Below are 71,476 nucleotides of genomic sequence, written 5' to 3' on the forward strand. Positions count from 1 at the left end.
GTATAAGGTATACCTGACTAAGACCTGAGTGGTCGAAAAGTAACCTAGGCTACCATTAAACTGGGAGCATACGGGGCAGTGTGCGGATATAGCCTATGTTATAGACCCCCCACTTGAATTAGTCTCAATGACAATATGCATTATCATAAGATTCGCAAAACTGCGGCATTGAAAGAGCTACGTTTGTCAAGAATACGATGTCCAAATGTGTAGCTTCATAGTATGAAAACAAAACTCCTGTAAATAAACATACGATGCGAGGTCATGAGCGCGTTAAAGAATGACACCAGCGTGAAATTAGACATTCAGACATCAAACAAAATATAAAAATGCCAAATAACCTATAAAGAAAACAAGAACAACAAAAACACGTTTGTTCCATGCCGAGTAATCCTACCCCATAAATCAAATAGGCCGCCTTTCATCGTTTGAGTCACGCAAACACGTGGAACCAGTTGTCACTTTCTATAATCAGTCAAGTATACATTTGGACTGACAGACAGGAACGTAATGTATAGAAATACAGTGAGTTTAAACAAAGTCCTTTTAGGCAAGTCCCTCCACTCGGCGGCCACATGGCAACACTCTTTGGGCACTCATTTGGGCATCCATCTCGGCAGAAATGCGCGTGCGCAAGGCTTCACGACACCAATCTACTGCAATCTTGCTCCAGCGGCGAGATCACAACACATGATTGGCACGATGTCTTCACAACACACCACATTATTGGCTCAAGGTATTCACAACATAGCACATGATTGGCTCAATGTATTCAATTGTCAACGTTTTGCCGCGGAAGGGGTGTGATATGCATAGACAACTTGGCGTTACAAACTAAGCCCATGCATTTCTATGGAGGATTTTTTGAGTGCTGTGTCTCCTCATTAGAAAGTCTGGTTTAAATCCAAGGGGAGTTTCCTGTGTATTACTGTGCTGTAAAGGCGTGCTATTTATTTTACTGTAAAAATGTCTGCCAACAAATTGCAGTGCAAACAGTTCAGTAAAAGGATTTAAACATGTTAAACAAACATTAATGATGATTCGAGAAGTGCACCTAAATTACTGCGAATAACTGTAGGCATAATCATGAATTGCAACGCTAAATGTACAATTATTTGATATATATTTCCAACGATTCGCTTCCTTCAGAAGGAAAGTGCGGGAAATTACGCGAACCTCTGGGTACTCAGATTAAAGGTGGTGTAGACTGATCATCTGTGGGTGGTGTTAACCTTCTGTTACTGACTGCCCCCTTCTATTCAAAATTACCAATCGTGTCTGAGTATTCGGTTTAGGAGGGAAATTACAGCCATTCTGGTCGTGGGTGTGTGAAGTGACGCAGTCCCCAATTTGCATATAATCTGGGATATATATACCAGGTAACTTCGCTAGTCGTTTACTCTCAATTTTTCAGTCGAGAACTCAATATGCCAGACCCAGCTAAACCTGCTCCCAAGAAGGGCTCTAAGAAAGCCGTGACCAAAACTGCCGGCAAAGGAGGGAAAAAACGCAGAAAGTCCAGGAAGGAGAGCTATGCCATCTACGTGTACAAGGTCCTGAAGCAGGTTCACCCTGACACTGGGATCTCTTCCAAGGCGATGGGTATCATGAACTCCTTCGTGAACGACATTTTTGAGCGCATCGCTGGAGAGTCCTCCCGCTTGGCCCACTACAATAAGCGTTCCACCATCTCTTCCAGGGAGATCCAGACCGCAGTGCGCCTGCTTCTGCCCGGCGAGCTGGCCAAGCACGCCGTGTCCGAGGGAACCAAGGCCGTCACAAAATACACCAGCTCCAAGTAAAGTGTTAATGTAACGCTTCACAACACAAAGGTTCTTTTAAGAGCCACCCACATTCTTTGAAAAGTAATTCCAATATAATCATACCTACCTGTTACTGCTAATCAATTTAGCAAAGACTTTGGAAATATAATCCATCTAAATCGTTTGAGGATATAACATCTGCTCAATACTGTTACTTGATTTGCTGTGAACATGCGTACTTGCGCATTTGGGTTGCTTAGTGCTCCGATGATTGTTTTGGGTCTTTCAAGATGGGTCTAAAGGCATATCTGTTCAGCGTACATTTAATTAAGCGGTTCTAATGATTTATGGTATTTGTTCATGCTATTGATCATTCACGCTATTGATCATATTACATTGCTGTTTATTATTGCTGTTTTCTTAATGTAGTTTTACCAACATTTTAGAACTGTTAACTGTCTAACACACTGACATGGAAACTAACCGACATGGACACCGAAAGGAATAACTTTTTTAAATAAACAAAGCGTTTTTAAACTTTATCCAGTGGAAGATAATAAAACATGTGGAAGCTTGTGTTATCCTTGCTCCCCAGTAGAGGGTATTGTAAATTGGTCTGTTGTGTCCGCTTACATAAAAGTTTAAAACCACCAACCCGATGTACTGCAAATGATTGTATTTAAGCTTGAAGGTAAACTTATTTTGACTGTTCTCTATTATCATCGGGGTAAGCTTCAGAATCAGAATGCAGATTCAAGGAATTTGGTTTCACTTTTTTCACAGATTGCGTTATAGGGTGATGACCGTTCTTGTTCGGTGGTTGATTTTACGTGTTTGGAGTTAAATAATGATAGCCTATCACAGCGTAGTCCTTAATTTAGCACAATTAATCACTCAACTTAAATCAAGATTAAGTAGGCCTGTAATAGGCTACGTTGTAATTATAGACAGAGGCGATTTGTGACCTCTAGGCTTATGGAACTCGTTACGTCATAAAGGTGAGTTCACAATAGCGTAGCTTGTCATCCTCCGCCAAAATACTGCTTTGCTTCACTTTGCTTCAATTTCTTAGTTAGATATAGCCTACACGTTTGTTTTTCCGTTTTGATTATATTCGAATATATATATATATATATATATATATATATATATTTTTTTTTTTTAATCGTAATTTTCCTAATTTGATACCATATTATATTTTAAATTCAGGACGTTTAACTTCAGCCCATTATCATCACAATTTTTGAATGTAGCTCCAGTCAGTGAATTGGACATTTTCAGTTCAATGGATTCCCAAAGCCTTAAAGAGGAGTTGGATAGACTCCATGCCCAAAACCAGGAGATGAAACACATAATGCAGCAGCTCCTGAGCGAAAACCTGCAGCGGATGCAGTACACCGGCTCCCAGACCTGCTTCCCGGCATGTGTGAGTTCCCTATAAAATCTAATAGTAGTAGACTTACAATATCCTAAACTACTACCCGTATGCAAATTTAATAGCCCATATTCCCTGGGGCCAATATGAATACAGCTTTGGCCCAATCTGGCTGTTAATCAATTATAGCAATCATACCATGGGCTACTTATAGCAGAGACTTTCTAATGAGGAGACACAGCACTCAAAAAATCCTCCATAGAAATACATGGGGCTAGTTTGTAACGCCAATGTGGCCGTTGTCTACATATCCCACCACTTCCTCGGCAAAACGTTGCATTGTGAATACATTGAGCCAATCATATGGTGTGTTGTTAAGTAATCGTGCCAATCATGTGTTGTGAACTCGCCACTGGAGCAAGGTTGGTGTCGTGAAGCCTTGCACACGCACATTTCTGCCGAATAGAATGCCCGATGAGTGCCCAAAAAGTGTTGCAATATGGCCGCCGAGTGGAGGGACTTGCCTAAAAGGACTTTGCCTATAGTAACTTTCATGTTAGGTTAATATACAGAACTGTGTGTGTGTGTGTGGGAATGTGTGTTTGTGGTGTTGGGTGCAGGTGGCGGCCATGTTTGACATGTTTCCTCCTCCCTGTCTACAGTGTCATCATCAGCTGCTTCACCCACATCTCCATCCTCATCTTGTGCCTGTGATACTGCCAGACCACAATCCCACAATGCTCTGCGGCTCTCTCCAGCCGCTCAGAGCCGGTGTAGCGTCTGATCAGCATGAGCTGTTGCCCCCTGTCACCCCGGCACGCGCCCAGCAGCAGCAGTCCTGTGGCTCATTCCCCTTCTTGCCTGCGCTTGCCCAGGGCCAGGACCCAGTCCAGCTGTTCCTAGGTGACAGGCGGCTCTCTGCAATTCCGCAAGGAGGTGCTCCGCATCCCCTAGGCAGGAGGAATTTGACTGGCCTTGATCGCGCTCACCCGCTGATGCCACTCCATCACAACAGAGCCCCGAGTGGCGTTGCCAATGACAGCATGGCACCTGCTCCACCTGTCATCACCAAGGCAACGGGCGAAATTCAGAACAACGAGCCGAAGAAGATCAAGGCCAGGCGCTGTATCAAAACTGTTCAAGATGTTGGCCTGAAAACCAGCAGTCACCAGGACAACACTAACAGTGGCCGAAACCATGACAACATTTGTCAACCCAAGGTAAAGCATACAATGCAGTCAGAGCAGGAGCAGGATATGGGGTGTGTGCTGGAACCCCTAAACGTCCACCAGATCCCTGAGAACCTCCGACTGGAGGCCCTATGTGTTGCTGAGGGGATCAGACTCACCAGCCTCCGCTGTAACAGTGTCCTCAGTGGCAATGCCAGCGCTTCTGACCGTGCAGGCAGTTCTACGAGCAGCCTCAGCCCTGTGGACCTCAGGACCCCGTCCGCACTGCGCGCTCTGCCCTTCCTCAACACCCCCACTCCACCCATTGCCCATGCTGTCCCCTCCCCCCCAGAGACAGCCAAACCCCAGGCAACCAATCAGAGACGGTTCGTCAGTAGACTACCCCGCCTCAAGAAGACAGCTTCACTTAGTGTGGCCACTGCTGTGATAGGTGAGCAGTCAAGTAAAGTTAGATACATATCCCTAACAACCTCTTACACACACACTCACTCACACACACTGATCGTATTGTCTGATATAGCTTTGGTTGCAACACAAGAATAGGATCTACAAATCAAACTTAGTATCACATGAGTGCAAACCCAAGGAGCACATGCAGACCATCTCATACAGTCGTGACAACTTAACATTACTCAAACATCAGTCCATAGCATAATTTGCCATGGCAGTGTAAAGAGACAAACAGATTTGACCTTTGACCTCCCAGAGCAAAAGTCCGTGGAGTGTCTGGCAGGGAAGGAGGAAGTGAGGGAGCAGGTGAAGAAGAAGAGAGTGATAGTGGAGAAGCAGACAAGCAGCACCCAGCAGATCAGGGAGCTCCCAGAGCTGGCCAAAATGCCCCCTGTGTCCTGCCCCGAGGAGGCCATCCTGCAGGCCTTCAGGCTGCTCAGAGACGATGACTGGTGGGAGTATAGCTAAAATAGGCTAGGCTAACACATTAAATCTATACAAATTATAGGCTATTAGCTATGATAGGCTACTTTAACATATTTACTTGAGACAAATTATAGGTTTTCAGCTAAGATAAGATACAGTCTGAAACAATGACATATTTGTGTTCAAAGAGTGTATTTTATTGAAGACAGCCTACCCTATGCAAGGTCTTCACACTTTAGAGCTAAGCTGGAGATAGACTGCTAAAGTCAAGTATATGCTCCTCTAAATTGTGTGTGTGTGTGTTGTTGTTTCTGCAGGGAGCAGAAGATCGAGGCCCTGACCTCCATCAGGTCTCTGTCCCAGCACCACGCTGAGGTGCTGCTGCCCAGGCTGCATGATGTGTGTCTGGCCGTCTACCACGAGGTCAGAAGCTCTCTGCTGGAAAACAAGCTAGAACTCATGTTGCATTTGTTCTGTTTCAGACCCGAGAATATGTATTCAGATGACTTAGTTATACTGCACAGTTTCAATAAGCTTACTCGTCTTGGTGCCACTACAATGTATGATCATGTTGGGCCTGGACACACTTTTGTAGACAGTATGAGAACACCGTTGTAACAAACCTTCGTTGTGTTCTATGTATTTTTGAGACAGCTTGTAACATTGTCATTCTACCTTTCTCAACACACCCAGGTGAAAAACCTGCGCTCGATGGTTTCCCGTGCTGCCATGGTGACGCTGGCCCACCTGCACGCTCACTTGGGGCGGGGCATGGACACGGAGGCCGAGGGCACAGCCCAGACACTGCTGCCGAAAGCTGGAGAGGCCAGCGGCTTCATCAGGGAGGACATGGAGCTGGCACTGGGGTACATGGTGCTCAACGTCACCCCCTCTCGCAGCATGAACGCCCTCATCAACACAGGACTCAGGTGAGGGGGAGTGAGAACCCTGATGAGCCTTTACTTCAGACTTTCTGAAGTTTATTGGTTCTCTGTGGTACCGCTGATACTAATGGTTCTACTAGTCCTCAATAACTGGTCTCTGTTTCACCTGGTTTCTCACCTGGTTCTCCTGGCTCTGTGGTTCTTTGTCTCCTCTGGTTCTCTAGCTTACTCATTCTCTGGCTCTGTGTTTCTCTTGGTGTGTCTCAATGGTTCTGTACTTTCTTAGGCACCGTAATGCGGCCGTGAGGAAGACCACTGCACAGTTCCTGGAGAGACTGGCAGAGGTCATGGGGGCATCCCGCGTCTTGTCCGGCAAAAAAAACCTGACTGACCGCTTCATCCACTCCATCAGCTGTCTGGCCCTCGACAGTGCACAGGAAGTCAGGTGGGAGTGCTACTTCTTGTTTCCTAATAACAGCTCAGCTAACCTAACCTAATCAATTTATTATGTGGTATCTAAAAGTCATGTCATGTCATATATCAATGCTACATAGAATTATCTGTCAGTGCCGTGGATTTGAAATTGTATGTTTACCACTGTTAAAACACAATGAAGAGTTAATAACATATTCCAAAAAAAATGTTTTGCACTGTACATATTACACAGTGCATTATACAGTATGTTATACAATATGTTTGCATGTTTTGTACGGGCACTGCACTAGTTCATTTAGTCACTACATGGACCAATTCGAAAAACCTGTTGTCCAATGACATGCCTGCAGGTACTTTAAAAATGGGCTGATGCTCTATGTCACCACTGGATCAAAATTATAACACAAATGCAGGGAGAGACTGTGAGATGATGTTCAAATGTCTAGGAGTTCATTACATAACCTAAATACTTACAAAAAGAGTATCGAAGCTGAAATAAAAACAAATAAATAAAAAAAGAAGACAAATCAAACAGCTAACCAGTCATGTAACGGCTGGGCCCTATATGCCATCTGATTGGGACATGCGTTGTCACTGGCACTTCCCATCTCTTAACACATGAAATGGGTGTATAATAGGGACAAGACAAAAGAAAGACAAGAGAAGACAAAAACATTACAATGAAAGCTGCAAAGCAATCATTCTTGCCAAGCATTCAATAATGCAAATAATAAGCATTCAATAAGCATCGTTTCAAAGTTATAGCTTTTATACATCAAAATGGGCATAATACTAAAAGCTGTTTTGGCATATGTTTACATGTTTACCAGTAATTCAAAATTTGATGACAGAGAAGTTTTGAGTAGATTGATTGACTCTCCCTAAACGTTCTCTGCATTAAGTGATGTCGTCTCGCCTAGCCACTTCAAGTGTGTTCAGCTAAAGTGCCAAGCATGTCAAGTGTGATGTTGGTCAAATGATTCTACTCCACTGTCATAAACAGAGAGTGTGTCTCACGCCCTCTTGTGATGAAATGAAAACAGGCCGTTCTGCCTATGAAAAAACATTGTGGCATCAAACATATGTTGAATGTTAATTTAACATATTAAAACATCTCAATATTTTTTTTAATGCTGTCATTATTAATGAGTTGGTGTTGATGTCCTTAATGTAAATAAATCGGTGTTGATTAATTTTCTTGTGTCTAAAACAGGACCCATGCCCGTAACACGCTGGCATTCTTGGCTTGCCATCCTGACCTTATCAAGATGGTGGACAGGTTCGCCCCTCAGAGAGATCAAGGCACTGTCAGGGACATCATCAACAAATGCCAAAAAAAGTGGGTGCAAACCATTGGAGGACACAATAACACATAGCATTTATCTATCATTGTCAAAAATTGGCCAACATCTCTACTTATTGTCATTTAACCTCAGATAATTCTGAAGGAAATGTCTTAGTAATGTGTCCTTTTGCCCCCCACCCCACCCCCACAGAAATATTAATTGAAGTGAACATCCAAGCTGGAAGAATGCAATAATGCATACTGGTCTACACACAAACCGTAAACATTTTTAAAATGTGGCTTAAGCAATGCACCATCCCTAGTCGCCAATCCAAATTAAGAAGGAATTCTGGCATCAACAAAGGATCATCTAGACCAGCAGAAGCCCACCAGCAGCATTCCAGCAAGACCAAGCTCCTTCTCCCATTCCAGTTTGCTCTCATTCACTCTCAAGCAGCTCTACAGCCCCCAACCAGCTACAGCATTCAAACATCTATTTTCACATAGGCCTAATTTGTATTTTGTTTCTTTTTCATATCTTTCAGTTTCCTTTTTCTGAAACAAGTTAAAAATAAAAGGGAACAAAAAGTGTATTTGTCTGTCTCATTTGGCTCAACATCGTTAATAATAAACTTTGACACTGTTTTGCACATGTAGCGTGCATAGCAGTCTTACAAAACATTCTAACTAGACTAGAAACAACATATTGTGTGGCAAATAACAACAAACTGTTTGACGGCCCTCATAAACCCTCAGAAAATGAATATAATTAATATTGTTACCCAGTTTTTTTGTGACAGGTACTTAACAAGAGTGTAATAACCACCATCAAAAGCCCTACAAAACAATCCCACCCCCCCACACCCCTTTATGAACCTTGGAACCCTGGCTGGCAATATTGCCCATCCATTGTCAGCAGCCCAAAGGCTTGCTGTTGCCTCCCCTTTTTACTTATACAGTCCTGCCAAAATGACTTATATGTAATATGTACTTGTGTATGTAATAATGATAATAACAATATGTTCTCATACTATTCAAATAATAATATCCATAATGTGTCAAATATTCATGTATCCTATGTTTCATACAGCTGGGGTCAAACTGACAGAGGCGGACAGAGTACACAGCTTCATTACTTGAGTAAAAGTACAGATACCCTTTGATACATTTTACTCAAGTACAAGTAAAAGTACAACAGTCAGATGTCTACTTAAGTAAAAGTACTGAAGTACTTGTTTTTAAAAGTACTTGAGTATCAAGAGTACAAGAGCACATTTTCTAAATATTGCGTTACTACTGCCACAGTGCTTACATTTATGTACAGAATCGTCCTACATGGAGTTATGAAAAATGTTAATGTTAATACCTTGGAGAATGTAAAAGGAATTGAAAGTAAAATCAAGTCATTTTCATATTTTTCACCATGTTGCCAGGGATGGGCAGTATTTCTAATACATGTATTTAAAATACGTATTTGAAATATTAAATACTATTTTGTAATTGAAACACTTGAAGCGAAAACTATCATTAACTTGTTCAGAAAGTTGAAATAGTCTGGCGAGGTGGGGCCACAGGTTGGCACATTCCCAGGATGGACCTGCTGCGTCTTCATCCATTGTTTCGTCCATGGTTTCGTCTCTTATCTAAATCTGACCATGGAGTTGACTTTGGCCAAAGTCCTTTTAGACAAGTCCCTCCACTCGGCGGCCATATACCAACGTTTTATGGGCACTCATCGGGCACAGTCTTTGGGTCGAACTGCGCGTGCACGAGGCTTCACGACACCAATCTTGCTCCAGCGGCGAGATCACAACACATGATTGGCACGATGTCTTCACAACACACCATATGATTGGCTCAATGTATTCACATCACACCACATGATTGGCTCAATGTATTCACATGTCGACGTTTTGCCGAGGAAGGGGTGGGATATGTGTAGACAACGGCCATATTGGCGTGACAAACTAGCCCCATGCATTTCTATGGAGGATTTTTTGAGTGCTGTGTCTCTACATTAGAAAGTCTCTGCTTTGGCGGAAAGCTGAAGGTGATTGCTGATAGGCCAATCAGTGGCGCCTGCACAATCCAATCACGTTTGAGAGGGAAACAACAAATTGAGGGTTTCTGATATTTTTCTTTTTTCCTTTTTTTTTAGAAGAAGTAACGCAGGCACGTGCAGAGAAGGGGGGCTACAGGGGCTCTAGCACCTGCCCTTTTGCCCCTTTGATGTCCAAGTGCCCTTTTGACAAGAACCGTTTTTTACTTTTTAAAATTTGTAATACTTCCGCTAGTTCCAACGCGAATATTCGCTAAAATGTCCCATTAATAGTTTGTGAAATTAAAAATTTACAAAAATAACAATTTTCTGTGTTAATTGAAATGCCTTGCGGCCACCAATCCGTGACGTCATACATTCAGTGAACTCTCAAAAGGTGCACGCAGGCACAGTGCTGCAGGAGACGTTGGAGCACGGTAAGGTCACTTGGCAGTTAGCCTATCTGAACATGCAATAGTATTCTAGAGATAGAGAATAAAATGTTTAAAGTTGTTTCATGTTTAATGAAGTAGGCTATCAAACCCGTTTTAACCATGTCATGGTCCATCCATTTCAGTAACCTGGCAGCTTTGAAAATCTAAGGCTGAACGTTCATAACATATTCTGTTTAGGTTACTATGTTATAGTAGCTTAGGTTAGTAGACCTAGTTCATAAAACAGAGTAGGCAAACCTTTTCTAAATCGACATAGGCTACTGTAGTTGTTTAACTAACCTAACTCCACACTTCGTTCTCTGTTTACAGTAGGCTACATTATGCGTAATTTCACTCAGTGGCCACACGCACAGCACGTGAATCTGCAGGACACCAGCTTGCTAATGGTGGTAGTTCACTGTGATAAACATTAAAATTATAGCCTGACAAGCCAGACTAGGCAATAACATATTTGCTGCCGCTAGGGTGCGTCTAGATTTCTAGGCTATTAAAATTAGCTTTGAATTTAATCAATAAGATGTAGCCTTATCGCCGATGATCTCTGTAGACAATAGCCTAATGAAAACTGAAAAGACCTATCTATCTGTGCCCTGGCTACAGTAGGCCTACAGTACATGCACTCCTATTGAATTTTCAGAACCAAGGAGAGAAATGAGAAAAATGTGTTACAGCTCTGTCATGTAGCCTATGTATTCTCTATTGGGTTGTAATCAAAATTAAGTTTTAAATAAAGTTAACACGTTTTCTGAAAATGTTGTTCCATGTGCCCTTTTTTTAAACTTGAGCCCCTGCCCCTTCAAAGGTCTCTGCACGCCCCTGAAGTAATGGGTACTCACGGTTATGGATAGAAATGTAGTGGAGTAAAGAGTACAATATTTGCCTCTCAAATGTACTTGAGTAAAGTCATGAGTACTCCCCAAAAATGATACTCGAGTAAAGTACAGATCCCTCAGAATTGTACTCAAGTACTGTACTCAAGTAAATGTACTCCGTTACTGTCCGGCTCTGCAAACTGACCCCAAGGAACATCAATTTACAAAATATTTGTACAGGACATTGAAAACAAATTATTGTACAAATTTCATGCTAACTCTGTTGTACCCTTCAATTGAAGAAAAGTCATGAAACATGAAGCAAAAAAAAAAAAAAGTGAACCATATATTTTATGATGTTAAACGTTGCTTGGGGTGTTTCTTTCATGCCAGATGTAATGGGACACATACCTTCCAAAAACTTTTGTCTCGTCAGTCCACAGAGTGTTTCCCCAAAAGTCTTGGGGATCATCAAGATTTCTGGCATAAATGAGACAAGCCTTAATGCTCTTTTTGCTCAGCAGTGGTTTTTGTCTTGGAACTCTGCCATGCAGGTCATTTTTTCCAGTCTCTTTCTTATGTTGAGAGTCATAAACACTGACCTTAGCACTCGGAGTAATTTTGGTTGGCCGGCCACTCCTGGGAAGGTTCACAACTGTTCTATGTTTTTGCCGTTTGTGGATAATGACTCTCACTGTGGTTCGATGGAGTCCCAAAGCTTTTCCTCTCCCGCTTGACCCTACTTCTAAAATACTTTTCAGAGATACTTCTTCCAAGCCAATTTCTCACAATTCTCTGAGTTATCTCTGAGATATCTTTGGCGGGCATAATTGCTACAAGAAATCAAAACATGTTGCACTGTCTCAGGTTCCTGACATGAACACAAGCCACTCTGGTATTTTCCTAAAATAAATAAAATGCTGTTCAGAAACGTGTGACCAACCCTCATTCTAGAAATAATAACCTCTTCCTTACGTCTAACCCCCACTCTTTTACAAACATTAACTGAGTCAATTACCCTACTGGAGACGAGGAAGGGTGGCCCAGGAGTGGAGATATGCCAAGGGCATCTGGATCCCCTAGGAGAACTCAAGCACAATCGAGCAGTTCAGGGTCATCTCACTCCTAAGCATGGAGGGCAAGGTTTTTTCAGCATTGTGTCCTAGTTCCTCTCCTGAAAAGTCCCAAGGGTGCCAGAATGCATAGAGCACGCAGGCGTGATCTCCCAGCTGATCAGAGAAGCAAGAGAGGGCAAAGGAGACCTTGCAGTTCTGTGGCTGGATCTAGCAAATGCCTACGGCTCGATACCGCACAAGCTTGTGGAGACTGCACTCAACCTGCATCATGTTCCAGCTAAGATCAGGGTCCTCATCCTGGACTTTTACAGCTGTTTCAGTCTGAGAGTCACCTGCATGGCATTGTCTGGAAAAGGGCATAATCACTGGTTGCACAGTGTCAGTGATCCTGTTCTCCTTAGCCATTATTATATGCTAGTGAAGTCAACAGAGATGGAGTGCAGAGGACCCCTCACAAAGTCAGGTGCCCGTCAGCCCCCTATAAGGGTGTTCATGGATGACCAAAACATCGGTACCAGGCCTTGAGCAACTCATCAGGGTAAGGATGGAATTCAAGCCTGCTAAATCTAGGGCACTGGTTGTGAGGGAGGGGAAGGTGACTGACAAGTTTCGCTTTTCTGTGGGTCAGTTGCAGAGAAGCCAGTCAAGAGCCTGGGCAAGATGTTTGACAGCACCCTGAAGGACACCGCAGCTCTGCAAGCAAGCAGCAGTGAGCTGGGAAGCTTGCTTACAGCGGTGGACAAGTCTGGGCTGCCAGGCCAGTTCAAAGCCTGGATTTACCAGCATGACATCTTGCCACAACTCCTCTTGCCTCTGCTGGTTTATGAGATTCGCTGACTACTGTTGAGTGGTTTGAGAGGAGGATAAGTCAACACCTGCGTAGGTGGTTGGGTCTGCCTCGAAGCCGCAGCAGCATAGCACTCTATGGCTGCAAGAACAAGCTGCAACTTCCTTTCAGCAGTCTGACGGAGGAGTTTATGGTCACCCGGGCCAGGGAGGTGCTGCTGTGCAGGGACTCCAGCGACACCAGGGTCTCCTCAGCTGGCATCGAGGTCCAAACTGGAAGAAAGTGGAAGGCATGTGAGGCAGTCCAGCTGGCTGAACTGCGACATGGTGAGCTGGTGGGAATGGTGGCATCAGGGCGAGCAGGATTTGGAAGCTTTCCGAGGCCACTCTACAGCTAGTCCCAAGGGAAAGAAAGGCGCCAGCTAGTCCTAGATGTGGTCTGTGCTGGGGTGAAGGAAGGCCGCTCCTGCATGTCAGTAGGCATGCGGCAACAGGGAACTTGGACACGATGGGACCAGGCATTAGACGGAAAGATCACCTGGGCAGAGTCTGCCATACTAAGACAAAAGACCTTAACCAGAGACTTTCTAATGTGGAGACACAGCACTCAAATAGAATACTCCATAGAAATGCATGGGGCTAGTTTGTCACGCCAATATGGCCGTTGTCTACACATATCCCACCCCTTCCTCGTCAAAACGTCGACGTGAATACGTTGAGCCAATCATGTGGTGTGATGTGAATACATTGAGCCAATCATATGGTGTGTTGTGAAGACATCGTGCCAATCATGTGTTGTGATCTCGCCGCTGGAGAAAGATTGGTGTCGTGAATCCTTGCGCACGCGCAGTTCGACCCAAAGACTGTGCCCGATGAGTGCCCATAAAACGTTGGTATATGGCCGCCGAGTGGAGGGACTTGCCTAAAAGGACTTTGCCTTAACTCACCAGAGTGTGAAACTGAAAAAAATGACTTTACAGTTATTTTAATGTCCTGACAATTGAGTTATAGGTATAATATTGTAATTTTCACATTTTGTAGTGTATACCTGTATTAATCTATCTACAAAAAAAAAAAAAAAAAAACTCAAATTTGACCTTTGACCCTTTTTGGAAGTTGTATTGTTTGTACTGTATTCTGCCTTAGTATTGCCCACAAAATGACAATCGGTCATACCAGGCAAAATACCTTAACTTCTATTTTATAGCACAATGTTATGATAACAATGATAACTTTCACTTAAAATGTAAGCAATATTAACCTTATTGGACTCACTATGATAAAATGGCTTCACATTTATCAACATCATATGAATATGATAGTTTTTTCTGTATTTCATACTCATACTAGTACCACACAGACAGTCACATTGATTCACACACTCTCTCTGACAGATGTCAGAAATAAGAATTAGAGTGTATAGATGTTTTATATTTATTACACGGCTCTTCAGAGTGCTGCAAAAAGTTCCATTCACATGAATGGGCCTTCCCAAAGTTTGGGCCTATAAACAACTGTAAACAAGCTTACTGTCCATGCTATCGCGATAACGAAAGTTGTACAACAAGCTGAACTAGAATGTAATGCCAGAGGAATTACAATAGTGAATGGAAAGCTGCTGGCTTAATGTTGGTGGGGAAATTCCTGAAAAAAAAAAACATTAAATCAGTTAATCTTTGAGTTCATACAAACCCTCGTACCAAAAGACCTTGTGTGTCAAGGCGTTCTTGAGATATAATACTCAAGGTGTTTTTGACCTTGACATTTGACCTTTGACCTCCAACATCAATTTACTTCATCTTTGAATCCATACAAATACTCATACCAAATTTCAGGCATGTATGTCAAGGCATTCTTGAGATATCACACTCAGAGTGTTCATTGACTTGACCTTTGACCTTTGACCTCCAACGTCAACTCACTTCATCTTTGAGTCCATACAAACACTTGTACCAAATTTGAAGCATATGCGTCAAACCGTTCTGGAGATATAATGCGCAAAGCATGAGATATGGCTGTGACTTAGTTTTAGGGAGCACCAGATTGTATGCATTAGAAGCTGAGACAGTTTCACAGGTGACACCTGTGCCAGTGTTCTAATTAGCCCGGGAACTTCTCTGGGAGCTCAACGAGCGCAGCAGGCTTTAGGCCATTATGACATCACAGCCATACAAGTCTATGGGGGAAAAATGAGCTTTTTGACATTTTTAATCCCCTATTTCTCAAAAAGTATAAACTTTTAAGAAAATCTGAGAAAAAAAACATCTCTTGTCCAACTCCAGACCTACACAACGGTTATTTCAACATGTCTGTACGTTAAGCGGTTAGAGTCGTATTCATTCTTGAAAAGGTAAAAAGAAAAGGTTATAAGAAGAAGAAGCCAGGAGATTTCAAGATAGTGGATTCCATCCACTATAACTAGTGAGCTTCTTTTTAAACGGAACCGCGTGTTTCCTTTGCTTTACTGTGGCAACCGAGTGATAAGCGGGATAACGATCTTCGAGGTGTGTCCTGTTATGTAAGGGATAATGCCCGACGAGGTGTCCATTATCAGAAATAAATGGACGACGCGGAGGCGTGAACCATCCGACGCAAAGCAGTGATTATATACTTTGCCGGTGATCATGTAGGGGATAACGGCCGCCGAGGTGTCCTGTAATATGGAATTAATGGACTCGGGTGGAGGCAACTCCGCTGCGCGTCGGGGAGTTCTTTGCCCCTCTCCCTCGTCCATTAATTCCGTATAACAGGACACCTCCGTTGCACGTTGGCGTTCTCCCTGTCGGGACTTATTTTCTGATAATTACCAGCGGACAATACATTATCCCTTACATAAAGCATATTTTTCTGTTTAGATATGAGGCACTAATTTAGACTCATTGGTTTGTTTATTTCGATAACCAGAAGCCTAGAACAGCAAAAATATTTCAGAATCATCCCATTGTACTATCTTAATGTTGTTATTAGTCTACTTCAAACAAGAACAGTTCTTTTAAGAATGTAATAGATTCCTAATAGCCTACCTATCTTGTGGTGGTGTTTTTCCTTGCCATTTTATACATCCTAAATATGACACAAGGACCATCCAGAATGTACTACTCACACTAAGTACCTTTGATATAAAATATAAACAGAACATGTTTATACAGTATAAATAATAAACACATACAAATTGTTTATATCCTGATATTTTGTACTTCCACCACTACAAATCTGTGTGCCCCAGATGAAAACAAATTTCAGCCTTTTCCCTGATAGACACCAGGGGGTATTCCATCAACCTCACTAATGAAGGCGGCGCTTAAATAGCCTGGCTTGAACTAGCGTAGACTTTCACTTGGGGCTGAAGCCGTTCCATAAGTTAGCGGCATCTTGGCCTTGTTTATTATGACCGCCGCGCAGCGAAGCGGCGGTCATATAGGTTTAGTCAGATTTTTTTTTTTTTTTCTTTCTTTTTCGCATGTCCAAATTTCCGTCAATGAGTCCCGGGACACTGAAAGACCGGGGTAGACGAAACTTGGTGGGCATGTAACCCCATATGGATAGCATGGAACCATCGTTTTTCGTTTTGATCTGTAGCCCCCCCGCTGGACTGCACCCCCCGAAACGAGGGTAGGGCAGACACAGTTTTCTGTGAATATCTCGAGAACCGTAAGGTTTAGGAGGACCATTTTTTTTTTGTAAGTTGATCTCAAGGGGCCATGTCAACCCATTCCATAACCACTCATTTCATGTATAGCGCCACCTAGTTAAACACAAAAAAGTAAAAAAGAGGTGTTGTAATCGCAGGTATCTGTGACCTAACATAGTCAAAACTGCAGGAAATTGGAAGTGTAGGATCATTATGACACCCTCTGAAGGCACGCCAAGTTTCGTGGAATTCCGTTCATGGGGGGCCACACAATAAATTAATTTATGTTACTATACACCAACTGGCCTGTAGGTGGCCGGAGACAGTTTTCTGTGAATATCTCGAGAACCGTAGGGCCTAGGAGGTCCACCTTTTTTGTGTATGTTGATCTCAAGGGGCCATGTCAACCCATCCCATTACCACTTATTTCATGTATAGCGCCACCTAGTTAAAAATTAAAAAGCAAAAATGTAGGTGTTTTCATCACAATATCTCTGGCTGACATGGTCAAAACTGCACGAAATTGAAAGTGTAGGATCATTATGACACCCTCCGAATGCATGCCAAGTTTTGTGTACTTTCGTTCATGGGGGGCCTTACAATAAAATAATTTATGTGTACATTTAGTGACGTACACCAACAAGGATTCCCGGGACACTGAAAGACCGGGGTACACAAAACTTGGTGGGCATGTACCCCCACATGGATAGCATGGAACCGTCATTTTTCGTTTTGATCTGTAGCCCCCCCGCTGGACTGGACCCCCCGAAAGGAGGGTAGGCCAGACACAGTTCTCTGTGAATATCTTGAGAACTGTAGGGCCTAGGATGACAATTTTTTTTCCGTATATTTGCCTCCAGGGGTCATGTTAACCCATTTCATGTGCACACATGTGCACAAACAGATACACACGCACACACACACATTCACAGTAATCATACGTATGACATATACTCACACAGTAGACATATGTACGCTTCCATGCACAGGCACATACGCAGGCACACACACAAGCACGCACACACACACACACTCACACACACACACACCCACACACATAACATAAACATAACACAAACAATCAAGAATTTCTCAGAATTATGAACAGGCAAGATGGAGGTGGGGTTGTATAAAATGAATTTTACATGTGAAATCTATGAACTAATCATGTTTTGGGACTTGTTGTCTAGCAGATACCAGTGAGAATTGAGTGTGGATAATGCAATTTAGTGAGACAGTTAGAATCATATAGGCCTTTCAGCGTGATTTCTTTTTGTGGAAAAAATGTGCTGGACTGGGCGGCGGTCATATTTTGTACCGCTCTGCGGTACATCTAGTTCAAGCGAGGTTTAGGTCAGCTTCATTTCTGCTCGTGCACGAGGTATAACAGTAGACCAAAACAGTAGATTGACGAAAAGAGGATATATGTCGTAAAATTTAGACAATACTAGACGATTTCTGTTCGATTTGGCAAGCGGCATCTACAGGATTTTCATCAAAAGTCATCAAATTTAACATTGAGAGAAAAAAATAGATTGCCTACAGAAATTGGGGAATAATGAAAGCATACATTTAAAACAACAATGCTAATGGTTTGAAATCAATTGCGAGTTTGATTGGCTTCACTCTTGAACACAGACTATACAGTCTAGCTTAATTTAGCTTGAAGGTTAACCTGCTACAGAGCAGGTTAGTTCTGTGGCATAAATTCCCATAGTTACCAAACTGGGATTCACGTTAACCTCATTAATGGAACCGAGTTCTCACTAAAATTAGCGAGACTTATCGAAATAAGCCAGGTTTGGCCTTTAGCGAGGTTGATGGAATACCCCCCAGCACAAGAATCACGGCTATGATGATTCCTGACTTCACAGCCATGAAAATGTCAAACAGAGACTTTCTAATGAGAGTTGACAACACATGATTGGCACAATGTCTTCACAACACACCATATGATTGGCTCAATGTATTCAAATCACACCACATGATTGGCTCAATGTATTTACATGTCGACGTTTTGTCGAGGAAGGGGTGGGAAATGTGTAGAAACGGCCCTGGAACCTTTCACCAATCTTTCCCTTTCTGACTTGCATCAGAGACTTTCTAATGAGGAGAAACAGCACTCCATAGAAATGCATGGGGCTAGTTTGTAAAGTCAATATGGCAATTATCTACACATATCACACCCCTTCCGCGGCAAAACGTCGACATGTGAATACATTGAGCCAATCATGTGTTGTGTTGTGAATATGCGTAGACAACTGGCGTCACAAACTTAGCCAGAGACCCAGATGAAGGGGTGTGATATGCATAGACAACTGGCGTTACAAACTTAGCCAGAGACTTCCTAATGAGGAGACACAGCACTTAAAAAATCCTCCATAGAAATGCATGGGGTTAGTTTGTAACGCCAATATGGCCGTTGTCTACACATATCCCACCCCTTCCTCGGTAAAACGTCGACATGTGAATACATTGAGCCAATCATGTGGTGTGAAGTGAATACATTGAGCCAATCATATGTGGTGTTGTGAAGACATCTTCCCAATCATGTGTTGTGAACTCGCCGCTGGAGCAAGATTGGTGTCGTGAAGCCTTGCGCACGCGCATTTCTGCTGAATAAGGTGCCCGATGAGTGCCCAAAAATCGTTGCTATATGGCCGCTGAGTGGAGGGACTTGCCTAACTTGCCTCCACGTTAGAAAGTCTCTGATGTTGTGCACACACCAGTTTTAGGTGTATACAAAATTATTCAACTGTGATGAAACTCACCATAAGTGTGGTAGTGATGGTGTTAAATAACTTAAAAGGTGAAAATGCTACCTAGTTTAAATTTCTAAATAAGTCATCTATTTGGATTGTTTGTCTTTGAGTTATTGTCACTGATTCATAGTGGGCAATCTATTACACCAACTGGCTGGGAAGTGCAACAGTTGTGGAGTCGGCATTGCATGTCGCTGCAAAACAGTACATCTCCAAACTTAAAAACAGTAGACTAACAGTCAATAAAAGTGGAATGTCAGAGCAACACAAAATACTAAAAGCCATGCCGAGTGTCCTGTTCGCTTTTAAACTTTCCATCACATTTAGTGCCTCTGCCTAGCCACTTCATAAATGTGTTAGAATTAGTTCTGTACTTTAAATAACATTTTGAGCGATCACATAGCCTAGCCCAGCCCGCACACGACCGACCTTCAACGTTGAAATATAGGGGAAATAACGTCAGTTGTTGCGTCAATGTTGAAACAATGTTGAAACAATGTTTAATGCTAAATGGTTGTAAAAGGGTATGTAGACAAATATTGAAACAACGTTGGTTGTAAAAAGGTCAAGAAAATCAATGTTGAATTATAGGTGAAATAATGTCAGTTGTTGTGTCAATGTTGAAACACTGTTTTAATGCTAATTGTAAAATGTTGACAAATGGTTGTTAAATAAGAAATCAAGGAAATCAGCACCAATGTTGAAATGGCGGATGTTCAAATAATGTTGCGATATCAACGTTGATTCAATTTGCAAATCCAACACATAATTCAACGTTGATTCACCCGTTATAAGGTTTTTTTTAAAACGTTTATAGCGTTTATTCACCGTTGAATTAATGTTGAAATGCCAGCTACGTTCAATGTTGCAATCCCAGATAGCAAAGGGGCGTTGAATCCACGTTTGTTTGAAGCGGCGGAGGTTGATTCAACGTGGATTCAACGCCCCTGTGCTATCAGGGATATTATCAGAAGGCCCTATATGCAATTTGCATTTGAGCAGGATCTTATAAGAACATTTCAAAATGAATGGAAACACTGTGTGCTATAGTCTATTAAACACTATAGGCTATGACCACTATGTTCTTGTACTATTATCCCCTATGATATGGTTTCAGTTATCCAAAAGGCTCGAAGAATGCTCTTTATTATATGGCAATTTTGGAAAAATAACTAATAAAAGTGAGGTGAGGTCCCTCCCCACCCATTGTTCTCTGTAGGCTGTACAAAGCGTAGACTGTAGGCCTACGCTTTAAAAACACGACAGCGATATAGCAACATGACCAAAGATATATGGCATTCAGGCATTGTATCAAGAGTTATTCGGTAATGAAAGAGTTACTTTGGGTCCAGGAGAGATGGTACAAGATGTTACCCGATGAATAGATTGCCTACTCATAATGAAAAGACAAAAACCAACTGTATAATGTGCTCCCCACAATACGGCATATTGACAGTCCAAAGAATAGTCTAAGCCAGAAACATATATTCTATTGTAATTCAGTCTTGGTCATATGTCTGCATAAGCAGAATTAACAATATTGCCACATCACGTATGTTTCCCATAAATTGGTCGTATAATATTTACACCTATGTGGTATGTATGCGTGTGTTTTGTGTTTGTGAATTGTGTTTCGCAGTGTCCATAAAGCTCCCGATTGGAAAGTACACATTCGCAAAAACCACATTGTAACACGTAAAAGCAGTGACAGAGACTCATGTTTTGGTCTAAGGCACTTCTTTGTGGACGTATTGCGCGGTTTTACTATGATTATGTGCATGTTATCCTCACAAAACTCAGACTGACTGCAACCTCTCCACCTAGAGGTCCGACGTTCTCAGTTAGTTGCAAAAGTGATAAAGGGCGACCAAAGCGCCCATATATTCTGTTTGACGTGCAGGCTGTGCTCTTCACAACAGACATCGTCTTGTTGGTAAATGTCGTGTCGTTACTCATATTTCTTACAAAGAAGTGTGTGAAGAAAACACAAGTGATCTCTTCGCCACAGAAAGGCCGGGACAGCTTTCACTCTGCTGAGTCTAAATGGTTCTCATGTTCATTTTAAGTCCTGCCCACCGGCTTTTGCAGTCATTAGCTCTCTCCGGTCTCCCGAGTAGTCTGTGCGTTGAACCTAAACGAAACAATGGCAGAAACAGCTCCAGCTCCCGCTGCGGCCCCAGCAAAGGCCCCTAAGAAGAAGGCGCCCCGACCCAAGAAAACTGGCCCAAGTGTGAGCGAGCTCGTCGTCAAGGCCATCTCTGCTTCAAAAGAGAAGAAAGGAGTCTCTCTGGCTGCGCTGAAGAAAGCACTGGCGGCTGGTGGGTACGATGTGGAGAAGAACAACGCTCGTGTCAAACTGGCCATCAAGAGTTTGGTCACCAAGGAAACTCTTGTCCAGACTAAAGGGATCGGCGCGTCCGGCTCGTTCAAGCTGAACAAGAAACAGGCAGTGGAAAAGAAGCCGGTAAAGAAGGCAGCTCCTAAAACCAAGAAGCCTGCAGCGAAGAAACCTGCGGCGGCAAAGAAGCCCAAGAAGGCAGCAGCCAAGAAGCCTGCGGCCGCCAAAAAGTCTCAGAAGAAAGCAGCCAAGAAGCCCGCCACACCGAAAAAGGCAACGAAGAGCCCGAAGAAGGCCAAGAAGCCCGCTGCCCCCAAGAAGGCAGCGAAGAGCCCCAAGAAAGCAAAGGCAGCGAAACCCAAGGTGGCTAAGCCTAAAGCTGCCAAACCCAAAAAGGCTGCACCCAAGAAGAAGTAAATGTTCGCGCATAGTCTTTTTCACCATGTATACGAAAAGGCTCTTTTAAAGGAACCGTATGTAGGATTTTGTCCAAAACTGGTACTACAATCACTTTCAAAATACCGAGTGGTGTACACCACAGATGTGGTAACTAGAGCAGAGTTGGCAACCCAGATGCCGAAACACTACTGACTTTGTGATTACTAGATAGGTGGAAGGTGGCAGATCAGGCTAAAACACAAATATGTAAACATCAGTTGAGGGCTGCAACTTCACTTTTTTAAATTACGATATCCTGGCCGGACTACTGTTGTCAGTGATATAAGTATTTGAAATTAGCATGATTTCCTAATTTCTAGTGACAAATCAGGGCCATTTTATGATTAATTGAATTACATTTCTTACATACGGTTCCTTTAAGAGCCATCCAAACGCTCTCTGAATGCTTTTATTCCGTCAGTGCTCGCTGGTAGGCAGACAAAATTCTGTTTGCGAATACACAATCATACTCGGGTCCTTCTGCATTTGTTTACTATAGTTCACAATACCCAGACTGCGTCATGGATCAAATGAATGAGTGTATAAGCTACCCGACGGGGACATATAAATAAAAGCGAGTGGTATCAAGTAGTGTGTAGACAATTCACTAATGCAATACATATGGCAAGCGATTTTAACATTTACCCGCTAGACTGGATATGTATTGCAGATATCTGTAATTCAGTTTTGCCTAGTCAAAACGAACATTTTAGATATCCGCAATTGAATTCTTCCTATCCATAATTGTCATTTCAGATATCCACAAAGACATTCTTCCTAGGACAAATGACGCCACATTTGCCATTCGTTTCTATGGGGTTTATCATTACGGATATCTTCAATTCAGTTGTAGATATCCACTATGTGAATTACGGATATCTGCAATTGAATTGTAGATATCTGTAATTCCAGTTAGAGATATCTACAATTTGATTCTGACTAGTCATAACTCCAGTTGAAGATATCTTTAATTCACTTCAATTCAAGATATCTACATGTTCCTTTTCAGATATCTTGAATTAAGTTTTGACTAGGCGAAATGACATTGTAGATATCTGTAAATGGAATTTTGACTAGTCAAAATGACGTTGTAGATATCTCAAACTGGAGTTAGGGATAGTCATAATTTGATTGTAGATATCTATTATCAAGTTATAGATATCTTGAATGAGTTTTGATTAGATACATCTGAAATTGGAGATATCTATAACTTTCATTCTGCCATAAATACAAGTGCTAGTTAGCTCAACTTATCCCAGCCTTGGTGGCTCATCTAACCCCACAACCACCATTTTGATAGAAAATGCTTCTCACAACAAGCCAAGGTAACATTCATGATTTGTGTAGCCCTCACATCATAGATTACGAGGGCACCCATTGAGGTGTAATGCATCTGAATGTTCTAATCACGTTTTCTCCAAATAACCCTAACTCTGGACATGAATGGAATCCACTTTTTTTTTACCACATTTGCCATGTGCTGTACCTTTCCACAGATTGTAAAGAATGATTCCCTCTTCCGTAAAATGCTGTCACATGATACAATGTGTTTACGGTTTCCTAGAAAAAAGGAGTGGCTCATCTTATCCCTATGCTTAATGGGTTGTGTATGTAACTTTAAAATACATATTAGGTAATTTATTACGGTAACACAACATGACGTATATCTAATGCAACAGGTGTTTCCAAACATGAAACAAAGTATCCAAAAGGATACAAGGAAGTATTGTCACATGCATATAGTTACTGGAAGTAAGAAATGCAGTGAAATTATGTCTGGTGTCAGCCTATTTTAACCAAAACCTTGCAATACAACAATTTCAGCTCGTTACATTGTAATAGCCAGTACCAGTGCCAAATGTGTATCTCAGGAAGCCTCGTTGGTTTACTGGGTATTAAGTTTAACCTCTGGAAACTTCGCTGTAACTTTACCTAGGATATTACTTCTCTACTGTGCCATGCGTTAACTTTTTTTGTGATTGAGCTTCTAGGCTAAAAGGAAGGGGGAAGTGTTGTGCGCGCCAAATAGATTTCAAAATGATGTCACGCAACGAACTACACGTTGATTGGCTCTCACCTTTCTGTTCTCATCCACTGAGGCACGGAGTAGCACCGCGGTGGTGTGGCATAATAAGACATGACTTTCCACCGCTTAGCATTTCAGTATTCAGACGAACACCTACTAAGAAAATGAGCGGTAGAGGCAAAACCGGCGGCAAGGCCAGAGCTAAGGCCAAGACTCGTTCATCCAGGGCTGGACTTCAGTTTCCCGTGGGCCGTGTGCATAGACTGCTGCGTAAAGGCAACTATGCTCAGCGTGTCGGCGCTGGTGCACCGGTTTACTTGGCTGCTGTGCTCGAGTACCTGACTGCTGAGATCCTGGAGTTGGCAGGCAACGCTGCCCGTGACAACAAGAAGACTCGTATCATTCCCCGCCATTTGCAGCTGGCTGTGCGTAACGACGAGGAGTTGAACAAGCTCCTCGGCGGAGTGACCATCGCTCAGGGTGGTGTGCTGCCCAACATCCAGGCTGTACTGCTGCCCAAGAAGACTGAGAAGTCCAAGTAAACCTGCTCCTATCAAGTCTCTGAAACAAAGGCTCTTTTAAGAGCCACCCAAATACCCATAAAAAAAAAAATAATTCCAAGCTACCTTCGCCATTAACGTGTTTTCTGTAACGTCAAAAATATTTCCCCACCCAAATAAAAAAATTGAGTAAAGACACTCCTTTTTCTGCCAATACTTGACCACTCTTAGCCCAATAAAAATGTCGGGCAGTAAGTAACTGATAAGACAAATAAGTGGCGTATTACCTCAATGATGTATACGAAGTAAGGCACATCAATGCCGTTTGGGGTTTATAAACAAGCAATTACTTGTAGGCTTTAACGTAGCAAATTCAAGCTACCTTAGGTCATATTTGTGTTTGTACTTGACGACTAACAGGTTAATTGTTTGATGTGTTTGTTTCTATAACAGGCTATATGCACTAACCGATGAAATGTTTCAGTATATTTATTTTATTTGTCATTTAAATTGAAGAGGTTTTATGAATAGTCAATCAACACAATGACGTAGGCCATTACAAGGGTGGGCTTTGTATTTTGAATTTCAGGCGGCACTCGGATGACCAATCAGCGGAGACCAACAACCTGACGTACACAGGGGGCAGGCTGAGACCGTAGGCCTTATATACCCAAGTTCTGTTATTGTGTTCATACTGTTCAGTTCCGAAGAATACGTAGCAATGGCCAGGACAAAGCAAACCGCCCGCAAATCTACCGGAGGCAAGGCTCCGAGGAAGCAGCTCGCCACCAAGGCTGCGCGTAAAAGCGCACCTGCCACCGGTGGCGTGAAGAAGCCTCACCGTTACAGGCCTGGCACCGTGGCGCTGAGAGAAATCCGTCGTTACCAGAAGTCCACAGAGCTGCTGATCCGCAAGCTGCCCTTCCAGCGTCTCGTCAGAGAAATCGCTCAGGACTTTAAGACTGATCTGCGCTTCCAGAGCTCTGCTGTCATGGCTCTTCAGGAGGCTAGCGAGGCTTACCTCGTCGGCCTGTTCGAGGACACAAACCTGTGCGCCATCCACGCCAAGAGAGTCACTATCATGCCCAAGGACATCCAGCTGGCTCGTCGTATCCGTGGGGAGCGTGCTTAAGTGATTTGAAGTCAAGAACCGAAAATTCAAAGGCTCTTTTAAGAGCCACCCAAACATAGAAAAAAGCTGGTTTCCATATATCTTGGTTAAATTGGTTTTTGCTTGTTTAGCCTTAGTATTCTTTTATTATTTGCATGGTTCGGTATTTTCTAATACGTAGGTGTCGCGTATTCATCGCTAAATATAATGGCAACACGTGCAAGAGAGCTCGATACTAGCAAGTTAAACATAACCAACACTCTCAGATGATCCCTCACACATAATGTAGTCGTGTCACCTTTGCACACGAATATACGTTTCGGACTTCTGCCCAGAGAGACGGGGCTTCTCTACGACCGAGTATTAGGGCCACAAACTCGACATATTTATTCTTGACATTCCAAACCAGTTAGTATAGTAGGCTACAGCAAATACACAAATGACACCAGCACAACACAGAGGCGGTCTTCCTTGACGCAGGGTTCATAGCTTTTAGCTAACTTGTCCTATTCGCCCCTGTATACCCGGTTTTAGTTGTGCTCATTCGCTGGAACATTATTCTGGCCTGGTCAATATTTCTCCCACTATCGTGCCGTTTCTCTTCAAACCACACGAGGAGTCCATTGTGTCCCTTGACGTCCGTTTGCCAGCCGTGGCAAAATATGGACCAGTGGTAAATAAAAGGTTCTAAGTGTTGGCTACGCCTTCTACCTAATCCAGGAAGTAACATTTCATACATTTTTGGTACAACTCTTAAAACTAATGCGTTGTTCCTGTCTGGACAGAGATGTGTTAAAAACAACCCAAGTTGTGTTTTCAACAAATTGGTTTTAAGAGTGATTTCAGATAAGTATTGTATGCAAGTGAATGCAGTGTAGTCTGTTTATATTGGAATTACTTTTCAAAGAGAACGTGGGTGGCTCTTAAAAGAGCCTTTGGATTAAAGCGCGTTCAAAATCAGGCTTTACTTGGAGCTGGTATACTTGGTGACGGCCTTGGTTCCCTCGGACACGGCGTGCTTGGCCAGCTCACCGGGCAGAAGCAGACGCACTGCAGTCTGGATCTCCCTGGAAGAGATGGTGGAGCGCTTGTTGTAGTGAGCCAAGCGAGAAGCCTCCCCAGCAATGCGCTCAAAGATGTCATTCACGAAAGAGTTCATAATGCCCATAGCCTTGGAAGAGATACCGGTGTCAGGATGGACCTGCTTCAAGACTTTGTACACGTAGATGGCGTAGCTCTCCTTCCTGCTCTTTCTGCGCTTCTTGCCACCCTTGCCGGCGGTCTTTGTCACGGCTTTCTTGGAGCCCTTCTTTGGGGCAGGCTTGGCTGGATCAGGCATGTTGATATCTCGACTGTCTCTTCGATGATCTGACGGCCCTCAAATTACTCGGTATATGTCTCAAGTTTTATGCAAATAGAGGACTGCGTCATTTAAACACCCACGGCCAGAATTATGTCAGTCATTTCCCTCCGAAATCAAATACCCACACGGTTGGTCGTTTTGAATCGAAGGGGGCAGTGTCGAGAAGGTTAGCACCACCCACAGAAAATCGGTTTACAGTACACCACATCCTTTTGTTTCCTTTCACTCACTTTTCTTCTGCATGACAGGAATCCTTCGACGTGTATGGCAAATACCAAGTGTCAAAAAATCATTAAGCGTTACAAATCACAATAACAGTTTTTCTCAGTCCCCTTGGGCCATTTCTCGAGTTATGATTAACAATGTATTAGTTAATCAACAAAACTCTACGGCAAAAAAAGGAAAAAAAACTGTTCTTTACTGCACTGCGGCTTCTAGGCTACATCATTGTGCAAAAGGAAATGACACATTTACGTCATTTTACTGTAAAAGTAAACCTTTCTATACATTCCGAGGTTCCTGTCTGTCAAGCCACATGTATGCTTGACAGATTATGAAAAACAAGTTGGTGTCACAACTAGTTAAGACTTTAATGGCACACGCGACTTTTCAGCATGCATTTTCGTTTTGTTTTGTTTCTGCAGGGGATTTTGTTTAATCATTTGTGAACCCGAAGTTTAGACTTAATCTGATGTTCTATAGTGCAGTCATGGGTCGCACTTGATACACACGAGAGATTCTTATAACAATTGTTCTGGCACTTCTTGGTTTTCATATCAACACATGGCTTTCCCTTGGCTACCACGGGATGAAGATTGCATTATAAGCGTCTCATGAGATGGAAAAGCCCCAGTCTCTGAAATCGTAGGCTACCGTGTTGTTCTCAGACAATTGCATGGCAGTGGTTTATGTATAGCCTTTCCATAATTAAGATAACCCTATACAAACAGGAACACAGCCTTTTTTAAGAGGAACTGGGTGGCTCTTAAAAGAGCCTTTGTGTACAAGTCGAGAGAGAGATCTGATCTTTAACCACCAAAACCGTACAGTGTACGACCCTGGCGTTTCAGAGCATAGACGACGTCCATGGCGGTCACGGTCTTTCTCTTGGCGTGTTCGGTGTAGGTGACGGCATCACGAATCACGTTCTCCAGGAAAACCTTCAACACACCACGAGTCTCCTCGTAGATGAGACCAGAGATACGCTTCACACCACCACGGCGGGCCAGACGCCTGATTGCAGGCTTGGTGATCCCCTGGATGTTATCACGAAGAACTTTGCGGTGGCGCTTTGCGCCTCCTTTCCCAAGACCTTTGCCACCTTTGCCTCTGCCTGACATCTTTTAAACTTCTTGCGACTGAGAGTGGAACGAATGTGAACAAACTACGCCTCGCAACTCACATTAGTGTCTACAGAGAGGACCTTGTTGAAAACTACTACGCACTGCCCCTTCACTCTCCCTCCATTTTATGAATGGAGTGTGCGCGGGCATTTGGCGAATATACGTCACCAAAAAACTTAAACATTTTTTTAATCACAATTCGACACAGGACAGGCATACATAATCCTTGTGTGGTCTCCGGGTCATATTGATCATTTTTATTTGTTTCTATAATAGTGAGGGGGCCTAAGTGGTTTCTGTGGGATTGAAATGTTAATTTTTGGAGAGTGGTTGGACTGTCTTTAGAGGTCATTGAACATGGAGAAAAATTATGTCTCCATTTTTTTTTACCTGTTTTAACCCTATTTTTGTGAAATTGTATATTACACAATTAACACCATAAATTTCGCCTAAATTACTGGCTATGTTGAATAAAGTTCACAAAACAGTTATTTTCTTATTTTCAACAGTATGATTGTATGTCAGTATTATGATTATATGTCAAACATTTAGGGATAAGATCAATAACCAATCAGTTTCATCAAATACACATACTCCATTGCTGAAAGATAGCAAAATCACAGAATCACAGATGAGACCTCAAACAACATTTAATTCATTTACATATACACAACATATTAGATCTCACCTCCACAATGTCCTCATCAAAATCTACAACTAGTCTACTAGACCCTATTCCTACTCACCTTCTTAAGACTGCTCTTCCCTTCCTGGATAATGTTTTGCTCTAGATTATGAATAATTATATCAGGGCATGTACCGCAGTCGTTTAAGACATCTGTTATTAAGCCCTCCCTCAAAAATTCTCGTATTTCCCCTAGGGATCAATAAAGTATCTATCTATCTATCTATCTATCTATCTATCTATCTATCTATCTATCTATCTATCTATTTATCTATCTATCTATCTATCTATAAAACCTAGCCTTGTATCGATACTGGTCCTCCTGGACCTCAGCGCTGCCTTTGACACCATAGACCATGACATACTACTTGGGCTTGAAAATTTGATAGGCATCAAAGACTCAGCACTCGCTTGGTTTAGATCATACCTTCCTAACCATCAACAATTTGTACAGGTCCATAATAAACCATCTTCCCAGATTATGGTAAAATATGGAGTGCCTTAAGGCTCAATACTGGGGCCCCTGTTGTTTAGCAGATGATACATAACTATACCTCTCCATAAAACCTGATGAATTACAGTTTTTCTCAGTCGCTTTGGTGCTATTCTCACATCACTATTAACATTTGCACAGCAGTTAGTGCATTTCTCAAAACAATTAGTGCAAACTGCAAAACCTAGTGGATGACCTGCAAAAGCACGTCACTTGCTCAAAATGGATAGTCCATTCCTCAAAAGCACGTATTCATGTCAATGAAACTGTCAGTGTCATCAAAATGAGAAGTCTTGACACCATCGTTTATGAATAAGATAGTCAAATGGCTTTGTCATGTTTTCATTATGACAGTTCTCTCAGTGTTTTCCAATGCAAAAAAGGGCAGAACTCGGTGACACTACCTGAACATGCTCAAGACAGCACTATACAGTACTTGTACAGCCATTTGAAAACTACAGTAAAGTTACACATTGCTGTAGTTAGGTGAGTAAGTGAGTACAAGACACTGAATACGTACATTTTTACTGTATGCTCTTTGCAATTCTACAGCATTGTGACAGAATTTGCTAACTAGTTCAACAATTTTGTATGTAATGACTCAAGCAATGAAATGAAGACTATTAGTTTTATAGGGAACGACTATTCAGTATCCATAAGTATAGTTCATTTTGACTGCCATGACATAAGCAAATGATAATGTTACAAAAACAGCAGAGAATTGTATGAAAGCAACTGATACATGTCCAAAAGCATTTGCAATTTGTTCAGAGGAAGGAGAATTTGAACTAGTTATCAAATTCTGTCACAATGCTGTAGAATTGCAAAGAGCATACAGTAAAAATGTACATATTCAGTGTCTTGTACTCACTTTCTCCCCTAACTACAGCAATCTGTAACTTTACTGTAGTTTTCAAATGGCTGTACAAGTACTGTATAGTGCTGTCTTGAGCATGTTCAGGTAGTGTCACCGAGTTCTGCCCTTTTTTGCATTGGAAAACACTGAGAGAACTGTCATAATGAAAACATGACAAAGCCATTTGACTATCTTGTTCATAAACGATGGTGTCAAGACTTCTCATTTTGATGACACTGACAGTTTCATTGACATGAATACGTGCTTTTGAGGAATGGACTATCCATTTTGAGCAAGTGACGTGCTTTTGCAGGTCATCCACTAGGTTTTGCAGTTTGCACTAATTGTTTTGAGAAATGCACTAACTGCTGTGCAAATGTTAATAGTGATGTGAGAATAGCACCAAAGCGACTGAGAAAAACTGTAATTCATCAGGTTTTAAGGAGAGGTATAGTTATGTATCATCTGCTAAACAACAGGGGCCCCAGTATTGAGCCTTAAGGCACTCCATATTTTACCATAATCTGGGAAGATGGTTTATTATGGACCTGTACAAATTGTTGATGGTTAGGAAGGTATGATCTAAACCAAGCGAGTGCTGAGTCTTTGATGCCTATCAAATTTTCAAGCCCAAGTAGTATGTCATGGTCTATGGTGTCAAAGGCAGCGCTGAGGTCCAGGAGGACCAGTATCGATACAAGGCTAGGTTTTATAGATAGATAGATAGATAGATAAATAGATAGATAGATAGATAGATAGATAGATAGATAGATAGATAGATAGATACTTTATTGATCCCTAGGGGAAATACGAGAATTTTTGAGGGAGGGCTTAATAACAGATGTCTTAAACGACTGCGGTACATGCCCTGATATAATTATTCATAATCTAGAGCAAAACATTATCCAGGAAGGGAAGAGCAGTCTTAAGAAGGTGAGTAGGAATAGGGTCTAGTAGACTAGTTGTAGATTTTGATGAGGACATTGTGGAGGTGAGATCTAATATGTTGTGTATATGTAAATGAATTAAATGTTGTTTGAGGTCTCATCTGTGATTCTGTGATTTTGCTATCTTTCAGCAATGGAGTATGTGTATTTGATGAAACTGATTGGTTATTGATCTTATCCCTAAATGTTTGACATATAATCATAATACTGACATACAATCATACTGTTGAAAATAAGAAAATAACTGTTTTGTGAACTTTATTCAACATAGCCAGTAATTTAGGCGAAATTTATGGTGTTAATTGTGTAATATACAATTTCACAAAAATAGGGTTAAAACAGGTAAAAAAAAATGGAGACATAATTTTTCTCCATGTTCAATGACCTCTAAAGACAGTCCAACCACTCTCCAAAAATTAACATTTCAATCCCACAGAAACCACTTAGGCCCCCTCACTATTATAGAAACAAATAAAAATGATCAATATGACCCGGAGACCACACAAGGATTATGTATGCCTGTCCTGTGTCGAATTGTGATTAAAAAAATGTTTAAGTTTTTTGGTGACGTATATTCGCCAAATGCCCGCGCACACTCCATTCATAAAATGGAGGGAGAGTGAAGGGGCAGTGCGTAGTAGTTTTCAACAAGGTCCTCTCTGTAGACACTAATGTGAGTTGCGAGGCGTAGTTTGTTCACATTCGTTCCACTCTCAGTCGCAAGAAGTTTAAAAGATGTCAGGCAGAGGCAAAGGTGGCAAAGGTCTTGGGAAAGGAGGCGCAAAGCGCCACCGCAAAGTTCTTCGTGATAACATCCAGGGGATCACCAAGCCTGCAATCAGGCGTCTGGCCCGCCGTGGTGGTGTGAAGCGTATCTCTGGTCTCATCTACGAGGAGACTCGTGGTGTGTTGAAGGTTTTCCTGGAGAACGTGATTCGTGATGCCGTCACCTACACCGAACACGCCAAGAGAAAGACCGTGACCGCCATGGACGTCGTCTATGCTCTGAAACGCCAGGGTCGTACACTGTACGGTTTTGGTGGTTAAAGATCAGATCTCTCTCTCGACTTGTACACAAAGGCTCTTTTAAGAGCCACCCAGTTCCTCTTAAAAAAGGCTGTGTTCCTGTTTGTATAGGGTTATCTTAATTATGGAAAGGCTATACATAAACCACTGCCATGCAATTGTCTGAGAACAACACGGTAGCCTACGATTTCAGAGACTGGGGCATTTCCATCTCATGAGACGCTTATAATGCAATCTTCATCCCGTGGTAGCCAAGGGAAAGCCATGTGTTGATATGAAAACCAAGAAGTGCCAGAACAATTGTTATAAGAATCTCTCGTGTGTATCAAGTGCGACCCATGACTGCACTATAGAACATCAGATTAAGTCTAAACTTCGGGTTCACAAATGATTAAACAAAATCCTCTGCAGAAACAAAACAAAACGAAAATGCATGCTGAAAAGTCGCGTGTGCCATTAAAGTCTTAACTAGTTGTGACACCAACTTGTTTTTCATAATCTGTCAAGCATACATGTGGCTTGACAGACAGGAACCTCGGAATGTATAGAAAGGTTTACTTTTACAGTAAAATGACGTAAATGTGTCATTTCCTTTTGCACAATGATGTAGCCTAGAAGCCGCAGTGCAGTAAAGAACAGTTTTTTTTCCTTTTTTTGCCGTAGAGTTTTGTTGATTAACTAATACATTGTTAATCATAACTCGAAATGGCCCAAGGGGACTGAGAAAAACTGTTATTGTGATTTGTAACGCTTAATGATTTTTTGACACTTGGTATTTGCCATACACGTCGAAGGATTCCTGTCATGCAGAAGAAAAGTGAGTGAAAGGAAACAAAAGGATGTGGTGTACTGTAAACCGATTTTCTGTGGGTGGTGCTAACCTTCTCGACACTGCCCCCTTCGATTCAAAACGACCAACCGTGTGGGTATTTGATTTCGGAGGGAAATGACTGACATAATTCTGGCCGTGGGTGTTTAAATGACGCAGTCCTCTATTTGCATAAAATTTGAGACATATACCGAGTAATTTGAGGGCCGTCAGATCATCGAAGAGACAGTCGAGATATCAACATGCCTGATCCAGCCAAGCCTGCCCCAAAGAAGGGCTCCAAGAAAGCCGTGACAAAGACCGCCGGCAAGGGTGGCAAGAAGCGCAGAAAGAGCAGGAAGGAGAGCTACGCCATCTACGTGTACAAAGTCTTGAAGCAGGTCCATCCTGACACCGGTATCTCTTCCAAGGCTATGGGCATTATGAACTCTTTCGTGAATGACATCTTTGAGCGCATTGCTGGGGAGGCTTCTCGCTTGGCTCACTACAACAAGCGCTCCACCATCTCTTCCAGGGAGATCCAGACTGCAGTGCGTCTGCTTCTGCCCGGTGAGCTGGCCAAGCACGCCGTGTCCGAGGGAACCAAGGCCGTCACCAAGTATACCAGCTCCAAGTAAAGCCTGATTTTGAACGCGCTTTAATCCAAAGGCTCTTTTAAGAGCCACCCACGTTCTCTTTGAAAAGTAATTCCAATATAAACAGACTACACTGCATTCACTTGCATACAATACTTATCTGAAATCACTCTTAAAACCAATTTGTTGAAAACACAACTTGGGTTGTTTTTAACACATCTCTGTCCAGACAGGAACAACGCATTAGTTTTAAGAGTTGTACCAAAAATGTATGAAATGTTACTTCCTGGATTAGGTAGAAGGCGTAGCCAACACTTAGAACCTTTTATTTACCACTGGTCCATATTTTGCCACGGCTGGCAAACGGACGTCAAGGGACACAATGGACTCCTCGTGTGGTTTGAAGAGAAACGGCACGATAGTGGGAGAAATATTGACCAGGCCAGAATAATGTTCCAGCGAATGAGCACAACTAAAACCGGGTATACAGGGGCGAATAGGACAAGTTAGCTAAAAGCTATGAACCCTGCGTCAAGGAAGACCGCCTCTGTGTTGTGCTGGTGTCATTTGTGTATTTGCTGTAGCCTACTATACTAACTGGTTTGGAATGTCAAGAATAAATATGTCGAGTTTGTGGCCCTAATACTCGGTCGTAGAGAAGCCCCGTCTCTCTGGGCAGAAGTCCGAAACGTATATTCGTGTGCAAAGGTGACACGACTACATTATGTGTGAGGGATCATCTGAGAGTGTTGGTTATGTTTAACTTGCTAGTATCGAGCTCTCTTGCACGTGTTGCCATTATATTTAGCGATGAATACGCGACACCTACGTATTAGAAAATACCGAACCATGCAAATAATAAAAGAATACTAAGGCTAAACAAGCAAAAACCAATTTAACCAAGATATATGGAAACCAGCTTTTTTCTATGTTTGGGTGGCTCTTAAAAGAGCCTTTGAATTTTCGGTTCTTGACTTCAAATCACTTAAGCACGCTCCCCACGGATACGACGAGCCAGCTGGATGTCCTTGGGCATGATAGTGACTCTCTTGGCGTGGATGGCGCACAGGTTTGTGTCCTCGAACAGGCCGACGAGGTAAGCCTCGCTAGCCTCCTGAAGAGCCATGACAGCAGAGCTCTGGAAGCGCAGATCAGTCTTAAAGTCCTGAGCGATTTCTCTGACGAGACGCTGGAAGGGCAGCTTGCGGATCAGCAGCTCTGTGGACTTCTGGTAACGACGGATTTCTCTCAGCGCCACGGTGCCAGGCCTGTAACGGTGAGGCTTCTTCACGCCACCGGTGGCAGGTGCGCTTTTACGCGCAGCCTTGGTGGCGAGCTGCTTCCTCGGAGCCTTGCCTCCGGTAGATTTGCGGGCGGTTTGCTTTGTCCTGGCCATTGCTACGTATTCTTCGGAACTGAACAGTATGAACACAATAACAGAACTTGGGTATATAAGGCCTACGGTCTCAGCCTGCCCCCTGTGTACGTCAGGTTGTTGGTCTCCGCTGATTGGTCATCCGAGTGCCGCCTGAAATTCAAAATACAAAGCCCACCCTTGTAATGGCCTACGTCATTGTGTTGATTGACTATTCATAAAACCTCTTCAATTTAAATGACAAATAAAATAAATATACTGAAACATTTCATCGGTTAGTGCATATAGCCTGTTATAGAAACAAACACATCAAACAATTAACCTGTTAGTCGTCAAGTACAAACACAAATATGACCTAAGGTAGCTTGAATTTGCTACGTTAAAGCCTACAAGTAATTGCTTGTTTATAAACCCCAAACGGCATTGATGTGCCTTACTTCGTATACATCATTGAGGTAATACGCCACTTATTTGTCTTATCAGTTACTTACTGCCCGACATTTTTATTGGGCTAAGAGTGGTCAAGTATTGGCAGAAAAAGGAGTGTCTTTACTCAATTTTTTTATTTGGGTGGGGAAATATTTTTGACGTTACAGAAAACACGTTAATGGCGAAGGTAGCTTGGAATTATTTTTTTTTTTATGGGTATTTGGGTGGCTCTTAAAAGAGCCTTTGTTTCAGAGACTTGATAGGAGCAGGTTTACTTGGACTTCTCAGTCTTCTTGGGCAGCAGTACAGCCTGGATGTTGGGCAGCACACCACCCTGAGCGATGGTCACTCCGCCGAGGAGCTTGTTCAACTCCTCGTCGTTACGCACAGCCAGCTGCAAATGGCGGGGAATGATACGAGTCTTCTTGTTGTCACGGGCAGCGTTGCCTGCCAACTCCAGGATCTCAGCAGTCAGGTACTCGAGCACAGCAGCCAAGTAAACCGGTGCACCAGCGCCGACACGCTGAGCATAGTTGCCTTTACGCAGCAGTCTATGCACACGGCCCACGGGAAACTGAAGTCCAGCCCTGGATGAACGAGTCTTGGCCTTAGCTCTGGCCTTGCCGCCGGTTTTGCCTCTACCGCTCATTTTCTTAGTAGGTGTTCGTCTGAATACTGAAATGCTAAGCGGTGGAAAGTCATGTCTTATTATGCCACACCACCGCGGTGCTACTCCGTGCCTCAGTGGATGAGAACAGAAAGGTGAGAGCCAATCAACGTGTAGTTCGTTGCGTGACATCATTTTGAAATCTATTTGGCGCGCACAACACTTCCCCCTTCCTTTTAGCCTAGAAGCTCAATCACAAAAAAAGTTAACGCATGGCACAGTAGAGAAGTAATATCCTAGGTAAAGTTACAGCGAAGTTTCCAGAGGTTAAACTTAATACCCAGTAAACCAACGAGGCTTCCTGAGATACACATTTGGCACTGGTACTGGCTATTACAATGTAACGAGCTGAAATTGTTGTATTGCAAGGTTTTGGTTAAAATAGGCTGACACCAGACATAATTTCACTGCATTTCTTACTTCCAGTAACTATATGCATGTGACAATACTTCCTTGTATCCTTTTGGATACTTTGTTTCATGTTTGGAAACACCTGTTGCATTAGATATACGTCATGTTGTGTTACCGTAATAAATTACCTAATATGTATTTTAAAGTTACATACACAACCCATTAAGCATAGGGATAAGATGAGCCACTCCTTTTTTCTAGGAAACCGTAAACACATTGTATCATGTGACAGCATTTTACGGAAGAGGGAATCATTCTTTACAATCTGTGGAAAGGTACAGCACATGGCAAATGTGGTAAAAAAAAAGTGGATTCCATTCATGTCCAGAGTTAGGGTTATTTGGAGAAAACGTGATTAGAACATTCAGATGCATTACACCTCAATGGGTGCCCTCGTAATCTATGATGTGAGGGCTACACAAATCATGAATGTTACCTTGGCTTGTTGTGAGAAGCATTTTCTATCAAAATGGTGGTTGTGGGGTTAGATGAGCCACCAAGGCTGGGATAAGTTGAGCTAACTAGCACTTGTATTTATGGCAGAATGAAAGTTATAGATATCTCCAATTTCAGATGTATCTAATCAAAACTCATTCAAGATATCTATAACTTGATAATAGATATCTACAATCAAATTATGACTATCCCTAACTCCAGTTTGAGATATCTACAACGTCATTTTGACTAGTCAAAATTCCATTTACAGATATCTACAATGTCATTTCGCCTAGTCAAAACTTAATTCAAGATATCTGAAAAGGAACATGTAGATATCTTGAATTGAAGTGAATTAAAGATATCTTCAACTGGAGTTATGACTAGTCAGAATCAAATTGTAGATATCTCTAACTGGAATTACAGATATCTACAATTCAATTGCAGATTTCCGTAATTCACATAGTGGATATCTACAACTGAATTGAAGATATCCGTAATGATAAACCCCATAGAAACGAATGGCAAATGTGGCGTCATTTGTCCTAGGAAGAATGTCTTTGTGGATATCTGAAATGACAATTATGGATAGGAAGAATTCAATTGCGGATATCTAAAATGTTCGTTTTGACTAGGCAAAACTGAATTACAGATATCTGCAATACATATCCAGTCTAGCGGGTAAATGTTAAAATTGCTTGCCATATGTATTGCATTAGTGAATTGTCTACACACTACTTGATACCACTCGCTTTTATGTATATGTCCCCGTCGGGTAGCTTATACACTCATTCATTTGATCCATGACGCAGTCTGGGTTTTGTGAACTATAGTAAACAAATGCAGAAGGACCCGAGTATGATTGTGTATTCGCAAACAGAATTTCGTCTGCCTACCAGCGGGCACTGACGGAATAAAAGCATTCAGAGAGCGTTTGGGTGGCTCTTAAAAGAGCCTTTTCGTATACATGGTGAAAAAGACTAATGCGCGAACATTTATTTCTTCTTGGGTGCAGCCTTTTTGGGTTTGGCAGCTTTAGGCTTAGCCACCTTGGGTTTCGCTGCCTTTGCTTTCTTGGGGCTCTTCGCTGCCTTCTTGGAGGCAGCGGGCTTCTTGGCCTTCTTCGGGCTCTTCGTTGCCTTTTTCGGTGTGGCGGGCTTCTTGGCTGCTTTCTTCGGAGACTTTTTGGCGGCCGCAGGCTTCTTGGCTGCTGCCTTCTTGGGCTTCTTTGCCGCCGCAGGTTTCTTCGCTGCAGGCTTCTTGGTTTTAGGAGCTGCCTTCTTTACCGGCTTCTTTTCCACTGCCTGTTTCTTGTTCAGCTTGAACGAGCCGGACGCGCCGATCCCTTTAGTCTGGACAAGAGTTTCCTTGGTGACCAAACTCTTGATGGCCAGTTTGACACGAGCGTTGTTCTTCTCCACATCGTACCCACCAGCCGCCAGTGCTTTCTTCAGCGCAGCCAGAGAGACTCCTTTCTTCTCTTTTGAAGCAGAGATGGCCTTGACGACGAGCTCGCCCACACTTGGGCCAGTTTTCTTGGGTCGGGGAGCCTTCTTCTTAGGGGCCTTTGCTGGGGCCGCAGCGGGAGCTGGAGCTGTTTCTGCCATTGTATCGTTTAGGTTTCACGCACAGACTACTTGGGAGACCGGAGAGTTAATGACTGCGAAAGCCGGTGGGCAGGACTTAAAATGAACATGAGAACCATTTAGACTCAGCAGAGTGAAAGCTGTCCCGGCCTTTCTGTGGCGAAGAGATCACTTGTGTTTTCTTCACACACTTCTTTGTAAGAAATATGAGTAACGACACGACATTTACCAACAAGACGATGTCTGTTGTGAAGAGCACAGCCTGCACGTCAAAAAGAATATATGGGCGCTTTGGTCGCCCTTTATCACTTTTGCAACAAACTGAGAACGTCGGACCTCTAGGTGGAGAGGTTGCAGTCAGTCTGAGTTTTGTGAGGAAAACATGCATACAATCATAGTAAAACCGCGCAATACGTCGACAAAGAAGTGCCTTAGACCAAAACATGAGTCTCTGTCACTGCTTTTACGTGTTACAATGTGGTTTTTGCGAATGTGTACTTTCCAATCGGGAGCTTTATGGACACTGCGAAACACAATTCACAAACACAAAACACACGCATACATACCATATAGGTGTAAATATTATAGGACCAATTTATGGGAAACATACGTGATGTGGCAATATTGTTAATTCTGCTTATGCAGACATATGACCAAGACTGAATTACAATAGAATATATGTTTCTGGCTTAGACTATTCTTTGGACTGTCAATATGCCATATTGTGGGGAGCACATTATACAGTTGCGTTTGGTCTTTTCATTATGAGTAGGCAATCTATTCATCGGGTAACATCTTGTACCATCTCTCCTGGACCCAAAGTAACTCTTTCATTACCGAATAACTCTTGATACAATGCCTGAATGCCATATATATATTTGGTCATGTTGCTATATCACTGTCGTGTTTTTAAAGCGTAGGCCTACAGTCGTCCCCTAAATACGTTGGGTTTCACTTCTTAACACATTTCTTATATTGAAATATAAGATATTTCTTTTAATTTCTGACATTTCTTATATTGTGCTGATAAAGTATTAAAAAGTTATGTTTTCGTAAGAGATTGACTACAGGCAGGAATGGGCACAAATACATAAAAATGTCCAAATAAAATACCAAATACCCACACTATAAATGTATCAAAATAAGCTACAAAATACAGCAGCCAAAAAAAAATATCAAAATAAAATACTGTATTTTTGTATTTTCAAAATACTTCTTTCTAAAAGCCTTTTTTGTCTATCCCTTCACTTGTGCACTACCTGGAAAATCATCTGAAAGCAAGAGACTCCTTCCATAATCAGTCAACAGATTAGATATGCTGACCCCTCATGTTAGACATCCCAATATAAACCTCTGCCAGGGTCGGCGCCAGAGAACAATGGTTGGGGAGGCACCTCACCTCACTTTTATTAGTTATTTTTCCAAAATTGCCATATAATAAAGAGCATCCTTCGAGCCTTTTGGATAACTGAAGCAATATCATAGGGGATAATAGTGCAAGAACATAGCGGTCATAGCCTATAGTGTTTAATAGACTATAGCACACAGTGTTTCCATTCATTTTGAAATATTCTTATAAGATCCTGCTCAAATGCAAATTGCATATAGGGCCTTCTGATAATATTGCAACATTGAACGTAGGCTATGTGATCGCTCAAAATGTTCTTTAAAGGACAGGTTCGGTATTTTACACTTAGGCTACGTTTATACGGTGACGATGAAAAGAGAAGACGCAGAAGTGGCGTCTCGTCTTCATTTTTTTATTCGTGTTTAGACGAGCATTCTCAGGGGGAAATCTTTGTTTATATGAAGACGCAAGAGTATGTGATATTCGATTGGATATGCGTTCTAGACCGCTGGGTGGTGGTGTGATAGAACCCCGGTACGTCACGCGCAGACATTCTAATTTGACAGTTTAGCCAGAGAGGTAATCAAGGATCTTTGGTTTAGCCGTTTAGACGGAGACGCAACCCGGGTCGTCTTCAAAACGCTACACTCTGGAAGGAGTCTTCAGATTTTTGCGTCTTCAAGCCCCGATGGCGGGGTCGCCGTGTAAACGAAAGGCACTTATGATAAAATATTTTGTCGTCTTCCTTCGCAATCGTCCTCGTATAAACGGCCCCTTAAAGCCCTGTTTTCAGATAGTTTATTATTAAATAGAACGTTTAAGATTGAAATTTGGACACATGCTGCTGTCCTGAGAATTTTCGGTTTCTGTGGTAGTGCCCCCCCTCCTCCAGAACTGCATAGGTGCACTGGAACAATCCTTCCTAAAACGCATTAAACTTTCGTTTACAAAGACGTGAAACTCACCGAGTGGTCAGGGGTGTTCGCTGATATGCTCACACAAAAATCGCTGCAAAAGATTCTTTCCAACAGGTTTTATCGTAGTTTTTGTCCAACTCAATTGACTTGTATTGGATGTGCTGTGAGGTACGGTATTACTCCGCTGCCGGAAACTGATATGGGGTTGTTTGTATTCTTTCTGTAGTCTTATCCTTTTACTGTCTATTGACCTCTCCAGAATAAGTCCCGCCTCCGTAACTTCCGTATCCATCCAACTTCCGGGCGTGGATTGTCTATGGGAAATAACATGGCGTTTCGAAATATCATACCGGTAAAACATCTGTAGGTAGCGAAGTTGAAAAAGCTGGTGGGCAGATTGGCCTACACACTTCTGCCATCTAGTTTCCACTGGATTTTTTGATTGTCGGTGCCGTTTAGTATACTATAGACTATACTACTTGAACGGCACCGAAAATCAAAAAATCCAGTGGAAACTAGATGGCAGAAGTGTGTAGGCCAATCTGCCCAGCAGCTTTTTCTACTTTGTCACCTACAGAGTTTGACAGGTACGATCTTTCAAAACGCCATGTTATTTCCCATAGACCAGTGGTCCCCAAACTTTTTCTTCCGAGGGCCAGCTCACTATGCCTGGCTCCAAGAGAGGGCCAGAGACTCGGAGTAGTTCTATATCAGTAACCATAAATAGCTTAGTGCTGTGAACAACAGCAGTCTACCTTAGTTGAATATTCTATTACATTTAATCATAGGCTATTGCAATTTAATACCATTGTTAGCTGTGTTTATATTGTCATCATGCCATATCAGTGTAAAATTAAATAATACTAATAAAAAAAAAAAAACGTTTGCATTCCCAAAAGTATTAGCAGGGAGTCCCAAGAGTATAAAAAATGTGTGAACTCTGAATTCTGTGTCTTTGCATACACAGCTCAAGTTGTGAATATCCTACAAGTAATTTAAAGTTCTCAAACTATGAGAATTTTATGAAGTGCTGAAGTGGTCTGAAATGACCACCATTCTAACTTTCAGTCACCTGATGAGAACTTTGTGAACTCTTTGTATGAACATTTGAACGAGTGAATAAAAAATAGAAATAATTATCCAAGAAAGTCCCAGAAATATGACTTGAATAGAAGTTAGTTAGTTATTAACAATTAATTGATAAACGTTTAAAATACTTTGAGCACTGATGCAGTCAGCATAGGCCTCTTACATTGTTTGCAGGTAGGCCTACATGTCATTCCGTTTTCTATGGCAAACGCAAAACAGCGCCAAAACAACCACCGGTGGACAAAAAGAGTATTACATGTGCACTTTTAAGACTCGCCATAGAGAATGAATATGGGAAATTGCGGAGGTTTTAGTTTGACGATGTTGTAATCCCGTGCAGGCCAGATGCTATATACTACGGACATGTTTTGCGGGGCCACCCAAAATGAGGTGGCGGGCCGTATCCGGCCCGCGGGCCGTAGTTTGGGGACCACTGCCATAGACAATCCACGCCCGGAAGTTGGATGGATACGGAAGTTAGGAGGCGGGACTTATTCTGGAGAGGTCTATGAGTCTTATCAAAGTCCTTTTACAGTTTTTTCTGAATGCTTAAACACATTTTTTGTAAGTATGACTTTTTTTGCAAAACTCTACACACAAATGGCAAAACCACTCACTGAGTTCGCAAAACTAAAAGCACAAACACTGCTTTGCACTCAGTTTGCAATTTTGTAACACACACTTTGCACAACTGTAGGCACAATGGCTATTATTTACACTATTTTGCCAACTCTCTGGCACACTTTCTCATGTGAAAACTGTTTTAGATAATTAGTTCACTTTGCAATCAGCCTAAGCACTATAAATAAGCCACAGGTAATGTACAATGGGTACAATGGAGTGAGCAGGAAGAGTGAGAAGAGAAAGAAATAGGCCTTTTACAGACAAAAAAACAGTCTACATGTGGGGATATTGTCATGTCAGGCCTGGATACGTCATTCCAGAATATATTTTTCCCGGTGCCTTGGACTAGGACATTGCATGTGATGTAGACAGAATTTTGAGAGAGACGACCCGATGTAGACTGATTTGTTTTGTCTCAGTGAAATGCTATTTTGTGTTTTGACTTGGAAAAACACACTTGTGTTTGTTTTGATGTGTGTAAATAAACACTAATACTTGAAGTTTGGATCCCTGTATGTTTACAGAACTATGACAAAAGTATGACCTCAAACTTTTGTCTGTAAAAGGGCTATTTCTTTCTCTTCTCACTCTTCCTGCTCACTCCATTGTACCCATTGTACATTACCTGTGGCTTATTTATAGTGCTTAAGCTGATTGCAAAGTGAACTAATTATCTAAAATAGTTTTCACATGAGAAAGTGTGCCAAAGAGTTGGCAAAATAGTGTAAATAATAGCCATTGTGCCTACAGTTGTGCAAAGTGTGTGTTACAAAATTGCAAACTGAGTGCAAAGCAGTGTTTGTGCTTTTAGTTTTGCGAACTCAGTGAGTGGTTTTGCCATTTGTGTGTAGAGTTTTGCAAAAAAAGCCATAGTTACAAAACATGTGTTTAAGCATTCAGAAAAAACTGTAAGCTGGGATTTTTAGGTTATCCTGGATGAATTTAGCCTTGACTTGGTTTCACAAAAGAGATGGCACATAAGTTACCATGGGGATTTATTCTCTGCACCTAGCCTGGTCCCGACCAGGCTAACAGCCAAGCTAAGTTCATTCTAATGGTAATTATGTTGTCTTATTGGTTCAGCTAGCTGTCATTCACATCAGACCTCCGTGCTAATTTTTAAGGAGCTTTATTACATTTATAAACTATTTGATAAATGTATTTGTTCGCAAAACAAAACAGATTGTCTGCTTACTACCATATGGTTATTATTTCAATTGTGATAGCCTTATAATTATTAACATAGGCCTAGGTAGCCTACTCATTGTTTGCTTATTTTATTGATGGACGTTTAATGAATGAATGAGCCTACTGTAGTTGATTGGAAGTAGAGGGGCAAGTTTTCGAAGGTATTTTCAACTATAATATTAAGGTAAATCATACTATGTGCATTCTTTGCAGTGGCAAGCGCTTTCTTAATGATGTTGCGTGCCGAGACAAGGAAGCACTCACACGTGGGTGCATACGTAAATTTGCATTCAGTTGGTCTACCACGCCTACTTCTGCTGTTTTACAGAAATACCCATGATTCCCCATTCCAAAAAGGATAACTTTACTTCATTGTTAGTCTATATCAAAAGCGGTTGTTTATGTGAATGACGCTATTTTCCGCGTCTTTTTTATTCCAACCGTGGGCACTTTGGAGCAGAAACGAGAACGCGCACACATCCTGAATTACATACACCTGGTTTGACATAGTCGCTCCTACTCATCCTGGATTGGCATTAGTGAAACGAATTGAGCTAGGATGACCAGACAACGCTATGTCAAACCTCGCTTTATCACTTATCTTGGATGTCTTAATTCTGCCTTTGTGAAATACCCCTCTGGATCGTTGAAAGGAAGTCTGTGACAACTTGTTTTGCTACGAATTTTCCCGCAATTCGGAACTGCACAAAATCGCCTCATTTTTAGCTGTCTGTTGCAAAATACTTCAAGACAGCGATCTTCTGCTTCTTCTGTGTATTCAATGAAATGCCAGTGGTTTGCTTGTAATTGGGAAGACGATGTAAGGTGCATTATCGCCACCAACTGGGCTGGAGTGTCTATTATTCAAGCTCTCAACGGAAGAATGTACGGGTGTGAGGCGTTTGGAAAAATAGCTCCACAGTTTTACAACGCATGTTGGAAAGCATCTTTTGCAGCGACACCCCTGACCAATCGGTGAGTTTCACGTCTTTGTAAACGAAAGTTTAATGCGTTTTAGGAAGGATTGTTCCAGTGCACCTATGCAGCGTTCTGGAGGAGGGGGGACGCTACCACAGAAACCGAAAATTCTCAGGACAGCAGCATAAATTTCAATCTTAAACGTTCTATTTAATCATAAACTATCTGAAAACAGGGCTTTAAGTGTAAAATACCGAACCTGTCCTTTAAAGTACAGAACTAATTCTAACACATTTATGAAGTGGCTTGGCAGAGGCACTAAATGTGATGGAAAGTTTAAAAGCGAACAGGCAGGGGCGTAGCCAGGATTATTTTATAGGGGGGGCAGCTGGGTCCAGACTTTTTATTGGGGTGGCACTTGGGAATCAAACTACTATTTAAAAACTACTCAAAGTTTTGAAGATTAGGATAGCCTATTTTAATAATAATAATAAATTGTGTAAAGCCAACACTGATACACAGGTCAGTTTGTTGTCCACTCCAAATCATTTTCCATAAGCCAATGCTATAAAAAGTGCATTATGACAATGCACCTTACTTAATCAGTCTTATTCAAATGATGTTAAAGAACAATAATAAATACTACCAATATTGTATTCAGATATTTAATCTTATACTGATGGCCAAACTATATTTCTTTCTGATATCCACTCTAAGTACTTAGCTGTAAGTAACATGGCTCTGAATTAAGAAATTAACCCTTAGAACCCTAGAGAAACACATGATAGCGTTAAATTATGAACATGCCTTGCCACACGAAAACGTGGGGTAAGTGGAGCTATATGAAGTTATTATTTTGATGTCATTTCGTCTGTTTTATAACCCAGAAGGATGTACTTGGTATCAAATGATAGCTCTGTATCTCCTCTTTCATCTGACATGCGTGGCATATTTATCCGATCACGGGTTCGTGAGTAGGGCCTAATTCAAACGAGAGTTGTTTTTTGTACATGATGTTATTTTGCAGTCACGTTGTCTGTTTTTATAGCCCAGAAGCATCGATATACTTGGTACCAATAGATAGCCCTGTGTCTCCTCTTTCTTCTGATATGCTTGCCATATCTATGCGATCACGGGTTCGCGAGTAACGGCTCCCACACACAGCTGCGTTCCGTCAATGCATGCCAGTGGGTGTTCCCAACGGTAGCTATGCAAATTACTTGAAGTAAAACCATAATGTGATTGGTTGGTGCCGTCAGCAACAGCTGAACTCCTCAACGCGAGCGGCGGGAGAAACGCGACGCGACGGACCCACAATTCAGTTCGGCAACGGATCACGTGAGCCCATGTAAAGTAAATGGGATGCGTCCAAGGGGGCAGGCGAATTCCCGGAAGTAGAAGAATCGACGTAGGCTGGAGGGACCACCTCTCTGCTAACTCCCATAGAAGTCCATTCATTGTAGGATTTTTTTGAAATACCATAACTTCATATAACATATATCCTGTGCCGATATTGTAGCTTCTGTGTAATCCACATAAACACTACAAAGGCAAAACACACTCCACTACCTCGTCCGTAACGTTGGTTACCCGTAAGAAGAACGGTTAGCTTGTTCAGTTGGAGGGAAGCTAGCTTTGACGTAATCTCTCTTTCACGCCGTAGGGAGATAACCGTATTGTTTGGATAAGAAGCTCAGTCCACCTTACTGTCTATGACGGTAACTCATAAGCAAAACCTAGCATACACGACCGTATGTTAAGGTAAAGCATTACACAGGGGGAACCTAATAATAATAAAAAAGTAAACCTAATTTTTTTAAAAAGGGCACTAATCATTTCAGAGGTTTTTGATGGATTGACCGTAGGTCGGAAAAGTGGAAAGAAAATTAGCTTCAAGGCTATAACTTTGTTTTGTTTTAGCATGACTGTTTTTGAAGATGATCATGTATGGTAGCTTCAACATTAACTCGACTTGGTGAGGATGATATTAATAATAATACATAAATAAATGTTTAACTTTGATGACTTTGAAGGCGAAGGAAGTGTGAGAAGAATTTCTGTGTATCTATCATATGAGTTACAAGATTCAGTTCGATGGCTGACGTCACAAAGTTAAGTGTGAGTCTGCGCAGTACTGGGGGGACCAACTGAAAAATCGTTCTATTTGACTCAGTGCCCTCCCATTGTATTGTAGCCTATGTTAAGGTAAAGCATAGAGGCAAGTAAACCTAATGGAAAAACAGTAGTTTTACCGTTAGGTAGTCTAACGATAATCATTTCAGAGGTTTTCGATGGATTGACGTAGGTCAGAAAAGTGGAAAGAAGATTAGCCTCAAGGCAATAACTTTTTTGTTTTGACTGTTTTTGAAGATGATCATGTGTGGTAGTTTCAACATTAACACGACTTGATATCACTTGTGAGGATGATATTAATAATAATACATAAATAAATGTTGAACTTTGATGACTTTGAAGGCGAAGGAAGTGTGAGAAGAATTTCTGTGTAGCCTATCTATCATATGAGTTACAAGATTCAGTTTGATGGCTAACGTCACGAAGTTAAGTGCGAGTCTGCGCAGTACTGGGGAGACCAACTGAAAAATGACTCAGTACCCTCCCATTGAGAACGACGGAGTCTGTTCGTCCATTTATTTTACTGTCTATGTTCAAACGAGAGTAAAGGGTGCGCAGGTAAACTATAAATATGAATCATACTTGATCGCACAGGCAAGAGTTTAGTCTCTTTGGAAAGCCTTCTGCTCTGTCACGCAATTAAAGTTTCATCTCGCTGCGATGAACAGTTCTGGAGCAATGTAACAAAGAACTCAGGCAAAGCAGCCTCTGCCTGACCAGCTATGGCAAGAACCACACGCAGTCAGCAAATTATGTTTTTTGTAAAGTAGCCTAGCCTAGGCCCTATTAGCCTACTTTTATTGGAGCCATGATATGTGCCTAATATGCTTGCATTTCACCCGAATTTTATCGAAATATTTTTGTAACAGCGTTACCGCGGGCATCCGATTATTTCTGATCAGCCCCACACCAAAGTCAGAGCCTACCTAAGGACAGCCCAACGCAGCTCACTTGGCTATGATTCGTGACACATTCTAACATCTTATTAGCATTAATGTTCCATCTCATCATCAACTCACCTGTTGTTACTGAAGTTAAGTAGTAACTGTCAAGTGTTTTTAACAGATGACTTGAATTGTCCCGCTGCTGCTGCTGCTGCTGCACTAGGCCTAGCCTACTCACGATTTGATCACAACCGTGGGCTACACTTCCTGACTGGGCCAATGGTCGAAGATAGAGTGCAGTAATTGGTTCAGTCCCTGCTTTGCAAAGTGTTGGCAAAGTGCCGTCGAAAACGGCAGCAATAATTTTTTTATTTTTTACTTTTCACTGAACGGAGCTGGGGGGGCCAGCAGGGTGGCCAAGCTTTGACCAGTGGTGGCCGTGGCCCCCCCTGGCCACCACGTAGCTCCGCCCCTGCGAACAGGACACTCTGCATGGCTTTTAGTATTTTGTGCTGCTCTGACATTCCACTTTTATTGACTGTTAGTCTACTTTTTTTAAGTTTGGAGATGTAGCGTACTGTTTTGCAGCGACATGCAATGCCGACTCCACAAATGTTGCACTTCCCAGCCAGTTGGTGTAATAGATTGCCCACTATGAATCAGTGACAATAACTCAAAGACAAACAATCCAAATAGATGACTTATTTAGAAATTTAAACTAGGTAGCATTTTCACCTTTTAAGTTATTTAACACCATCACTACCACACTTATGGTGAGTTTCATCACAGTTGAATAATTTTGTATACAGTACACCTGAAACTGGTGTGTGTTAAATACAAAAAAAAGTAAAAATAAAAATCAGGTTGTCATATTAATACCATCCAATCAGTTGAGCCAATTAGAAGCCAATTATTATGACATTATCAATCATTTCTTATTTAAAATGTGCAAAATTGGAAATGTCCTTGTTTGAGGTATCTTGTATGTAAATATTTCACATAGACAAATTTAAAGTCTAGAAAAAAATGCAGTATAAACTTGTGAACTCCAGCAAAGTCCTTTTAGGCAAGTCCCTCCACTCGGCGGCCATGTAGCAACGATTTTTGGGCACTCATCGGGCATCCTATTCTGCAGAAATGCGCGTGCGCAAGGCTTCATGACACCAATCTTACTCCAGCGGCGAGTTCACAACACATGATTGGGAAGATGTCTTCACAACACCACATATGATTGGCTCAATGTATTCACATCACACCACATGATTGGCTCAATGTATTAACATGTTGACGTTTTGCCGAGGAAGGGGTGGGATATGTGTAGACAACGGCCATATTGGCGTTACAAACTAACCCCATGCATTTCTATGGAGGATTTTTTAAGTGCTGTGTCTCCTCATTTGAAAGTCTCTGATTCAAGTCCTTGTGCTGTCCTTGTGTGAGCAAAGGAGTGTGTGTAACCTTAGCTAGTCGTGTCTCCTCAGTTGAAGCCTTTAAGCACAACTAACTCTCAAACAGTGTTGCATTCAGACTATTTTTTATATATATAAATATTTTTTATATTTTATAATTGCTATGGGGCCTGTTAATCATTCCAGCAAAGGAAAATAAACACTCTACTGGAGCAGAGGGGCTTGACCATGCAAGGGTGCCACAAACAGACAGAGACATACATTTTGTGCTTTACAGTAGTTAGATAGATGTCATCACAGTGTTTCACAGAAAGTATTTTACAGTATTTTGAAAATACAAAAATACACAACACTGAAGTATTTTGATACAAAATACGAAAGCATTTTCATCATCTCAATAAAATACAAATTACAAAATAGTATTTTGTATTTAAAAAATACATATTTTAAATACATGTATTAGAAATACTGCCCATCCCTGATACAGGGAATAACTGGTTCAAGGGTAGAGGGTCAATTATTAACCCTCCTGTTGTATTAGCGGTCATATTTTCTCTCAAAAATATTGTTAACTTATTCTGACAACCATGAGGCTCCTTGACTTTAACACAGGGCATCTGAATACACAAAACAAATTTTGATATTTTTTATAACAATTTGAGTGTTAACTTTAGAACACCCATATGTATTTCCGGTCAAAAATGACCAGCCATTAGAAATTAATGGTTGAGAAAATGTGTATAAATAGTGTCCATGCACATACTTATTGATCAGATGGACTGTATGTGCTTCAGTACATTAAAACGCACACACACACACACCCTCACACACAAACACACCCTCACTCCCCCTCTTTGCTTCTATGCTAGCCCCCACTGGAACCTTTCCCCAATCTTTCCCTTTCTGACTTGCATCAGAGACTTTCTAATTAGGAGACGCAGCACTCCATAGAAATGCATGGGGCTAGTCTGTAACGCCAACATGACAATTATCTACACATATTACACCCCTTCCGCGGCAAAACATCGAAATGGGAATACATTGAGCCAATCATGTGTTGTGTTGTGAATACATTGAGCCTGAGACTTCCTAATGAGGAGACACAGCACTTAAAAAATCCTCCATAGAAATGCATGGGGTTAGTTTGTAACGCCAATATGGCCGTTGTCTACACATATCCCACCCCTTCCTCGGCAAAACGTTGACATGTGAATACATTGAGCCAATCATGTGGTGTGATGTGAATACATTGAGCCAATCATATGGTGTGTTGTGAAGACATCGTGCCAATCATGTGTTGTGATCTCGCCGCTGGAGCAAGATTGGTGTCGTGAAGCCTTGCGCACGCGCATTTTTTCCGAAATGGATGCCCGACGAGTGCCCAAAAAGCGTTGTCAAATGGCCGCCGAGTGGAGGGACTTGCCTAAAAGGACTTTGTTTAGGCTGCATTTCCAGTATGGGTGTTATGTTGTTTGTCCACCAGATGGCACAGCAGCAAGACGTAACTTTGTTGGAAGTTAATCTAAAGTGGGTTGGAAAAACAATAGACACTTCCTACAAGGACAACACTGTAGTTTACCGCAGAGAATGTCTAATAAGGGTAGGATGATTTTCAAATGAAATGTAATTTCCATTTCTTCTTGAAGCCAAAATAAATCTGAGAATGTTTATCGGACATGCTTTGTTTTTACTGCAGGTACGTTACTTTTAAGTTATATCAATAGCCTAGGACCTAAAATAATTTTACCGTTAGCATTGGTTGAGTGATGGAGGCCAATTTGATTGCTGGTGCATTTGTAGAAAACCATAAATGCGGTTTTACCAAGCAAATTGATAACAGCACTGTAATTGTATCTTTCGACTGTCATCTCATTCTTTTCTGACCATAGCCTACTAACAGGAGCTAAGTGAGTTAGCCACAACGCGTTTAATGGAAAATATGCCTAAAAGATAACCTGTCTATGATGCATCCTAACCACCGGGCTGGGACATTTCTGGTTGCTAAATAGGTTTTTCTGCTGTTGATTCGCTCACAGTCCTTGGTGGCCTTGTCAGTGCTTTGTAAAATGTTGCATTAAGACCACAAAAAGTCTCAAAAAGCATCTGAGCTAACGTTCATTCCCAAACACCAGGTGTTTCAAGTAATGAAGAGCATGGCTTAAAGTAAATCAACTAGGGCTGACACGACGTAATTGACACATACATTCGTCAAAGTGAAATTTGTGTCAACTCGCCGCAATGTAGATTAATTAACGCACCCCTGATGATCTACATCTCCATTTGAACCAAATATTTTAGAGCGCATTTTGAGAGATGTATCCAAGGCAGGGCTGTAGATAGGCCTACTCATATTTGTTGCACGTGCTACAAAAATCATTCTGTGCGATGGATGATTTACCAACGTCACACCAGTCTGATACAGTTTGCCTATGGCTACATGCGTGAGACTGTGACGCCTGTTTGTTTGTTTGAAGTGCGTGTGTGTGAGAGGGGAGTCGATGTGCTTTGATTCCAGCTTGGTAGTTGTAGTCTATGCGATTAAAAAGCATGTGTGTGAAGTATCCAAACAATGATAGCACTTTCATTATGGCTGCTTTAGCCACAGACCTTCAGCTACTGTACAGTGGGTCCCATTTAGAAGTGGCCACTTCATTTGCGCTTTCCGTGATTCAAGCAGCTGCGTGAAATGTATTACAACGTTTCGCCAGAAGGTGGCAGCTGAAGTCCGCTTGATACTGTAAGCCATTGGTTCCCAAAGGAGATTTTATTTGGGTCGCCAGTGGGGTGTACTACGAATCTCGATTAGTGGGTTAGCGAGGTATGTTGCGCTCAAAGCCAGGCTATGCTGTGACACGAAAGTGGATCTGTTTTAGTGTCGCTATATCACCATGGTATCTTATGCTGTCAACCAAACCTGGTCGGGAGGAGGTTATGTGCTAAGTTATAGCTCAAATCGTGTAATCTACCGCACACTGACCAATCAATTGTCTTAAAAACGAAGTTTTCTCACGTGTAGGATTCTGTCATATATCTTACAGGTGGAGCTCCGCCTCTACAAACATTTTGGATTTTGAAAGCGCTTTAATAGGGCGGTGCGTGCAAATATCCCACTATGGACGTGCATACCATACAACTACTGATGACAATTGATTTATTTGATGTTATAGGTTAGACACAAAAAATTACCGCAGTGTAGATTAAGCTATCGCTCATGAATGCGGAAGTAATTGTTTTTAAATAGAGGCGGTCTTGTGCGTCTCCATGTTACACGATTGGCCAAAGTCATCCCAACACCGAGAACGCGCACAGATCTGAGCTGAAAGCCTAGTTTGACAAATATATCACATAACTGCAATCGTAGTATCACTTAACGTATACCCCTGAGTCAAGGCTTTGTCAAGCCTCGATATGTCTACATAGCCTAGATATGTCTAACGTGCTTCGTAGTATACCCCACAGCATAGCCTAGTGACAATTTCTGTTGTGTAATATAGGCCTAGCTTATTAGGCTTGGGTATTGTTGGATTCACGATCGTTTTGCGTTGTGTTTTAGTTCTGATGTCTGTATTGAAGATGGTCAATAAAGCTTGACGGCTGGATCAGGATCGGTGATCAAAATAATTTATTGTAGATGGTACATCACTCACTAACCGAGCACAGGCTAAGTCTCAAACAGTAAAACTGCACAGAGTCTAACAGGTGTGGTAGTTAGTAGAAGCGGGCTGCTGCTGAGCATCTTGGCATAAGATGCTCCCCGAGTCGCTTCCTCGATCCGTCTCGAAGTCAAAACCTGAGACAAAGCCTGTTATACTAAAATCATATACGTAAATCATGCCAACGTGGAAGGTACCAGGCACCAGAAATAATAGGAAAAGTACTAGCCCTGAAAACAGAATAAACAGGTGATATCTCATTCTGCCCATGCTATCACTACGGCCAGGAACATGACATTCTGACCCTGTTGATATTCAATCCTATGTGCAGCCATACAGGCGCCTAAGGAACTAGGGAGTGAAACCATGGCATGCACCTCTCCACGTCTCTACTATACACAAAAGTAACACATAAGTAACACATAAGTAACACAGATGGACACATCAGAATACGTACAGAAATACCCCAAATTCCTACAGTCCCCCCTCTTGATCAACTAAAAAACACAGATTTTTATAGATCATACAAAACAAATAAAAGGAGTCTGATGTGGTCTAAAGAACAGAGGACAAACCAAGACAAGATTACTTCTCTAGCACTTTGAAAAAGGAAAAAGTGCCGGTGTCTTAAAAGAAAAATATAATAACTGAAGTGGGGGGCCCTTCGACCCATGGAGGATTTGGAAAGATGTCATCAGGGGAACCATTTGTTGTACTGTTAAAGGCTGCTACATACTCTGGGATGGTAAAGGGGATGGCTATGTAAGGATACACTTCAGAGGCAGATGGCATTAACCCGCATACCCAACACGAATGCTTACGCTTGGCCTGGGCCAACCCATGAGCCATCTTCAGGAACGTGTTGTCCTTGTGCACATCATGATGGCTGTCATACAGAGTATCAGTAACAATAACCAGGTGACACAGGATAACAGCACAACAAAACAACATTCTCGGGGACATTTTCAGATGATAAGGGAGACACACAACAACAGTTACACAACACAGAATTCAGTGAGCTGATCGCTGTTAGAGAATGATGGAGTTGAGGATTCCTTTGGGAAACGGAGTCTTTTTGGGGAGAAGTGCAGGAGACCGGCAGGCAACAGTTCAGTTCAAAGGCAAGTCTCTGTCCCAGATGTTGTCTGTGGCTCCCGGCAACCTCATAGGCACATGTGGAGTGAAAAGAAAGAGCAGTATCAGTTGAAGGATAGTCATGAAAACAATAGTATATATAATCATCTATTATAGGGGTGTAGCAACCTCCCAACCCTGGTCCCCCAGTGAGTCCCCGGTTAACCCGTTGCTGCGTGTTCAGCTCCCTTACGGGTGTCCCCAGAAACCAACCTCTAGAACCAGGACTACAGGATTACTCCCCCCTCTTGATCTAGCTTAACTGTAATCATTCTCAAAAATCGGCAATTGTAATTGTATCCTCAGATTAAACATTTCATATATCAGTAATCACACATATTTAATCATATCAAAATCAATTATAAGACTTATCTAAGTCTATAACTTTTCATAACATGAGTTTGTGTCAAGAAGAGTCCACTACCACAACACTCTGAGCATGTTCGGATTCTCAAAGGAAAGATTCTACTCTCGGATCCCTAACCTTTCATTTCTCCTGACGTCATAAATTCCTGGTCAAAATGAAAGTCTCCCATGAATCTTCCCCCCTCTAGTTCACACCTCACCCCTAAAAGAAGATCGGCGGAACCTCAGATAGAATTCGTACCCTACCCAAGCGCGTCATGTTTCAGGCGGTTCTATTAGTTTGCAATGGCTCGCATGTATCCACTTTTCTCTCACCCTGGACCTTCACTGCCAACTGTGTTATCAACAAAATCTGATATGGCCCATCGTACTTTGCCCCTAGCGCTAACCTTTGGGGCTTGTGAATCAACACCCACTGACCTGGCACTAGAGAGTGCCCACCTTCCGGAGGGTCTCCCCACGCCTCTTTCACTTGATTAGCCGCTGTCTGGACCGCTTCTGTCAATTGCACACAGTAGTTCAGCATTGCATCTGATGTCAGGTGGATGTCGGCTTTCCTCAGATCAATCGTGCCTGGTGCAGAGAAAGGCCTGCCAGTTACGATCTCAAATGGGCTGAGTCCTGTGTCTCTGTTGCTTGTAGCACGCATGCTACACAGGACTGTTGGTAAGGCGTCCACCCAAGGAATGCCTTCTTGATGTTTCTTGGCCAGTCGTTCCTTCAACGTCCGGTTGGCGCTCTCCACCTGCCCAGAGGATTCTGGGTGGTAAGGGCAGTTCAGGGACCATTGCACATTCAGCATGCGGGCCACCTCGGCGCAGACTGCTCCAGTGAAGTGTGTTCCGTTGTCTGAGCAGATCTGTTCCTGCAATCCGTATCGGGGAATGATGTCTTTCACAAGGACTTTGGCAGTGTGTAATGCAGTTCCGGATCGTGCAGGGAACGCCTCGATCCACCTAGAGAACTTGCACAGAACAATCAGAACGTCGCGATAGCCTTTGCACTTTGGAAGAGTGATGTAATCTATCTGAAGAACTCTGAAAGGCCCTGGTGGAGCAGGTGTTTTCAATGTTGGCAGCTTGACCTTTCTGTCGTGGTTGTTTTGCCGACAGGTGGCACACCGCTTGACGATGTCCCTGGCCGTTGCTGTGAACTTTGGGGCCCACCAGACCTGTATGAATCTGTTCCTCATCTTTTCCACTCCCACGTGTCCAAGTGAATGAATTTGCGTCGCCAGGTATGGCAGAAGACTTTCTGGAGCCACTGTTCGTGTTCCAAACCTCCACAGGTTGTCGTCATGGAGCTTCGCCGCATTTTCAATCCAAGTCCACTTCTCTTCTCGGCTAGCGCTGTTCTGCATGTCTTTGATGTTGGCCAAACTTTCCCGTTTTCCCTATTCAGATGTTTCCTTGACCTTCTTTGTCACTCTCATCATGCATTTCTCGTCGTCATTTTCAAAAATTTTCCTGTTACCGTTAGATCCGTCCGTGTTTCCATTTCCGTGTCCATTCTCGTTAGTCGTTTCGATATCCCCCCCCTCTCTTTTTCTTGCGGCTGTTCTTGACACCGCATCCGCCATTGCATTGCCTCTTGCTTCAATGGTGTCTTGCCTTGTATGTGACTTTACTTTGATCACTGCCAGGTCTTTTGGCAGCTGCATTGCATCCAACAATTCTGCCACAAGCTGTCCATTCTTGATGGGACTTTGTTTCACACACGGAGGTGGTTTTCCAGTCAGTCTGACAGGTTCCATTTCCAACAGTCCACAGTCATTCTTTCCCTTAGCCCATGCTGGATGTTCCAGGAGATCCTCTCTTTTTAGCCTTCTCAGGTTCCACAAGACTTCTCCATCTCCTTCTCCAATGGCTATGGTGACTGGGGCTGTCTGCTTCAGACTGCATATTTCTCCGGTTGGTCCACCAGCTGTCTTGATGATGCCTGACAGAGGTATTTCGTGTTTCTTCAATAGGTCGGAAATGTTGGATGAAAAGACTGTAAGTTCAGCACCAGTATCAATCAAGAATTCAATTTCGATGTGTTCTTCACGCAAGGCAGTAGCATAGAGGGTGTTATCGGTTCTCGCTGGTTGGTAAAGCACAGACACGCCGTCGGTGGTGGCTATTGTGCGCACAGGGCATATAAGTGCCTCGTCAGCTGACTCATCCCAGGCATCCCAGTCCTTCATCGCTGGCCTGGTTTTCATTGTCTTAGGCCTTGTTACCGGAGTAGTCGCTCCCTGGGCAGCATTGGATGTAGATGCCCCATCATTCACTGGTGCAGGTGGGGGTGAAGGAGGTGGGGGTGGGTGAGGTAAAGAGTTGACAGGTGGGGGCGGGGGTGGTGGTTGTGGTCGGGTAGGGAAAGAGTTGACAGGTGGGTGAGGTGGGTAAGGGCTTGTAGCCATTGGCATTGGTAACAACAATAGAGGAGGTACTGAAGCTATGGCTAGTGGCTGTTGATAGCCATACTGGAGTGGAGCAGTTTGATGATGGTTGGTTGCAGACGTTCTTCCTTGTCTTTGTGGATTGTAGAAAGCAGTGGCTGCTGATGGGGCCAGAATGATTTGTTTCGTGTCACCTGCTGGCTGTTGATCAGGTGGGGTTCCCATAACAGCAGCATTCTGTCCAATGAAGCTGTCTTTATCAATGTCCACTGCACTTCTAGATGTCTCCACCATGGCATATGGCGCTGTTGAGTCCAAGTCAGGCAGAGTCGGTTTGAGGCGGGTGCTTGGTTGCCTGTTGCGACCCCCGCCCACAATAGGTGCCGGGGTGTATGGGAGGAGTTGGCTCCTCCCCATTGAGTGGGCCTCTGAGACTACTCTTCGCCTCATTTCACTCTGTTCTGGCAACACATCCGCTTCCATGAGTTGTTCCTCCAAATCACGTCTGTCCATCTCTGTTCTCCAAATCCTGCCTCGGATCTCTAATTCCAACTTCTCTATTTAGGGCCCGAGCACCGAAGGGCGCAAGGCCCTATTGTTTTTGTAAGGATTATTAGGGCCCGAGCACCGAAGGGCGCAAGGCCCTATTGTTTTTGTAAGGATTATTATTAGGGCCCGAGCACCGAAGGGCGCAAGGCCCTATTGTTTTTGTAAGGATTATTATTATTATTATTATTCATTATTCTACTTTTTTGCTTTCCTGTTTTTGAAGTGGTTAACATTGCCAAAAATTCTTGAAATGTGGCACACATGTCAAGTGTCACGCATCGCAGTTATGTACAAGAGTTTGACTCCGGGCGTGGCCCAGGGTCTCGCTAGCGCCCCCTTAGGTGACTGATCTCGTGGTTGGCATATATTTTGAGGTGGTTAACATGAACGAAAAGTCTTGAAATTTGACACACACATCAGGTGTCACACAAAGCAGCTAGGTACAAAAGCTTGGCCCCGGGCATGGCCCAGGGACTCGCTAGCGCCCCCTTACGCCTCCTTAGGTGACTGATCCCGTGGTTGGCATATAATTTCAGCTACACACACCAAATTTGGTAGGTGTCTGTATCTCTCCAAGATGAACAACTTTCCTATGTACAATGCATTAGCCACGCCCAACAGGAAGTGAGATATTTGGGATTTTGTGCAGACTAATGTGATGAAATATGTGCTGAATTGTGATCCCAAAAGAGGTGCTTCCCATGGGTGAAAACGCATGAAATTTGGCACACACATCAAGTGATACAGTGAATAGACAGGGATAAAAGCTTGGCGCCGGGCGTTGGCCAGGAACTCCATAGCGCCCCCTTATGTCACTGTGACTTGTGGTTGCAATATAGTTTTATATACACACACCAAATTTGGTGGGTGTATGTAACTCCCAAAACCAAACAACTTTTGTATTAACATGTCATTAGCCACGCCCACAGGAAGTGAGGTAATTGAGATTTTGTGCGTTGTGGACATGATCAATATTAACATACTCCTCCTAGACGGTTGATCCGATTCATGTCAAAGTTGGTATACATGACGCCGAGATGTTCCTGATTATAAATTGTGAAGCCTTTTTTTGATATGTTGTAATTTGACGAAATGGCGAAATTATAAATTTTAATACCCTTCCACATGAACAATAAATGTGTCATAATTCACCATGCATGGCTTGAAATGTTTTAAATTTCACAGGTCATTAAAGACCATGTTAATGATAATATTCACATGCCCATAATGCATGTTTGGCATAGCGCCACCACCTGGCAACAGAAAGAATGACAATTATACTGATTTCACATGATCAATTTGAACATACTCCTCCTAGACGGTTTGTCAGATTCATTTGAAATTTGGCAAACATTACGCCAAGATGTCGCTGATGTTAAATTGTGAAGGGATTTTTGAATGTTGTAATGTATTTGATATGATTTTAATATCTCACCACATAAACAGGAAATGTGTCATAAATCACAGTGCATTGAATGAATGGTCTGAAACTTCTCAGGTTAATAGATATCATGATTATGATGATATCCAGACACCCAATGGGCCTGCCTGGCATAGCGCCACCACCTGGCCAAGCAGGAAATGTGCCAAAAATGGACAATGCCTTAAGTGATTGATCTGAAACTTTATAAAATATTGGATATTATTATTGTAATGATATTCACATGCGTAATTCACAGGCCTAGCATAGCGCCACCTTCTGGCCAAGCAGGAAATGTGCCAGAAATGCTCTATGCTTTGAATAAATGGTCTGAAACTTCTCAGGTTAGTAGATATTATGATTATGATGATATCCAGACACCCAATGGGCCTGCCTGGCATAGCGCCACCACCTGGTCAAGCAGGAAATGTGCCACAAATGGACAATGCCTTAAGTGATTGATCTGAAAGTTTACAGACATTTTGGATATCATTATTGTGATGATATTCACATGTGTAATTTTCATGCCTAACATAGCGCCACCATCTGGCCAACCAAAAAGTATATCAGAAATGTTCTTTGCTTAAAATGAATGGTCTGAAATTTCTCAGGTTAATATATATTATGATTATGATGACACCCAATGGGCCTGCCTTGCATTACGCCCCCACCTGGCCAAGCGAGTAAATGTGGCATAAAATACAATACAAAAACAAATAACACACGCATCAAATATGTACATTTCACAAACGCACCACGTCGGTGCTTTGTTGGATTCCGACATGTCACGGGTTGCGGCCCGCAGGTGCTCGGGCCCGCCATTGCCGCTTGCGGCTATATTTCTGTATTATTATTGTTATTCCACTTTTTTGCTTTCCTGTTTTTGAGGTGGTTAACATGGTCAAAAACTCTTGAAATTTGGCACACACGTCAGGTGTCACGCATCGCAGTTAGGTACAAGAGCTTGACCCCGGGCGTGGCCCAGGGACTCGCTAGCGCCCCCTTAGGTGACTGATCCCGTGGTTGGCAAATATTTTGAGGTGGTTAACATAATCGAAAAGTCTTGAAATTTGGCACACACATCAGGTGTCACACAAAGCAGCTAGGTAAAAAAGCTTGGCCCCGGGCATGGCCCAGAGACTCGCTAGCGCCCCCTTACGCCCCCTTAGATGACTGATCCCGTGGTGGGCATATACTTTCAGTTACACACACCAAATTTGGTAGGTGTCTGTATCTCCCCAAGATGAACGACTTTCGTATGTACAATGCATTAGCCACGCCCACAGGAAGTGAGGTAATTGAGATTTTGTGCGTTGTGGACATGATACATTTTAACATACTCCTCCTAGACGGTTGATCCGATTCATGTCAAAGTTGGTATACATGATGCCGAGATGTTCCTGATTATAAATTGTGAAGGTTTTTTTTTGATATGTTGTAATTTGACGAAATGGTGAAATTATTAATTTTAATACCCTTCCACATAAACAATAAATGTGTCATAATTCACCATGCATGGCTTGAAATGTTTTAAATTTCACAGGTCATTGTAGGCCATGTTAATGATAATATTCACATGCCCATAATGCATGTTTGGCATAGCGCCACCAACTGGCAACAGAAAGAATGACAATTATACTGATGCCATATGATCAATTTGAACATACTCCTCCTAGACGGTTTGTCAGATTCATTTGAAATTTGGCAAATATTATGCCAAGATGTCGCTGATGTTAAATTGTGAAGGGATTTTTGATAAATTATATATTTGATATGATTTTAATATCTCACCACATAAACAGTAAATGTGTCATAAATCACAGTGCATTGAATGAATGGTCTGAAACTTCTCAGGTTAACCCTTAGAACCCGATTGACGCAAAGTGCGTCAAAAAACACACCCTTTCTTCTCTGTTACATTGCTCCAGAACGGTTCATCGCAGCGAGATGAAACCTTTATTGCACGACAGAGCAGAAGTGGGGCTTTCCAACGAGACTACACACTTGTCTGTACGATCAAGTATGAAAATTAAAAAAAATCATGAAATTAAATCAAATTGCATCATATTTACAGTCTATACTTCTCTGCATTCACCTGCACACACATTACTCTAGTTTGAATTACTCGCGAACCCGTGATCGCATAGATATGGCAAGCATATCAGATGAAAGAGGGGGCACAGGGCTATCCATTGGTACCACGTTTATCGATCCTTCTGGCTTATAAAATCACACGAAGTGACTGCAAAATAATAACGTCATGTACACAAACGCTGCACACTCATTACTCTCGTTTGAATTACTCGCGGACCCGTGATCGCATAGATATGCCACGCATGTCAGATGAAAGAGGAGACTCAGAGCTATCATTTGATACCAAGTACATCCTTCTGGGTTATAAAACAGACGAAGTGACAGCAAAATAATAACTTCATATAGCTGGACTTACCCCACGTTTTTGTCTGTTCTTGTGGCAAAGCATGTTTATAATCCAATGCTATCATGTGTTTCTCTATGGCAAAGCATGTTCATATTCCGGTTTTGAGATCCTAGCAAATTCCTGCATGGCATCCAATTCAAGGCTCACATTGCATCCCAATTTGTTGGGATGCAACACCTTTTTTGCCTTTACTTTGTTCATGGCAATGCAGTAAAGAGTTGAGAATTATTATGACTGCATACACACAGGCACGCAGGCTAACACGCAACCTCGGGTCAAGTCAGGTCAGATCAGTTCGTGTCACAGATATGGAGCGCAGAAAGGTCATTTTTCATTACTAAATAAAAAATGGCATTTATTTCCGTAAATCACACAGCAAATATTTCTGTAAATTGCTCAGCCCCAGAGTATCCCTCCAACATGGCAATTATATTGCCCGATTCAGGACAGTCTGCCCTACACACACATGAAATGCATGTAGAGCTGTGAGCTTGCTGTGGTGAGATACATGTCGAAATATAAGAATTTTTATAATACACTTTTTATATTTTAATTCTTTAAAAATCTAAATAAAATCAATGCTAGTATTAATACATGAAATGATGGCAGATCTGAATAGCCTAAACTCTCCTGAAAAAAACAATATAGAATATATGTGTGTGGCACTTACAATGACCAGAATAAATCCTTATGAATAAAGGTAGTGAAAATGCCCTAAAAACAGCTTAGGGTTCTAAGGGTTAATAGATATCATGATTATGATGATATCCAGACACCCAATGGGCCTGCCTGACATAGCGCCACCACCTGGCCAAACAGGAAATGTGCCAGAAATGGACAATGCCTTAAGTGATTGATCTGAAACTTTATAAAATATCAGACATCATTATTGTGATGATATTCACATTCGTAATTCACAGGCCTAGCATAGCGCCACCATCTGGCCAAGCAGGAAATGTGCCAGAAATGCTCTATGCTTTGAATAAATGGTCTGAAACTTCTCATGTTAATAGATATTATAATTATGATGATATCCAGACACCCAATGGGCCTGCCTGGCATAGCGCCACCACCTGGTCAAGCAGGAAATGTGCCAGAAATGGACAATGCCTTAAGTGATTGATCTGAAAGTTTATAAAATATCAGATATCATTATTGTGATGATATTCACATTCGTAATTCACAGGCCTAGCATAGCGCCACCATCTGGCCAAGCAGGAAATGTGCTAGAAATGCTCTATGCTTTGAATAAATGGTCTGAAACTTCTCATGTTAATAGATATTATGATTATGATGATATCCAGACACCCAATGGGCCTGCTTGGCATAGCGCCACCACCTGGTCAAGCGAGTAAATGTGGCAGAAAATAAAATACAAAAGCAAATAGCCCATGCATCAAAAATGTACATTTCACAAACGCACCACGTCGGTGCTTTGTTGGATTCCGACATGTCACGGGTTGCGGCCCGCAGGTGCTCGGGCCCGCCATTGCCGCTTGCGGCTATATTTAGGGCCCGAGCACCGAAGGGCGCAAGGCCCTATTGTTTTTGTAAGGATTATTATTATTATTATTATTATTATTATTATTATTATTTTTCTATATTATTATTGTTATTCTACTTTTTCGCTTTCCTGTTTTTGAGGTGGTTAACATGGTCGAAAACTCTTGAAATTTGGCACACACGTCAGGTGTCACGCATCGCAGTTAGGTACAAGAGCTTGACCCCGGGCGTGGCCCAGGGACTCGCTAGCGCCCCCTAAGGTGACTGATCCTGTGGTTGGCAAATATTTTGAGGTGGTCAACATAATCGAAAAGTCTTGAAATTTGGCACACACATCAGGTGTCACACAAAGCAGCTAGGTAAAAAAACTTGGCCCCGGGTATGGCCCAGAGACTCGCTAGCGCCCCCTTACGCCCCCTTAGATGACTGATCCCGTGGTGGGCATATACTTTCAGCTACACACACCAAATTTGGTAGGTGTCTGTATCTCCCCAAGATGAACGACTTTCGTATGTACAATGCATTAGCCACGCCCAACAGGAAGTGAGGTATTTGGGATTTTGTGCAGACTAATATGTGATGAAATATGTGATGAATCATGATGCCAAAAGAGGTGCTTCTCATGGGCGAAAACGCATGAAATTTGGCACACACATCAAGTGATACAGTGAATAGACAGGGATAAAAGCTTGGCACCGGGCGTTGCCCAGGAACTCCATAGCGCCCCCTTATGTCACTGTGACTTGTGGTTGGCATATAGTTTTAGATACACACACCAAATTTGGTGGGTGTATGTAACTCCTAAAACCAAACAACTTTTGTATTAACATGTCATTAGCCACGCCCACAGGAAGTGAGGTAATTGAGATTTTGTGCGTTGTGGACATGATCAATTTTAACGTACTCCTCCTAGACGGTTGATCCGATTCATGTCAAAGTTGGTATACATGACGCTGAGATGTTCCTGATTATAAATTGTGAAGCCTTTTTTTGATATGTTGTAATTTGACGAAATGGCGAAATTATTAATTTTAATACCCTTCCACATGAACAATAAATGTGTCATAATTCACCATGCATGGCTTGAAATGTTTTACATTTCACAGGTCATAAAAGACCATGTTAATGATAATATTCACATGCCCATAATGCATGTTTGGCATAGCGCCACCACCTGGCAACAGAAAGAATGACAATTATACTGATTTCATATGATCAATTTGAACATACTCCTCCTAGACGGTTTGTCAGATTCATTTGAAATTTGGCAAACATTATGCCAAGATGTCGCTGATGTTAAATTGTGAAGGGATTTTTGAATGTTGTAATATATTTTATATGATTTTAATATCTCACCACATAAACAGGAAATATGTCATAAATCACAGTGCATTGAATGAATGGTCTGAAACTTTTCAGGTTAATAGATATCATGATTATGATGATATCCAGACACCCAATGGGCCTGCTTGGCATAGCGCCACCACCTGGCCAAGCAGGAAATGTGCCAGAAATGGAAAATGCCTTAAGTGATTGATCTGAAACTTTATAAAATATTGGATATCATTATTGTGATGATATTCACATGTGTAATTCACAGGCCTAGCATAGCGCCACCATCTGGCCAAGCAGAAAATGTGCCAGAAATGCTCTATGCTTTGAATAAATGGTCTGAAACTTCTCAGGTTAATAGATATCGTGATTATGATGATATCCAGACACCCAATGGGCCTGCCTGGCATAGCACCACCACCTGGCCAAGCAGGAAATGTGCCAGAAATGGACAATGCCTTATGTGATTGATCTGAAACTTTATAAAATATTGGATATCATTATTGTGATGATATTCACATGTGTAATTCACAGGCCTAGAATAGCGCCACCATCTGGCCAAGCAGAAAATGTGCCAGAAATGCTTTATGCTTTGAATAAATGGTCTGAAACTTCTCAGGTTAATAGATATCGTGATTATGATGATATCCAGACACCCAATGGGCCTGCCTGGCATAGCGCCATCACCTGGCCAAGCAGGAAATGTGCCAGAAATGGACACTGCCTTAAGTGATTGATCTGAAACTTTATAAAATATTGGATATCATTATTGTGATGATATTCACATGCGTAATTCACAGGCCTAGCATAGCGCCACCTTCTGGCCAAGCAGGAAATGTGCCAGAAATGCTCTATGCTTTGAATAAATGGTCTGAAACTTCTCAGGTTAATAGATATTATGATTATGATGATATCCAGACACCCAATGGGCCTGCCTGGCATAGCGCCACCACCTGGTCAAGCAGGAAATGTGCCAGAAATGGACAATGCCTTAAGTGATTGATCTGAAAGTTTACACAAATTTTGGATATCATTATTGTGATGATATTCACATGTCTAATTTCCATGTCTAACATAGCGCCACCATCTGGCCAACCAAAAAGTGTATCAGAAATGTTCTTTGCTTAAAATGAATGGTCTGAAATTTCTCAGGTTAATATATATTATGATTATGATGACACCCAATGGGCCTGCCTTGCATTGCGCCCCCACCTGGCCAAGCAAGTACATGTGGCAGAAAATAAAATACAAAAACAAATAGCACATGCATCAAATATGTACATTTCACAAATGAACCACGTCGGTGCTTTGTTGGATTCCGACATGTCACGGCTTGCGGCCCGCAGGTGCTCGGGCCCGCCATTGCCGCTTGCGGCTATATTTAGGGCCCGAGCACCGAAGGGCGCAAGGCCCTATTGTTTTTGTAAGGATTATTATTATTATTATTTTTCACTATTATTATTGTTATTCCACTTTTTTGCTTTCCTGTTTTTGAGGTGGTTAACATGGTTGAAAACTCTTGAAATTTGGCACACACGTCAGGTGTCACGCATCGCTGTTAGGTACAAGAGCTTGACCCCGGGCGTGGCCCAGGGACTCGCTAGCGCCCCCTTAGGTGACTGATCCCATGGTTGGCAAATATTTTGAGGTGGTTAACATAATCGAAAAGTCTTGAAATTTATCATACACATCAGGTGTCACTCAAAGCAGCTAGGTAAAAAAGCTTGGCCCCGGGTATGGCCCAGAGACTCGCTAGCGCCCCCTTATGTCACTGTGACTTGTGGTTGGCATATAGTTTTAGATACACACACCAAATTTGGTGGGTGTATGTAACTCCCAAAAACAAACAACTTTTGTATTAACATGCCATTAGCCACGCCCACAGGAAGTGAGGTAAATGAGATTTTGTGCGTCGTGGACATGATCAATTTTAACGTACTCCTCCTAGACGGTTGATCCGATTCATGTCAAAGTTGGTATACATGATGCCGAGATATTCCTGATTATAAATTGTGAAGTTTTTTTTTGATATGTTGTAATTTGACGAAATGGCGAAATTATTAATTTGAATACCCTTCTACATAAACAATAACTGTGTCATAATTCACCATGCATGGCTTGAAATGTTTTAAATTTCACAGGTCATTGAAGACCATGTTAATGATAATATTCACATGCCCATAATGCATGTTTGGCATAGCGCCACCAACTGGCAACAGAAAGAATGACAATTATACTGATGTCACATGATCAATTTGAACATACTCCTCCTAGACGGTTTGTCAGATTCATTTGAAATTTGGCAAACATTATGCCAAGATGTCGCTGATGTTAAATTGTGAATGGATTTTTGAATGTTGTAATATATTTGATATGATTTTAATATCTCACCACATAAACAGGAAATGTGTCATAAATCACAGTGCATTGAATGAATGGTCTGAAACTTCTCAGGTTAATAGATATCATGATTATGATGATATCCAGACACCCAATGGGCCTGCCTGGCATAGCGCCACCACCTGGCCAAGCAGGAAATGTGCCAGAAATGGACAATGCCTTAAGTGATTGATCTGAAACTTTATAAAATATCAGATATCATTATTGTGATGATATTCACGTTCGTAATTCACAGACCTAGCATAGCGCCACCTTCTGGCCAAGCAGGAAATGTGCCAGAAATGCTCTATGCTTTGAATAAATGGTCTGAAACTTCTCATGTTAATAGATATTATGATTATGATGATATCCAGACACCCAATGGGCCTGCCTGGCGTAGCGCCACCACCTGGTCAAGCAGGAAATGTGCCAGAAATGGACAATGCCTTAAGTGATTGATCTGAAAGTTTACACAAATTTTGGATATCATTATTGTGATGATATTCACATGTCTAATTTCCATGTCTAACATAGCGCCACCATCTGGCTAACCAAAAAGTGTATCAGAAATGTTCTTTGCTTAAAATGAATGGTCTGAAATTTCTCAGCTTAATATATATTACGATTATGATGACACCCAATGGGCCTGCCTTGCATTGCGCCCCCACCTGGCCAAGCAAGTACATGTGGCAGAAAATAAAATACAAAAACAACTAGCACACGCATCAAATATGTACATTTCACAAATGAAACACATCAATGCTTTTTTTGGATTCCGACATGTCACGGCTTGCGGCCCGCAGGTGCTCGGGCCCGCCATTGCCGCTTGCGGCTATATTTCTATATTATTATTGTTATTCTACTTTTTTGCTTTCCTGTTTTTGAGGTGGTTAACATGGTCGAAAACTCTTGAAATTTGGCACACACGTCAGGTGTAACACATCGCAGTTAGGTACAAGAGCTTGACCCCGGGCGTGGCCCAGGGCCTCGCTAGCGCCCCCTTAGGTGACTGATCCCGTGTTTGGCAAATATTTTGAGGTGGTTAACATAATCGAAAAGTCTTGAAATTTGGCACACACATCTAGTGATACAGTGAATAGACAGGGATAAAAGCTTGGCACTGGGCGTTGCCCAGCAACTCCATAGCGCCCCCTTATGTCACTGTGACTTGTGGTTGGCATATAGTTTTAGATACACACACCAAATTTGGTGGGTTTATGTAACTCCCAAAAACAAACAACTTTTGTATTAACATGCCATTAGCCACGCCCACAGGAAGTGAAGTAATTGAGATTTTGTGCGTTGTGGACATGATCAATTTTAACGTACTCCTCCTAGACGGTTGATCCGATTCATGTCAAAGTTGGTATACATGACGCCGAGATGTTCCTGATGATAAATTGTGAAGCGTTTTTTTGATATGTTGTAATTTGACGATATGGCGAAATTATTAATTTTAATACCCTTCCACATAAACAATAAATGTGTCATAATTCACCATGCATGGCTTGAAATGTTTTAAATTTCACAGGTCATGGAAGACCATGTTAATGATAATATTCACATGCCCATAATGCATGTTTGGCATAGCGCCACCAACTGGCAACAGAAAGAATGACAATTATACTGATGTCATATGATCAATTTGAACATACTCCTCCTAGACGGTTTGTCAGATTAATTTGAAATTTGGCAAACATTATGCCAAGATGTTGCTGATGTTAAATTGTGAAGTTATTTTTGAATGTTGTAATATATTTGATATGATTTTAATATCTCACCACATAAACAGGAAATGTGTCATAAATCACAGTGCATTGAATGAATGGTCTGAAACTTCTCAGGTTAATAGATATCATGATTATGATGATATCCAGACACCCAATGGGCCTGCCTGGCATAGCACCACCAACTGGCCAAGCAGGAAATGTGCCAGAAATGGAAAATGCCTGAAGTGATTGATCTGAAACTTTATAAAATATTGGATATCATTATTGTGATGATATTCACATGCGTAATTCACAGGCCTAGCATAGCACCACCATCTGGCCAAGCAGGAAATGTTCCAGAAATGCTCTATGCTTTGAATAAATGCTCTGAAACTTCTCAGGTTAATAGATATTATGATTATGATGATATCCAGACACCCAATGGGCCTGCCTGGCATAGCGCCACCACCTGGTTAAGCAGGAAATGTGCCAGAAATGGACAATGCCTTAAGTGATTGATCTGAAAGTGTACAAACATTTTGGATATCATTATTGTGATGATATTCACATGTGTAATTTCAATGCCTAACATAGCGCCACCATCTGGCCAACCAAAAAGTGTATCAGAAATGTTCTTTGCTTAAAATGAATGGTCTGAAATTTCTCAGGTTAATATATATTATGATTATGATGACACCCAATGGGCCTGCCTTGCATTACGCCCCCACCTGGCCAAGCGAGTAAATGTGGCAGAAAATAAAATACAAAAGCAAATAGCACACGCATCAAATATATACATTTCACACACGCACCACGTCGGTGCTTTGTTGGATTCCGACACGTCACGGGTTGCGGCCCGCAGGTGCTCGGGCCCGCCATTGCCGCTTGCGGCTATATTTAGGGCCCGAGCACCGAAGGGCGCAAGGCCCTATTGTTTTTGTAAGGATTATTATTATTATTATTATTGTTATTTCACTTTTTTGCTTTCCTGTTTTTGAGGTGGTTAACATGGTCGAAACCTCTTGAAATTTGGCACACACGTCAGGTGTCATGCATCGCAGTTAGGTACAAGAGCTTGACCCCGGGCGTGGCCCAGGGACTCGCTAGCGCCCCCTTAGGTGACTGATCCCGTGGTTGGCAAATATTTTGAGGTGGTTAACATAATCGAAAACGCATGAAATTTTGCACACACATCAAGTGGTACAGTGAATAGACAGGGATAAAAGCTTGGCACCGGGCGTTGCCCAGGAACTCCATAGCGCCCCCTTACGTCACAGTGACTTGTGGTTGGCATATAGTTTTAGATACACACACCAAATTTGGTGGGTGTATGTAACTCCCAAAAACAAACAACTTTTGTATTAACATGCCATTAGCCACGCCCACAGGAAGTGAGGTAATTGAGATTTTGTGCGTTGTGGACATGATACATTTTAACGTACTCCTCCTAGACGGTTGATCCGATTCATGTCAAAGTTGGTATACATGATGCCGAGATGTTCCTGATTATAAATTGTGAAGTTTTTTTTCGATATGTTGTAATTTGACGAAATGGCAAAATTATTAATTTTAATACCCTTCCACATAAACAATAAATGTGTCATAATTCACCATGCATGGCTTGAAATGTTTTAAATTTCACATGTCATTGAAGACCATGTTAATGATAATATTCACATGCCCATAATGCATGTTTGGCATAGCGCCACCAACTGGCAACAGAAAGAATGACAATTATACTGATGTCACATGATCAATTTGAACATACTCCTCCTAGACGGTTTGTCAGATTCATTTGAAATTTGGCAAACATTATGCCAAGATGTCGCTGATGTTAAATTGTGAATGGATTTTTGAATGTTGTAATATATTTGATATGATTTTAATATCTCACCACATAAACAGGAAATGTGTCATAAATCACAGTGCATTGAATGAATGGTCTGAAACTTCTCAGGTTAATAGATATCATGATTATGATGATATCCAGACACCCAATGGGCCTCCCTGGCATAGCGCCACCACCTGGCCAAGCAGGAAATGTGCCAGAAATGTACAATGCCTTAAGTGATTGATCTGAAACTTTATAAAATATTGGATATCATTATTGTGATGATATTCACATGCGTAATTCACAGGCCTAACATAGCGCCACCTTCTGGCCAAGCAGGAAATGTGCCAGAAATGCTCTATGCTTTGAATAAATGGTCTGAAACTTCTCAGGTTAATAGATATTATAATTATGATGATATCCAGACACCCTATGGGCCTGCCTGGCATAGCGCCACCACCTGGCCAAGCAGGAAAATGTGCCAGAAATTGGTAATGCCTTTATTGGTTGATCTGAAACTTTATAAAATATTGGATATCATTATTGTGATGATATTCACATGTGTAATTCACATGCCTAATATAGCGCCACCATCTGGCCAAAAAGTGTATAAAAAATGTTCTTTGCTTAAAATGAATAATCTGAAATTTCTCAGGTTAATATATATTATGATTATGATGACACACAATGGGCCTGCCTTGCATATTGCCCCACCTGGCCAAGCAAGTAAATGTGCCAGAAAATAACATGCAAAAACAAATAACACACATATCAAATATGTACATTTTACAAATGCACCACGTCGGTGCTTTGTTGGATTCTGAAATGTCATGGGTTGCGGCCCGCAGGTGCTCGGGCCCGCCATTGCCGCTTGCGGCTATATTTATTATTGTTATTCCACTTTTTTGCTTTCCTGTTTTTGAGGTGGTTAACATGGTCGAAAACTCTTGAAATTTGGCACACACGTCAGGTGTCATGCATCGCAGTTAGGTACAAGAGCTTGACCCCGGGCGTGGCCCAGGGACTCGCTAGCTCCCCCTTAGGTGACTGATCCCGTGGTTGGCAAATATTTTGAGGTGGTTAACATAATCGAAAACGTATGAAATTTAGCACACACATCAAGTGGTACAGTGAATAGACAGGGATAAAATCTTGGCACCGGGCGTTGCCCAGGAACTCCATAGCGCCCCCTTACGTCACAGTGACTTGTAGTTGGCATATAGTTTTAGATACACACACCAAATTTGGTGGGTGTATGTAACTCCCAAAAACAAACAACTTTTGTATTAACATGCCATTAGCCACGCCCACAGGAAGTGAGGTAATTGAGATTTTGTGCGTTGTGGACATGATCAATTTTAACGTACTCCTCCTAGACGGTTGATCCGATTCATGTCAAAGTTGGTATACATGATGCCGAGATGTTCCTGATTATAAATTATTATACAATTATAAAAAGTTTTTTT

At 42.1% G+C, this 71,476-nt stretch overlaps 11 protein-coding genes across 11 annotated transcripts; 6 read left to right on the forward strand and 5 right to left on the reverse strand.

The window, feature by feature from the left end:
- The first annotated feature begins 1,427 nt into the window (after positions 1 to 1,427).
- Positions 1,428 to 1,802, forward strand: LOC143105212 (histone H2B-like). Its single transcript, XM_076269403.1, has one exon. The coding sequence runs from the start codon at positions 1,428 to 1,430 to the stop codon at positions 1,800 to 1,802; it is 375 nt and encodes a 124-aa protein (XP_076125518.1).
- Positions 1,803 to 21,484: 19,682 nt separating this feature from the next.
- LOC143130486 (histone H1-like) lies at positions 21,485 to 22,675 on the forward strand. Its single transcript, XM_076289991.1, has one exon. The coding sequence runs from the start codon at positions 21,512 to 21,514 to the stop codon at positions 22,121 to 22,123; it is 612 nt and encodes a 203-aa protein (XP_076146106.1). The 5' UTR covers positions 21,485 to 21,511; the 3' UTR covers positions 22,124 to 22,675.
- Positions 22,676 to 24,334: 1,659 nt separating this feature from the next.
- LOC143130518 (histone H2A) lies at positions 24,335 to 24,808 on the forward strand. Its single transcript, XM_076289993.1, has one exon. It carries the CDS (start codon positions 24,335 to 24,337, stop codon positions 24,710 to 24,712), a length of 378 nt encoding a protein of 125 aa, XP_076146108.1. The 3' UTR covers positions 24,713 to 24,808.
- A 448-nt stretch (positions 24,809 to 25,256) lies between these two features.
- On the forward strand, positions 25,257 to 25,827 carry LOC143130502 (histone H3). The gene has a single exon (XM_076289992.1). The coding sequence runs from the start codon at positions 25,392 to 25,394 to the stop codon at positions 25,800 to 25,802; it is 411 nt and encodes a 136-aa protein (XP_076146107.1). The 5' UTR covers positions 25,257 to 25,391; the 3' UTR covers positions 25,803 to 25,827.
- Positions 25,828 to 26,708: 881 nt separating this feature from the next.
- Positions 26,709 to 27,156, reverse strand: LOC143105369 (histone H2B-like). Its single transcript, XM_076269415.1, has one exon. It carries the CDS (start codon positions 27,118 to 27,120, stop codon positions 26,746 to 26,748), a length of 375 nt encoding a protein of 124 aa, XP_076125530.1. The 5' UTR covers positions 27,121 to 27,156; the 3' UTR covers positions 26,709 to 26,745.
- Positions 27,157 to 28,172: 1,016 nt separating this feature from the next.
- LOC143119135 (histone H4) lies at positions 28,173 to 28,484 on the reverse strand. The gene has a single exon (XM_076280424.1). The coding sequence runs from the start codon at positions 28,482 to 28,484 to the stop codon at positions 28,173 to 28,175; it is 312 nt and encodes a 103-aa protein (XP_076136539.1).
- A 3,719-nt stretch (positions 28,485 to 32,203) lies between these two features.
- On the forward strand, positions 32,204 to 32,515 carry LOC143119144 (histone H4). The gene has a single exon (XM_076280435.1). It carries the CDS (start codon positions 32,204 to 32,206, stop codon positions 32,513 to 32,515), a length of 312 nt encoding a protein of 103 aa, XP_076136550.1.
- A 1,041-nt stretch (positions 32,516 to 33,556) lies between these two features.
- Positions 33,557 to 33,977, forward strand: LOC143105497 (histone H2B-like). The gene has a single exon (XM_076269497.1). The coding sequence runs from the start codon at positions 33,566 to 33,568 to the stop codon at positions 33,938 to 33,940; it is 375 nt and encodes a 124-aa protein (XP_076125612.1). The 5' UTR covers positions 33,557 to 33,565; the 3' UTR covers positions 33,941 to 33,977.
- Positions 33,978 to 34,858: 881 nt separating this feature from the next.
- LOC143105571 (histone H3) lies at positions 34,859 to 35,429 on the reverse strand. Its single transcript, XM_076269621.1, has one exon. The coding sequence runs from the start codon at positions 35,292 to 35,294 to the stop codon at positions 34,884 to 34,886; it is 411 nt and encodes a 136-aa protein (XP_076125736.1). The 5' UTR covers positions 35,295 to 35,429; the 3' UTR covers positions 34,859 to 34,883.
- Positions 35,430 to 35,877: 448 nt separating this feature from the next.
- Positions 35,878 to 36,351, reverse strand: LOC143130603 (histone H2A). Its single transcript, XM_076289997.1, has one exon. It carries the CDS (start codon positions 36,349 to 36,351, stop codon positions 35,974 to 35,976), a length of 378 nt encoding a protein of 125 aa, XP_076146112.1. The 3' UTR covers positions 35,878 to 35,973.
- A 1,842-nt stretch (positions 36,352 to 38,193) lies between these two features.
- Positions 38,194 to 38,851, reverse strand: LOC143105653 (histone H1-like). Its single transcript, XM_076269740.1, has one exon. The coding sequence runs from the start codon at positions 38,820 to 38,822 to the stop codon at positions 38,211 to 38,213; it is 612 nt and encodes a 203-aa protein (XP_076125855.1). The 5' UTR covers positions 38,823 to 38,851; the 3' UTR covers positions 38,194 to 38,210.
- Positions 38,852 to 71,476: the final 32,625 nt, after the last annotated feature.

The sequence above is a fragment of the Alosa pseudoharengus genome, unplaced genomic scaffold (assembly GCF_046254945.1).
Source record: "Alosa pseudoharengus isolate Yale_2024_CS ecotype anadromous, Long Island Sound unplaced genomic scaffold, YU_APseudo_1.1 YU_APseudo_1.1_scf_1, whole genome shotgun sequence".
Taxonomy (NCBI): Eukaryota; Metazoa; Chordata; class Actinopteri; order Clupeiformes; family Clupeidae; genus Alosa; species Alosa pseudoharengus.

Coding starts and splice junctions, on each gene's coding strand:
- LOC143105212 (XM_076269403.1), top strand. CDS start 1,428: ATGCCAGACCCAGCTAAACCTGCTCCCAAGAAGGGCTCTAAGAAAGCC.
- LOC143130486 (XM_076289991.1), top strand. CDS start 21,512: ATGGCAGAAACAGCTCCAGCTCCCGCTGCGGCCCCAGCAAAGGCCCCT.
- LOC143130518 (XM_076289993.1), top strand. CDS start 24,335: ATGAGCGGTAGAGGCAAAACCGGCGGCAAGGCCAGAGCTAAGGCCAAG.
- LOC143130502 (XM_076289992.1), top strand. CDS start 25,392: ATGGCCAGGACAAAGCAAACCGCCCGCAAATCTACCGGAGGCAAGGCT.
- LOC143105369 (XM_076269415.1), bottom strand. CDS start 27,120: ATGCCTGATCCAGCCAAGCCTGCCCCAAAGAAGGGCTCCAAGAAAGCC.
- LOC143119135 (XM_076280424.1), bottom strand. CDS start 28,484: ATGTCAGGCAGAGGCAAAGGTGGCAAAGGTCTTGGGAAAGGAGGCGCA.
- LOC143119144 (XM_076280435.1), top strand. CDS start 32,204: ATGTCAGGCAGAGGCAAAGGTGGCAAAGGTCTTGGGAAAGGAGGCGCA.
- LOC143105497 (XM_076269497.1), top strand. CDS start 33,566: ATGCCTGATCCAGCCAAGCCTGCCCCAAAGAAGGGCTCCAAGAAAGCC.
- LOC143105571 (XM_076269621.1), bottom strand. CDS start 35,294: ATGGCCAGGACAAAGCAAACCGCCCGCAAATCTACCGGAGGCAAGGCT.
- LOC143130603 (XM_076289997.1), bottom strand. CDS start 36,351: ATGAGCGGTAGAGGCAAAACCGGCGGCAAGGCCAGAGCTAAGGCCAAG.
- LOC143105653 (XM_076269740.1), bottom strand. CDS start 38,822: ATGGCAGAAACAGCTCCAGCTCCCGCTGCGGCCCCAGCAAAGGCCCCT.